This window comes from Dunckerocampus dactyliophorus, chromosome 6 (genome assembly GCF_027744805.1).
Source record: "Dunckerocampus dactyliophorus isolate RoL2022-P2 chromosome 6, RoL_Ddac_1.1, whole genome shotgun sequence".
NCBI classification, from domain to species: Eukaryota; Metazoa; Chordata; class Actinopteri; order Syngnathiformes; family Syngnathidae; genus Dunckerocampus; species Dunckerocampus dactyliophorus.
The window spans coordinates 31,152,365-31,224,087 of record NC_072824.1 but is presented as its reverse complement, the minus strand read 5'-3'; the positions used below and the strand labels follow the sequence as shown (position 1 = coordinate 31,224,087).

The 71,723-nt window shown below is 41.9% G+C and overlaps 3 protein-coding genes across 5 annotated transcripts; 2 read left to right on the top strand and 1 right to left on the bottom strand.

The window, feature by feature from the left end:
* Positions 1-22,959: 22,959 nt before the first annotated feature.
* LOC129182589 (testis-expressed protein 2-like) lies at positions 22,960-50,729 on the top strand. Of its 3 annotated transcripts, none has more exons than XM_054778930.1 (13): positions 22,960-23,121; positions 23,500-23,591; positions 34,146-35,673; positions 37,015-37,215; positions 39,114-39,435; positions 40,999-41,222; positions 41,455-41,613; positions 43,024-43,123; positions 44,239-44,356; positions 46,895-47,008; positions 47,603-47,812; positions 47,948-48,068; positions 49,232-50,726. In XM_054778930.1, exons 2-13 carry the CDS (start codon positions 23,554-23,556, stop codon positions 49,358-49,360), a joined length of 3,264 nt encoding a protein of 1,087 aa, XP_054634905.1. In that variant the 5' UTR covers positions 22,960-23,121; positions 23,500-23,553; the 3' UTR covers positions 49,361-50,726. The 3 variants fall into 3 exon arrangements, with proteins under 3 accessions (XP_054634905.1, XP_054634906.1, XP_054634904.1); XM_054778931.1 differs by having other exon boundaries at positions 22,960-23,318; XM_054778929.1 differs by lacking the exon at positions 22,960-23,121 and adding an exon at positions 27,807-28,139 and having other exon boundaries at positions 49,232-50,729.
* A 200-nt stretch (positions 50,730-50,929) lies between these two features.
* On the top strand, positions 50,930-66,730 carry LOC129182591 (coiled-coil domain-containing protein 40-like). The gene is made up of 19 exons (XM_054778934.1): positions 50,930-51,737; positions 53,207-53,286; positions 53,365-53,428; positions 53,508-53,614; positions 53,795-53,878; positions 54,691-54,910; positions 57,268-57,425; positions 57,512-57,634; positions 59,625-59,746; positions 59,949-60,192; positions 60,256-60,438; positions 61,942-62,187; positions 62,261-62,474; positions 62,554-62,723; positions 62,802-62,893; positions 63,645-63,759; positions 64,862-65,050; positions 65,119-65,277; positions 65,404-66,730. The coding sequence occupies exons 2-19, from the start codon at positions 53,233-53,235 to the stop codon at positions 65,662-65,664; spliced, it is 2,805 nt and encodes a 934-aa protein (XP_054634909.1). The 5' UTR covers positions 50,930-51,737; positions 53,207-53,232; the 3' UTR covers positions 65,665-66,730.
* A 905-nt stretch (positions 66,731-67,635) lies between these two features.
* LOC129182590 (RIB43A-like with coiled-coils protein 2) lies at positions 67,636-68,845 on the bottom strand. The gene has a single exon (XM_054778932.1). The coding sequence runs from the start codon at positions 68,843-68,845 to the stop codon at positions 67,835-67,837; it is 1,011 nt and encodes a 336-aa protein (XP_054634907.1). The 3' UTR covers positions 67,636-67,834.
* Between the last annotated feature and the right edge of the window lie 2,878 nt (positions 68,846-71,723).

Here is a 71,723-nt window from a genome sequence, read left to right as displayed (position 1 = left end):
CGCTCCTCTCTGCTCATATCCCAACTCTTTCCCCCATGTTCCAATGTCAACGTCAGAGGCTGAGGTTCCACTTAGGTTCTTCTTAAAATACTTCACAACTTTACAGTATTCTGCCTACAAATTAGTTTGTGCAAAAAAACTGGGAACTTTAGCTTAGCCCCAACGTGATGTGACCAATGCGACGCTTCCGGGTGATGTTTCAGCCGCAGCTGGCTGCATTTCTTTTTCGAATGCAATCAGAATGTTTGGAATACCGTAAGAATATTTAGAATGCAATCAGTTGGAATACCTTTCGAGTGTCATTTGATATTTTTCCACTTCAAATCCACCTCGAAAAGTTTTAGCCTGCGCAAAACATTCTATTCGGACTGCCGTGAGCCAATTCTGGAGCCCAAGATGCAGAGACAGGATCCGTATAACAAATATTTAAACAAAGGGTGTCCTCACCGAGGTAAAAGTACAAACAAGTAGAGAAAATGTCCAAACCAAAAGAGGGCAACGCCACACAAACAAATACAACCAAAAATCACTACTGAAAAACTAGCAGGCAGGAAGAATAGGCAAAATTAAAAGCACAAAACACTGCCGAAAAACCTGAGCAGGAAAAACTAACCTTAGCTGTACAAAAAGTCACCGCTTAGAAAGTCAAGCGTGCAGGTACTAACAAAGCTCGTCAAGAAAAAAGCCAGAGAGCCGAGCTGAACGGTAAGCATGAGAAGCATGAGGAACAATCAGGCCAAATGAGTGATCAGGCACAGGTGTGAACTGGGAACTCCGCCTTCTGCAGGACAGTGGTGTACGGCAACCACACGGCAGACAGGCGGCAGCAGAGGGACAACACAGAACATTACACATTGTATAATATTTGGAATGCACACAGAAGGCTGTCATTTAGGATGCACTATGAATACCCAGGAATTCCGGCTCATTCTGCCTCTAGTGTGACTCGGGTGTAAATGACAGCCTTTTCAGGGTAAACTCATTTGTGAAAAGTTCTCATGTTTATGACCTCATACATTAGTTAGCTGGTTGTTTTGCTGCATTGTCAAGTAAAATAACAAGCAGCAATGTTGAACACTGATTTAAAAGACTTCAGGAGACTCATCCTGATGCTTTTGTCAGTAATTTATGACAAATACAAACACTGTATAGCTGGATGAAAAAGGGGGACACATGATGACAAGATGACAAACAAAAAAATTAGACGGAAGTACTTAGAGATGAATTTGTCTCTCCTCTCCCTTCCTCCACCTCCCAGCTTTCAGTCATGCCTCCCTCTTATGTGTTGTTGTGAAAAGGTTCAGAAAGTCAAAGCATCCATACTTTCACGCGGGATGAGCTCTGTTTCCGTCTCAACTCCTCAAAGATGAAACGCAGATGGTATGCAAATGGAATCTTTGATTCTGTTTAATGTATCCAGGCTAGGTGCAAAGAATAAAGAGGTTTTTTTCCCCAGTCATAACTATAAAGCATTACAGCACACTTTTACAGCAAAGTGGACACCCTGCTGTGAGGATAATAGGAAGAAATTGTTTTCCCGTAAAGATGATTTGATAAGGGGGAATGTATAATGTTTCAAAGACTTCCAAACACCTTCACCGTGTTCCATCTGAGAGAACTAATTGAGTGATCGCCAATTGCTGAGTCCTTTATCTTTGAAGTTTATTCTTTTTGGCAAACGATATGTCAAGGAAGAAATGTTATCACCCTTTTGACTGTAGCAAACCTTTGTGTCAAGGACTAAAAAACGAACGTACCATACCTTAAAGGTACACGATGCATCAACTTTGCTTAAGTGTGTTATACAGTACAGTGTTCCCTCGCTCTATCGCAGTTCAACTTTTGCAAATTTGCTGTTTCGCAGATGTTTTTAGTGCTTTTTTTTTTAATTACAGCGTATAAATGCTGTTACAGGCCGAGTCTGGCCCTTTAAGAAGAATTGCATTGTGGGAAGTTGAGTGTATCTCTTCCCTCTGTTGTCTGTCTGCACCGTCCATTGTTTTCTGCATCCTGATTGGCTGTAGATCATTGTCAATCAGTCTCCTTCATGCCGTCCTGCCATGTCTCCGGTGTCATCGCTAGCTTGTTTGCTAGCTTGTAAATTAATCTCCGGTTCGTCTGCAGCAATATGTTTCAACAAGGATACAAAAACGCTACAGTACAGCGGAACGGCGCCAGGACGAAAAGGCACGGTCTTGTGTTGATCATTAAGGCTGATCATTAAAATTCAAACAAAGTTATGAAATTTTTTGAGCAAGCAAGAAATGTGAGAAAATGTTATTGGCTGCCTGAGAAAAGTGTATAAAATGTATGGTGAGGGGTTTTACAGCCTGAAAACAAATGAGTTGGCTACTTCGCAGTTTCTACTTTCACTTATTGCGGGCTATTTTGGAACCTATCCCCGCGATAAATGAGGGAACACTGTATATTGTTTGTAATTATGTTCTACATTGTTCGATTTTTGAAAGTGAACTGTAAATTCGCAAAAATTGTATTCAGGTCATGGCTCCAGCCATGACGAGCTCGCTCTCGCAGTTCATTGTTGATAGTTCCCTTGTGCATGTGCGCTCGCTTGTTGACATGTTCATTTTTTTAGGCTTTTCGTCACTTAATCCAGTCTTTCAATTTTTTTCCCAATTTTGTAAGTAGTGTATGGTGCACATTGAACACCTCCGTTGAATTGGTCACCGTATCTTTGTACAAAATGCATCAAACTGGACCCCCACACGCTTCAGTTTTTCTGTATGCGGCCTGGATCTCATACACTATCCTTCTCAGATGATGCCTGCCACAGATGATGTGGTCCTGCTGGCTTCATCGGGTCGTGATCTTTAACTCTCACTGGATGGGTTCACAGAGTGTGAAGTGGCCGGAATGAGAATCAGCATCTCCAAGTCCGAGTCCATAGTGCTCGCTCGGAAAAGTGCCATCTGCAGGTCAGGGATGAGATCCTCCCCCAAGTGGAGGAGGTTAAGTACCTGGGGTCTTGTTCGCGGGTAAGGGAAGGATGGAACGCAAGATTGACAATTGACCAGTTGATCTACGTTCCTACCCTCACTTATAGTCATGAGCTTTGGGTCGTGACTGACAGGACAAGATCGCAGGTACAAGCGGCAGAATTGTAGGGGGCGGCGTAACTCCTGCCTTCCTTCAGCATGTCCAGAAGTCCAACTTTTTAAGTGATGGCTAGCTTCCTCTGTCTTTTGGTTGCAGAACGTTTCATCGACATTATGGGTTTGTCGGGGAGAAAACTTGCCAACCATACAGCGTTCAGAGTCACATGCGGTTAGCTTCTTCTGTTTCTTCTATTGTTTACAGTATTGGCGGTTAGCAAGCAGCTCACACGGTTAGCTAGTTTGGTAGCCATGACCACAACAAGAGAGTGACTGACAATGGTCTACAGCCAATCAGGACACAGAAGACAATGGGCGGTGCAGACAGAAGAGAGAGAATAGAGAGACACCGCCGCCTGTTGGTAAAGCACAGAACTACAACACTCAACTTCCCACAATGCAGTTCTTCTTAAAGCGTTCATACGCACAACCTACAGTCTGTTTCTGCCACCTGACTGAACCAGTGCTAACACCCTCGCCTGCACTCCCCTGAGCCGGCATGTGTCTTAGCAAAGCCGTTTGAAAAACCCCAGAGTAGGGCAGATGGAGGGGTACGTATCAAATTACAGTACATGGGGTTCTTGAAGATGAGCATCTTTCTTGAAGACTTGGTGTTGACAGACAGGAAGAGAAAAGGCACGGGAGGGATCGCTGCAGATCTCTGCCTTTGATGAGACAGAACAATATCCAAATCCCCAGCCGCCCCTTATTTAAGTTACTGAGGACTCTAAAAAAGAGAAGTTCTTCCAAAGTCGCTCAGAAGCTTGTGCGCTTATAGGTGATGGGAGGGAATGGAGGTAAGTAGAAGTAGAGGGGCGGGGGGAAAGAAGATAATGTTTATGCATTAGATTTTCAAAGGCCCTTTTTTCCTGCAAGGAAATTCTGATTCAAAGGTGTATTTCTTGCAGGAAGATCTAAGGATTCTTTCTCCCCGTTATTGCTTGAGTGACAAAGTCTCTCTAGATTAGCCAGGACTTTGTATGCACATGGCAACCGAGCATGAGGGGGTCCTACATAGCAACAATGTATCCACCAGGGGATATGAGTGATGTGTAATATATAATATACAATATTTTCTATGCTCAAACTACACATTTGACATCAAAGAGAACATTGACACCGAATAGTAACCTTGGCTGTGCAATCAAATGCTACTGTTAAGTCAAGCACTCAGTGCCAACCCCCCCCACAATTGAGGCTGAACGCTGTGCCCGTACTTGTCGCCGCAAATTCAAACACACTGGAACAATATTAGCTGAGACATTTTTTTAAGTGAAAGTTTGAACTTCCCAACTTCAGAGGCAGAATACTTTGAAAGAGCTGAAGGAGCAGAGATGAGAGCGTTAGGGCGTGGATGTGCTCACTGGTGTCTCCATAGTTGCTGAGTGCAGCAGTCGTACATACGTGTGATTAAAAATTCAAATGAGCGCCTTTAGAATCAATGCGAGGCTTTGAGGCTTCGTAATGAGGCTGATACGTGAAGTTTAAAACATTCATTTCTGCACGTCGGCACAAGTGCCACCGTGGAAAAAGACACAAGAGAAAGGAAAGGCAAAGAAAGGGAAGATTTGTGGCTTTGATGCAGGCGTATCACCGTGGGGCAGTCCTGCCAACATGTGTGCATTTTTCCTACTCGCCACACATTTTGACCCTTGAATACGCCGGTACGCATTTTGTTGCGTTTCGCCGGATTCAGTTTCAGGTTTCGTCTCTGAAACCTGATATCTGATACGCAGCCATCCCTCGTTTATCGCAGTTAATTGGTTTCAGACCCAGCCGTGATAAGTGAATTTCCGCAATAGGATTCAATATTAACTCATTCAATACCAACAACACGTGTATACATTTTTATGAACCCGAACGCCCAATCCCAAAGACGTCTTTTCCGTTTTTTTGCGCTAGAGGCAAAAAGAGGTGATGACGCAACCGCAGACTTAAAGGAAGTCACTTTTCGAGCAGTCTTGAGCCATAAAAACGGCATGGAGGCGTGTAGCATGCAGAAGGTTGCGCATTGTAGAGAAATTTTAACACAGGCGCACGCACACATGCGCATGCACACGCGTGCGCATACAGTTTAGTTCCAAATATGAAAATTGTAAATTGTTCAAAACAACACTTTTTGTGTTTTTATGATGTAGTAGAGTTGTCGAGATATTTGAGCTGTCACAAAAGCAAAAAAAAATGTGTGTCAAAGTGAAAGTTATACTTGAAATTTATCTTTTTACAAAAAAGCTGTATATCGAGCTAACTAGTTAGCCTCCAATTTGTTGATCCTAAATGTAAGAATGGGGTTTGAAACTGAGTGAGTAAGAAGGACAAAATAAGCAGACACAAATGTACCACTTCCACACGGAATAACAGGCCATAGGCAACCACGAAACAGCAATCATTTATTAATTCAGGAATACATTTTTAAAAAATGATAGTGAATGATTTTTAAGAAATGATAGTGAGTGAGGGAGCGATATAGTGAGGGACGACTGTACAGTGAAGCCTTGGTTAGTGTACGCCCCCAGTTAGCGTGTTTTTTTGGTTAACGTAAAAAATGTACGCCAAAATGTTGCTGTGGTTTGCGTACATTTTGTTAATTGTTAATACACTGGAACCTTGCCAACAATCATTAATTTGTTCCAAAAGGTCTGACTCTAGCCAAAACGGACACTAACCAAATCAATTTTTCCCATAAGAAACCATCGAGGAAAAGGCTTCTTGAGGCGTCATCTGTACTTCTGTGAAGAAGGTGTCGGACGTTTCGCTCCTCATCCGAAGAGCTTCGTCAGCGAACTAATAAGTGCTGGTAGCTTAGGCCTTAAATACAGTAAGAGTGGGCAGAATTGGTGTGCCAACACCCTCCTCCTATTGGTTCGTTACACTAAGCCTGGGCGGAGTAGTGGTATAATCCTATCCTGTTATTAACACCTCCGATAAAAGGGAAGTGTCGCTCCCTGAATTGGGTATGAACGACTCTGATACTGGCTCGTTAGCATCTATTGTTCTGGCTCGGCCCTGGCTTCACCTCATTTGCAAGACTAAGAGTTGTGGGTTTTGGTCTCAGTAACCTGCTGAACACAGGGTCCAAATTAAACCTCAAACCACCGTTCCGATTCAATGATGGGTTCTGTTGTTTGACAAAAATAGCTTCCTTTACTCCTCTTTCAAACCATCTGTTTTCTTTGGCCAAAATCTTTACCTCGCTGTCCTGAAAAGAGTGATTGGTAGCTTTCAGGTGTAGATGTACTGCTGATTGAGGACCACTAGCATTGTCCCTGCGATGTTGATAAAGCCTTTTTTGGAGCATTTGCTTAGTTTCCCCAATGTAGTGCTCTTTGCATTCCTCATCTTTACAGTGGATGGAATAGACCACATTGCTCTGTTTCTGGTTTGGAGCCTTGTCTTTAGGATGCACTAATTTTTGTCTCAGGGTTTACTGGTTTGAAATAGGTAGGAATTTTGTGTTGCCATAAGATCCTCTGGAGTTTTTCGGAGACCCCCGCTACATAAGGGACTACCACTCCTCTCCTTTTTGCTTCTGTGGGCTTTTGGGTTTCTTTCCCTACTCTCTTCTTTTGACATTTGTTAAAAGCCCACCGCGGGTACCCACAGGTTGAGAGCGCTCTCTGGACATGTTGTGTCTCCTTTTTCTTTCCCTCAGCACTAGTTGGTATTTGTTCCGCTCTATGTTGGAGGGTCCTAATAACCCCTAGTTTATGTTGTAGTGGATGGTTTGATTTAAAAAGCAGGTATTGGTCAGTGTGTGTGGCCTTTCTAAAGACCTCTGTAAGTAGCTGTCTGTCCTTTCCTATAATTACCTTGCAGTCTAAGAAGGCTAGTTGGTTCTCTTTAGTGTCCTCGCGAGTAAATTTGATATTAGTGTCCACCGCATTGATGTGATCTGTGAAAGACTGAATTTCTTGTTTTTTGATTATGACAAAGGTGTCATCCACGTATCTAAACCAGTGCCTTGGTTTTGTCCCTGAGAAGGATGTGAGAGCCTGTTTCTCCATCTCTTCCATGTACCGATTCGCCACTATGGGTGAGACTGGTGAGCCCATAGCACAACCATGGATTTGTCTGTAGAATTTCCCTCTAAACTGAAAATATGTGGTGTTAAGGCAAATTTCCAGTAATTGGCAGATGTGGTCAGCACTAAGTTTTGTTCTCCGATGCAGAGTTGAGTCCTCGAGCAGTCTCTTCCTCACCACCGAGACTGCTGCTGAGGTGGGGACAGATGTGAAAAGTGAAGTCACATCATAAGACACCAAAGTTTCCTCTGGCTCCAATCTGAGGTCTTTGATGCTCGCCATCGCAGGGACAATGCTAGTGGTCCTCAATCAGCAGTACATCTACACCTGAAAGCTACCAATCACTCTTTTCAGGACAGCGAGGTAAAGATTTTGGCCAAAGAAAACAGATGGTTTGAAAGAGGAGTAAAGGAAGCTATTTTTGTCAAACAACAGAACCCATCATTGAATCGGAACGGTGGTTTGAGGTTTAATTTGGACCCTGTGTTCAGCAGGTTACTGAGACCAAAACCCACAACTCTTAGTCTTGCAAATGAGGTGAAGGCAGGGCCGAGCCAGAACAATAGATGCTAACAAGCCAGTATCAGAGTCGTTCATACCCAATTCAGGGAGCGACACTTCCCTTTTATCGGAGGTGTTAATAACAGGATAGGATTATACCACTACTCCGCCCAGGCTTAGTGTAACGAACCAATAGGAGGAGGGTGTTGGCACACCAATTCCGCCCACTCTTACTGTATTTAAGGCCTAAGCTACCAGCACTTATTAGTTCGCTGACGAAGCTCTTCGGATGAGGAGCGAAACGTCCGACACCTTCTTCACAGAAGTACAGATGACGTCTCAAGAAGCCTTTTCCTCGATGGACAACTCCTGTACGACTGAGAGCCTACACAGACGCATAAGAAACCATGTAAATCCAGTTAATCCGTTAATAGTCATATTCTAACAAGAAAAAAAAAGTCAGTTTTACGAGAATAAACTCGTAGTATTATGAGAGGCAAAAAAATAATTTTAGTTGCATAGAGTTGAAATATGAAAGAAAAAATGTGTATCTTTTTAAAAGTCGTAGAAGTATTAGAAACAACAAAGCTCAATAAAGTTGTAATTTTTGGAATAATAGGTTGGCGTGAAAACTTACAATATTATGGGAATAGCATCATAATATTACGAAAAGAACATTTCCGAAGATGATTTAAGGAGAAGGTTGAAATATTTTGAAAATTAAAACAAACAAAAACAGCAAAAATGGGGGAAAAAAAGAGCAAAGACCTAAAATACAGTTAAAAAGATGCAGTTTTTTTCTTTACAAAATATCAAAGTGGCCCTTGCATCCTTGTCCCTGACCCCTTTTTGCCTTCTTTGCCCAGTATAAAACAAAAGCAGCAGAAAGTAAAATAAAACTTTGCAATACAAGATGAGTCGCTTGTGACAGAAAATGACCTTCCTAAAAGAATATACGTCCAACGTGCCGTGTGCCTGAAACAGTGGTGACCACATTAAAGGAAACCCAGTATAAATATTCAGCCAACTCCTTTCAAGTTGATAGAAAAATTGATTGTTGCCAATAAAGAAAAAGGGGGCGCAAAGAAGTCTTTCTGGCTGTCAAATTGGATGTGCACATGACCGATTTCAAAGGCTGGGAAAATAAAAAAGAGGGTAAGGAGAAGAAAGAGTTGGGGGGAAAAAAATACATTTACATCATAAATAGACAGGTTCTCTTTCAATAGGACTCTTCAAAACTCGTTCTGGCTTTTAATGGTTGGTAAAAAGTGGTGTTAGACTCCCACTGTTTGCCCAAAAATGTGTGCGTGTGTGCGTGTAATAGCAGTAGAAGTGCAGTGGAACCTTGGTTAGCGTCCGCCAGGGTTGGCGTGTTTTCCTTTAACGTCGAAAATTTTGCCTCGGTTTGTGTGCATTCTCCGGTTAGCGTACAGTATGGCGCGCGTCTCGTCGTGTTATTAATACGCTGCGCGAGTCCATCTGTGTTCTTCATGTATATTTTTTTGTATCACAAAACGTCCCTCCTTGTTGGCGTCCTGTTGGCTAGCAAACAAAATGGCAACTGGAAGTTATGTTGCTCGTCTGTGATGCCGTCGGAGTTTGGCTCTCAAAGATGTTATCACAAAACACGTTTTTATAGTGTTATTATTATAGTTTTACATGCGTATAAAGGATGAATGAAAGGGATGAATGAACATTTAAGGTTACTTTGACCTTCACTGAAGACGTGACCGTTCCCGAAGACACAATGTGGCAGCGAGACACCACATGAACACCATTTTCCTGTTTTGCCATGAGCTGTTTCTTCAATTCAATAGCGTTTCTCACCTTCTTCATCAGAATTCTGCCACTTGCAACTGTCTTTGGCTCCATTTTGGGTTAACCTGAAATTTTGATTTAGCGCTTTCGTTCAGCACTTATGTGCATTTTGAATGGATAAAAACGGGTTTTGTGTCAAAATTTGTGGCTTTCTGGAACGGATGAATTGGATTTCCATGATTTCTTATGGGAAAAATTGATTCGGTTAGCGTCCGTTTCGGTGAGAGCCAGACTTTCTGTAACAATTTAACGACGCTAACCGAGGTTCCACTCCAGTGGAAGCCAGCAACAAATGTCACTGCCCTTCATCAAAATTCTTAGCTGACAGAGAGCTGATGTTTGTTCGACACAAGCCGCCAGCCAAAAGTCACAACAGTGCTCTGTTTCCACCAAAATATGGTGGCTCTCTCCATACAAGTGCATCCACTTTATGAAATGAAATACATATTACATTTGATGTAGTTTGCTTCACTTGCAGACCACCGACAGCATAAGTTTCAAAAGCTACTTTGTGCTGCAGCCTTCATGTACTGACCCACACAAACAAGGATGCTGTGTTGTTGTGCCCGTCGTGTCAGTGGAGCCTTAATAAAGCCAAAACCCCGCCGTGCACGCTCTCTCTGTTCCGCAACTCCTGCCGATCATCTGTCTCAAAAGTGCCGTAATTTACTGTCGGAGAACTCCTCAAACTGGCCGCCACACAGTGCGCCGAGGGGGAACAGAAGACAAGGTGACGGTGATCACTGTCAAAGAACAAGAAACATTCTTACTTTCGCCTGCTGGAAAACGACAACAAACGCTTAAAAATAATGGGGGAGGAGGAAGAAACCGGCTGAAGCATGAACGGCAGTGTGCCGAGCTGTGGATAGGAAGTGAAAAAGAAGGAAGGAGTATAGCTTGTGCACCTGGTGACATGCAACTCGTATTTGATGACTTGTCGAGTGAAATTCCACCAGTGGATTAGCGTGACTGAGGATGCAGCTGTGGATGGGAGGGCGAGAGGAGCGACAAACGAGAGACAACATCGTCTGAGACACAGTTCTACTCGTCAGGTGCTGCGAATGCAATTACCCTTCCAATGCATTATTCTTCTGTGTTACGTATCAGCACAGTTTTTTATGTGTTTATTTTTGGTTGGTCGTCTGCTGAAGGCTCATTCTCACCCTTTTTTCTTCCGTTAGTTTTTAGGTCTTGTTTGTCCTGGTGTGACCGCCTGTCCTGTTTTTGGTTTTGGTTGTGTTCAGGGCTTTAGTTGTGTCTTTTTTCCTTGTTTAAGGTTAGCGGTGAGATGACAGGTCGACAGCCCTGTGTAGGGGTGGACTGTCCACCTCGCCGTCCTTTTGTCTGTTTGGACCAAAGCATCAGGGCTTTTTCTTTCCTAGTCTTTGAGCATGAACTGATGAAGCCTGCTCGGATACCTTCATCTATAGTCATGAGCTTTGGCTCGTGCCCGAAAGGACAAGATCACGGGTACAAGCGGCCAAAATGAGTTTTTTTCTGGGAGAAACTTGGGGTAGAACCGCTACTCCTCCACATTGAGAGGACCCAGATAAGTTGGCTCCGGCATCTGGTTAGGATTCCTCCCGCACGTCCAACCGAGGCCGCAGGGAAGACCCAGGACACGTTGGAGAGACTATGTCTCTCAACTGGCCTGGGAACAGAGGGAAGTCTGGGCTTCCCTGCTCAGGCTGCTGCCCCCGCGACTCGTCCTCGGATAAGCGGTAGAAGATGGATGGATGGATGAATAGAAAGCAAGCAAATGAGAAAAAGAAGACCCCCAGGAAATCCATCCATCCATTTTCTTCTGTGTTAGTTAACAAAGAACTGCAGAGTTACCCGCTGATGACATCATAGACGGGCGACAGAGCTTAGACTTCTGGTTCCTGTTTCCATTTTGTTAGCAAGCTAATAGGCTGCTAACAAGTATGTTTTGTCAATAATACCTTAAGAACACAGTTGTACTCATGCAGTGTTTTAATAACAAAGCCAAAATAACCGAACAATGTATGCAAACTGAGGCAAAATTTTGGTGTAAATTTTAGATGTAATTCGCCAAACATGCTAACGCTAAACAAGCACATTCAGTCCTAAACTTTGCTTTACCTGAGGCGCAGTATGAAAACTGTTAGAGTCCTCGAAATTTGCCAAAATACCGAAGAATCTGATTGCGTCATTTGGAATATATGTAACCAACGAAAAAAGTTTGCGCAAAACTGCGCCACACCGATAGACAGTCGTCCCTCGCAGTATCGTGGTCAGATGATTGCTCCTTTGCTATATGGCGTTTTTTCAGAAATGAATTAATTAACAAATGATGGCTGTTTGGTGGGAGACTATGGTCTATTATTAGTCAAAACATAAGGAAATAGAAGTGATATGTATTATTCTGGTCACTAGGTGGCAGTAATGACACAAAACATTGAGACATTAGACATTAGCTTACGTTACATTACCTTAACACTGCATGAAGTCAGCCATGCCATGTCCCACATGATAGAGTGAAAAAAAGTTATCCTCCCATTCCGTGTGGAAGTGGTAAGTTTTTGGCTTCTTAAGTTTAGAAGAAATAAATTCGAGGCGAACTTGTTAGCTCGCGAGGTAGTGGCCGTCTCGAGTCCCTGCAGCATAGAAGTTGCAATGTGTAAACAATGAATAATAGGAGCGTAAAGGTGACTATAGGGGTGTTATTTAATGTCTACAGGGCTTTAATAATGTTCTAAACTTTCTTCATAAAGTCCTGAACAGGCTTTGTATGCTCTAACTATGAAAATATTCCATTTATTAACATTGAAAACTATATCGCGGAAATTAATTTATTGCAGTCAGGTCTGGAACCAATTAACCGCTATCAACGAGGGACGACTGGAGAATCCATGACAGTTTATGGGCACTGCCGGGTGGGTGGGTTCTCTGCAAATTGTCACTTCCTCCTCCTTCTCCAGTCTTCTTCCAGAGAATGGTGTAAAAGTGTGGAAAAAGGTAAATATTTCAACATTCCAGCACACACATAACACAGGAAATATGCCTTGTCATGTTTCTCAGTGAAAATTATGTTCTGGTGTCATGAGCACTTTAACCTGACAAAAAATTTTTTCGGCAGACACAGTGAGAGCCAGTATCATAGAAATTGTCCCTGGCGGGGTTTCACACGAGCAGGTGACATTACCACTGCACCATGCTGCCAAGGGGCACTCCAACACCATCAGTAACCGTGATCCGTGATACCAATAGTGCATCAGTGATAACGTAAGTCCCCGTATCTTCCCATACATAGTCACTAATACGCCTGACTTACATTCCTGCTAGTAACTAATTGCCTGAATATTACCGGTGTGTTGTGATATCATTCACAGTAGCTGCACATGCCGTCACCACGCTTGTGCTAATCCTGAGGACAGGTGCCATGGCTAGCGTGTGTAATTATGTCTGATGGTGTGTGTGTGTGTGTGTGTGTGAGTTATGTGCATCAACATTCATGTGCAGTGTGTAGCCATGCAGGGATGTGGTAAACCCCCATAAGCCCTCTCCACCTCGCCTTGGTTCCATGGGAACCCGCATGCTGCTAATCCTCCTTTTTGGCCAGAGAGAGCTTTTCCAAACAAATCATCCAGCTCTAAGACTCACTGCTCCTCAAGTGGGCTCCTTTCTCTCTGCCAAGTCAAAAAAATATAAAACACTCTCTCCTTTCTTCTTGCTTTTCTTATATGCGCCACATAAAACAGCTACCTAGCATGAGGTAAATCCCCCTGGTCTTTGTCTCTTCTTGTACGATCCAGAGAAGGGGAGATGGATTGGGTGTGGATAAGCGACACCAGAACTGAGACGATGTGTTGTGGAGGAAAGTGAAGGGATGAGAGTGTTAGATATTATTTTTATTACTACACGTTTAGATTCATCCTAATAGCTCTAATAGCCGTCACAATGCACACACACACACAGCAGCGAGTTGCACAACACTTACATATGACTCATGGAAAAATGCACAAGAGGTGTACAAGCTTAACTTTCACTTCTAGACAAACTTAACTGGCTTTCTAGAGGGGCGCAGCAACGGCTATGTAGTCTATGTGTCGGGTGATTGCCGAGGGCCCCCAAACGTTTCATACAAACTGCTGATTGATTTTATTCTTTGGTTTAAAGTACACGCTACTGCGCATGTGCAGATTGATTCAGGAAGACGGTAGCGGTTTGGAGAAAAATGAAGCGCAGTTACCCCAGCGGAGCAGAAAAGTGGACCGGGGGCGAGAGGAAACCAGCTTTTTATCAAAATTACCGCAGGTGCCGACCTTCTTTACAGTCGCAACAAACGTAGACACACACCGGCATCCAGTCGCTGTTGATGCCGCTACTGTCAGTGTGAGCCCCGGAGAATGCAGTAGTTCTCCAGACGAAGCTGAGACCGCCACTTTTCATCACAAAGATGTGAGTATGAAAGTGGTAAACTTTATTAAATGTTGCTAAATGTTCTTATCAATTACAGTAAAAGTGTTGAAATGATTCACTTGTTAAGTAATGATATTTTTTATTTATATTTTTTATATTTTATATTTTTTATGTTTATTTTTTTATTTATTTTTTTTTTTTACCTACTTCTTGGAATGTTTTGCTTTTTATTGTTTTTACTTCCTGTTTAAATATTTTACTGTTGTACGTTTCTTTGTTTTTATTTATTGGATTTTTAGTTTTTACTGTAGTGATTTTTACTTTTTATTTACACTTACATTTACATTCCCTTATTTACTTATTATTTGTGGTTTTGCTAGTCTGTGCAGCTTTTTGGAAACAGTGTTTATAAAATGTGCTATATAAATAAAGTGGATTGGATTGGATAATAACCCCCCAGGTGTATTTGAAGGACTTTATATAACTATATAAATAGAAATGTCTCATATTCACCGTGTCACTTTACAATAAGGTACACAAAAATACAGTAGTTGCTGAGGAACTAATGAAGAACTAATGACTGAGGCACATATATTTACAGTAGAATTCATGAGGAACTAATGAGTAAAGTAGTTACTGAGAAACTAAGCCACGTACATTTAGAGTAGTTGCTGAGGAACTAATGAAGAACTAATGACTGAGGCACATATATTTACAGTGGAATTCATGAGGAACTAATGAGTAAAGTAGTTACTGAGAAACTAAGCCACATACATTTAGAGTAGTTGCTGAGGAACTAATGAAGAACTAATGACTAAGGCACATATATTTACAGTAGAATTCATGAGGAACTAATGAGTAAAGTAGTTACTGAGAAACTAAGCCACATACATTTACAGTAGTTACTGAGGAACTAATGAGTAGTGGTTAGGGTTAGGTAGGTTTGTTCCTCACTAACTACTGTCATTTTGTATACCTTGTTGTAAAGTGTTACCCCAGCAGCTGCTACACACCTCCTGTATTCAGCAGTGTGCTGCGGGAGCAGCCTCAGGGCGAAGGACGCCACACGCCTGGACAAACCGGTGAGGAAGGCAGGTTGTGTCTTTGACATCTGTGGCAGAGAAAAGGACACCGAGGAAGCTCCTTTCCATCATGGACAACCAGCATCATCCCATTCACAGCATCATCTCCCGACAGAAGAGCAGCTTCAGTGGCAGATTACTATCACTGCCCTGCTCCACTGATAGAATGAGCAGATCATTCCTCCCCCACGCCATGCGGCTTACCGACACAACAGCAGGAGAGCGATGAAATACACAGTACTCTGGCTTAATAAGTACTGGATTTATTTACTTATGTATTATCATTATTATTATTATCTGTTACTTATTTATTTGTTCTTATTCTATTTTCTTATTTTTCTGCGCTCCCTTTTTTGATTAGATGTTGTATTTTTAAGTGATTACGTGTATAAGGACACTTTTGCAGAGCTGCTGGAAACGTGAATTTCTCTTGGAGATAAAGTATTTATTTCTAAAATGTTTAATAACTTTAAAAATATAACAGATTTTTTCTTTAATATTTCAATTCTACGCTGCTAAAATGCCATTATTTACCCTCATAATATTACGAGTTCATTCTCGTAAAATTGCAGCTTTTTTTCTTAGAATAAAACTTTTTTCTCATATTTTGACATCATTCTCGTAAAATGACGGCTGTTTTTTTTACTTTCATTTCCACTGCTGTTTTTTTCTACTAATTTTCTTCTTGTAGTATGACTTTATTGTCGTAACATTATTTTAAAAATAACATCTTTATTGTTTCGTTTTGTTTTTCACAATATTATGACGTTAAAAATGACAATGCTACTAAAATGACATTATTTTTGGTCATATTGTTATGATGTTATTCTTGTAAAATTGAGAGTTTTTCTCGTTGGATTGCAACTTTTTGCTCTTAATATTTGGATTTTATTCTTGTAAAATTACTGCAGAGTTTTCCGTTTTTGCTGGGTTTTTTTATTTTATTTTCTCGTTAAATTATGTTTTTAGGCTGTGCCGTGGGCCCCAAAGGGCCCCCGAGCCGCACTTCGGACGTCCTTGGTACATACAAACAACAAATACATAAAATCAACATTATTTTCTTGTCCTGACAATTCAGAATTCCCCATAAGCAGATGGTGGATTGATTCTTGATTGCGTGCAGGAAAAAGACACCTGTATGCCCAACTTTAGCTTTTTGTTCGTCTTGACGCGTTTCAGCATTGGAGCTGGGCATGTTGCGGCAATGAAACGGAGAAATGGAGAAACGGAAACGTTCAAAAACATGCAGCCCGTTGCGTCTTGAGAGAAGTGTACTAGAAAGGTGCACTTCATCAAAAGACCACACAGGGGCGCCAGTGTCTCGCGAAAAGTAAATCATTCCATGAACAGTTCTTTCCCCTTTCATTTTGTGATCGCGTTATGGTTTACTGGCATCATCCTTTTTTTTGGTGAACTTTTGTCTCATTTTGTATGCAGGGTATGCAACAAGTAAAACAGAAATAAATTGTAGTAAAGGAGAACTTAAAAGTAGAGGAAGAGGCATACATACAGTGTATCTAAATAGTTCACCCTCTGAGGTGCCCGGGGACTGTTTTTTTTTTGGGAGAGACTGTTAAATTTGTGCCTATTTTTGCCCATAACTTTGGTTGTGTTACTCTATAAGAATTGATTTTTCCAAAGAACGCTTTTCTTTCATGAAAAATCATAAAATTCCACTTTCAGGTTTGCTCATTCGCTCCCCCGAGAGCATAAAAAATGCCATCTCCCAAAAACTGCTATAAAAACATAAGTTTTTTTTGCTTTTTTTTTGCTCAGATCTTTCAACTTCAGTCTTGATCAAAAATAACAAATGTATAATTATTTTTAGGATTTTAACCCTTCCGATGCCCATTTGATGCAATGATGTCACCGTTTTTGTTTTGAAAAATGCAGAGAAAATTATTTTGTGTAATGATGGTGCATTAAAAAATGAATGGGACTTTTTTTGTTTTGTTTTGTCCTGTGTAGAGCAGGGGTGTCCAAACCTGTCCCAGCGAGGACCACATAGTAAAAAACGAAAGGCTGCAAGGCGCACTTTGCTAGTTTGTAGATATGCTAAGACGTTATAGTCAAGAAAAAACTGCATCTCAGCTTTATGACATAGTCGTCCCTCGCTATATCGCGGTTCAAATATAGGCCTCATTAAATCCCCTTTTTTTCAGAAAATAATAAATGCTTTGTGGTTGATTATGGCCTATTATTAGTCAAAAGACAAGTGATATGTAGCATTGCAATCACTATGCATCAGTAATGTTATGACACATGACGTTAGATTCATTACCTTTCACACTGCACGGAGGCGGGCTGCTGAGCCTGCAGAGCCGAGCCGACATGCCATGGCTGAGCTCGAGTGGAAACAAAGGTTCTCCTCTCATTCCATGTGGAAGTGGTACTTTTTTGACTTCTTTGTCCTTCTTTCCCACTCCGTTCGAAACACTTTCTTAAATTCAGAATAAGTCAATTGAAGAGACTAACTCGTTACCCCAGTAGCTTGCTATGCTAGTGTCCCTGCAGTGATCACGTAGCCTGTGCAATGTGGTGTAAGCAAAAAATAAAAGGAGTGTAAAAGTGACTGTAGGGGTGTTGTTTCATGTCTACAGGGCTGTAAAACCCGTATTTAGAAAGTCATGAAGAGGTTTTCTGAGCTCGAACGCCAATAAATTACATTAATTAATATTGACTCCAACTTTGCGGAAATGTGCTTACCGCACATTTAGGTGAAGTATTAACAACTTTCTTCTTTAATAATCTTTGTACATTTTCTATTTGTACTATTATGACTTAACTCCTGTAATATTTTTACTTTAATATTATAATTCTTTTCTCCAACCAAATTTTTCCAAAATTACAACTTTATTTTGTTTAGTTTGTTTCTCATATTATGATTTTCCACAAAAAATAACGTGTTTTTCTGTAATATTTCAACTCTGCTACTATAATGGCATTATTTTCCTTCATAATATTACGACTTTATTCTTTTTTCTTTCAATATTTTGACTTTTAAAACGACAGCAGATTTTTCCATTTTTGCTGTTGTAGTGTTCTTATTAAATAATGAGTTTAGAAGAATAAAATAAAACGATAGAAAAACATCCACTCATCGCAAATGAAAAGTAAGCCTCAACCCAAATTTTACCCACTTGAGCTATTTTCATTGTCAACAAAGTCTTCATTGTCCTTGTTCGGAGACAGAAGATTAGACAGTAGACCGACACAGTATTAAAAAAAACAACAAATGGAACATTTACGGCCTACACACACTCAGCCTTGCTTTCAACATAACACACACACACATTCTATAGTTGAGGGCAGTAAAATATGAAAATATCCACATCATTCAAAATCGAATAGTTGTTTTCTCCTGACGCTTTCCGAAGCACTGAAGCTTGTATTTCAAAAAGGGGGGTTAATTACTCGAAGCCTTTTTAACACTGTGCTCTTTGGCGGCATCTGGTGGCCAAAAGTATGAAGAGCAGCTTTAATCTACAGCTCGAAAGGAACTGCTGTAGTACTGCGCTGCAGAGTTGAGTTAGCAGCTTCCGTTTGATATTATGTGACAATTCTGTCCTTAATTGTGCAACAGATAGATAATTAAAAAACATTTCAAGTAATGCAGAACACAACCGCATAATAGCGTACTTGTGCTGTGAGGTCCCTGCCTCCATGTGCTGATGTACAGAGGTATAAAAAAGTGTTCCTGACTTCTTATTTTTTTGCGTGTTTGTCACACTTAAATGTTTCAGACCATCAAACAAATTTAATTATTCATCAATGACAATAAACAACTGAACACAAAATGCAGTTTTTAAATGAAAGTTTTTATTAGTAAGGGAGAAAAAATATCCAAACCTACATGACCCTGTGTGAAAAAGTGATTGAAAACATGGAACAGTGGTGAACCTTCCCAGGAGCTGCCGGCCAACCGAAATGACCCCAAGAGCACAGCAACAACTCATCCAAGAGGTCACAAAAGACCCCACAACAACATCCAAAGAACTGCAGGCCTCACATGCCTCAGTTGAGGTCAGTGTTCATGACTCCACCATAAGAAAGACGCTGGGCAAAAACAGCCTGCATGGCAGAGTTCCAAGACCAAAACCACTGCTGAACAAAAAGAACATTAAAGCTCGTCTCAATTTTGCCAGAAAACATCTTGATGATCCCCAAGACCTTTGGGAAAATACTCTGTGGTCTGACGAAACAAAAAGTTGAACTTTTTGGAAGGTGTGTGTCCCATTACATCTGGCGTAAAAGTAATGCCGCATTTTAGAAAAAAAACATCATAGCAACAGTAAAATATGGTGGTGGTAGTGTGACGGTCTGGGGCTGTTTTGCTGCTTCAGGACCTGGAAGACTTGATGTGATAAATGCAACCATGAATTCTGCTGTCTACCAAAAAAATCCTGAAGGAGAATGTCCGGCCATCTGTTGGTGACCTCAAGCTGAAAGCAACTTGGGTTCTGCAGCAGGACAATGATCCAAAACACACCAGCAAGTCCACCTCTGAATGGATGAAGAAAAACAAAATGAAGACTTTGGAGTGGCCTAGTCCAAGTCCTGACCTGAATCCTATTGAGATGCTGTGGCATGACCTTAAAAAGGCGCTTCATGCTGGAAAAGCCTCCAATGTGGCTGAATGACAACAATTCTGCTAAATTCCTCCCCAGCGCTGTAAGAGACTCATTGCAAGTTATAGCAAAGGCTTGATTGCAGTTGTTGATGCTCAGGTGACCCAGGTTGTGTTGTCATTGACTAATATTTAAATTTATTTGATGATCTGAAACATTTACGTGTGACAAACACTTTTTCACACCACTGTAATCAACCAGTGGACAGGTATGCGTACATATGATATCATACTCTAACTAGACGTGCTTATGAACTGGGAAGTGTGGCCACACGGCAGAACGTTCTCTCGGGTTTGAATATTAAACTCCAGTGTTTTATTGAGTAGGAGTATTAGTGGGATTGATTGTGTGGTTGGAAGCGATGCTACAAGCAACAAGACGGGTTTATTTTTTCACGACCAGTCCAGGGTGTACCCCGCCTCTCGCCCAAAGTCAGCTACAATCGGCTCCAACATACCCCCGCGACCCTCGTGACGATAAGCGGCATAGAAGATGGCTGGATGCCGCACCAATCCGCCTGTCGATCTCACGTTCCATCCTTCCCTCACTCGTGAATAAGACCCTGAGGTACTTGGGGGAGGATCTCATCCCCGACCCGGAGACCGAGCTGAGTTCGCTGCAGTTATCGTCTGATACTCTTATGGATCCTTTAACTGTGTTTCCGTGACCATTTAACTTGTATCCCAGATATTTCAAGATCCAAAGCAGAGGGGTTCAGCCCTTTTGTTTTTTTGCTGAGGTCAAGGGTCATGTGTTAATCAGTTGTACTAAAGTACAGTTTGGAGACCTCACTGGAATCCATTGTCTCTCCAACATCTCCACACCTTCAGGATCTTCTGCATGATGGAGAACCAAAGCGCCAGGCCTGGCCAAGGGGCTGATTGATTACATTTGGATGGTATCGATACCAAGGGTTTGTGTCAGTATCTGATCAGTACTAATACTGATATTTTCCTGTTCTTTTTTTCCAAAATATATTAATGAATAAATCATGCTGTTTTGTGGTTGAATACGGCCTATTGTTCGTAAAAAAAAAAAAACAAAAAAAACAAACGTATTCAAGCAAAGCATTTTCAAACATAAAAGTGGCTCAATGTACTAAAATGGAAATATAGGGCATTCAGAAGACGCATTCAAAGATGTGATGTTATGCAGTCTGCTACACCGGTCACTAGGTGTCAGTAATGTCACATTGATGAGACAATAGCCACCGCAGGAAGTTCTTTACAGAACAGGAAGTAAAAAAAACAACAAGGAATGTCTAAGTGTATATTATGTAGGGATGTCTGATATTGGCTTTTTTGCCGATATGCCGATATTGTCCAACTCTCAATTTCTGATACCGATATGTGTAACGCACTTATCTCCTGTCTTGGAATGAACACGTGTCTGTTGTGAAGCTAGTGGATACAGCATTAGCAATTAGCTTCTCAACGTGGCTGTAAACAACATTGTGAAACATCTGAGAAGTACTTGCGATTAGGCTGTTGACATTTATTTAAAAAAGACACCCGCTATCGTATGAAAAATCAACACTTTCAAGGACGTCCCCACAGACTCTCCTAATCCAGCCCGTGCACGGAGTGTCAGATTTTACCGTCGCTCACTTCTGGGAATTGCTACATTCCTACTAGTGAGGATAAGTGGCATAGAAATGGATTGACGGAATGGAAGGAGCGAGCTAGTTTGCTACTAGCCACCCACGGTTGTTTACATGCTTGGGAGGTGTTTTGATGAGGCCATTAGCCAACAGGCTTATATACAGCATTGCGTTTATTATTGGCCGATAATATCAGCCCACCCATATTAGGGGACATCCCTCATATTATGTCTTATTTATGTCTTTAATGTCTTATTTTCTGTTATTATGTCGACCACATTGGGTAATACAAATGTGAAGGTGAGTATAGGGGTGTTATTTCATGTTTAGAGGGCTCTAATAACGTTAAAAAACGTATTTAGAAGGTCATAAGCAGGTTTTCTATGCTCTAATTATAAGAACATTTCATTCATAGATAAGGAATTCTACTTGGCGGAAATTCACTTATCACGGCCTGGTCTGGAACCAATTAACCCTGATAAAAGAGAGTTTAGCGTACATGTTTGTTTTTTGGTGTTTTGTTTTGTTACATTTAATTTAATTTTTTTTTCCAAACAAAAACTCACTTCACAGGGAGTTCCTTGGGTAGTCCTTGGACACAGGGAGGAAATATCGGAGGCAGAAAGTCAAAGAATTTGAATGGGAGTCAATAGTAGTTTTGTTCAATTATCCTGTTTAAACAGTTATACTGTATGTCACACGGTGCACTAGCGGTTCACAAGTCAGGAGATGGAGTGTTTGATTTCTCTGTGTGGTTTTTACATGTTCTCCCCGTGCGTGGCTTCTCTCTGGGTACTCCGATTTCCTCCCACATCCCATAAACGTGCATGTTCGACTCCAATATTAGACTCCAAATTGGCCATATAGGTCCGAGCTCACCCGTGACCTTAATGAGGACAAGTGGAAAAGAAAACGGATGGATGAAATTGTATGCATTAAAAGGGAGTCACTGTATTATTTTGTTGATATTATTACCTTGTCTTACACAGTTGTGCCTAAAATCTTTGTGCTGTCATTTATTCCAATTATAATCATAAAGAACAGGCAAAATTGTTCAATGATTTGAAAATATTACAATAAAAAATGGTATACCAGCAACACTGGCCCTGTATTTACTTGATATCAGATCAATACCACAATGTGCATGCTGAGTTTCCTTACAATTATTATTTTTAGTGTGATATCTTGTTGAAATATTCGATATTTCAGCTTTTTCTCCTTTCAGTTTGGCCCTAATTCGCCTTCATCATGAGTCGTGTTTAATTTAATGTATAGAATATTCCCCGGGGGGGGGGGGCAAAAAAATCGAGCTGCGCACTGTGGACACCCCTGACGGAGCACAATATGTGTGCATCCAACATGTATACACCGGCATGTGTTTTCAGATATGTGATCAGAAAGTAACTTATGGAACTGTTGGAATGTAGAACGAGCAACGCCCTCTCTCAAATGACCAAACGTCAATATTAATAATACGATTTGAACACATCATATGCTCGGCCAGATTTATTTTTTTATGTAGTATTCATTTCAAAACATGATGATATAATAACTATGTAATTATACTGTTTTCTGTTTCGTTCGTCGATTGACCCAAAATGTGCAACTGCGTAAATGAAATCAACTTCTTCAAGTAGGCATTGTTTTCCTTGTCACATGTGCGTCGTCCGTCCGAGACCCTCTTAGAAGAGTTTCGCAACATCGCTCGATATGGCTTGAGCTCATGGTGAAGTCTTGATGCGACGACTCGATGTTTGACTAGTTAGGCCTCGACAACATTCAGTCGTTTTTTTTTCTTCGTAGAATTGAGTCAGTTGTCAACAGGCTCAGCGAGACGAGGGACAGTTGGACAACTATTGATAATACACGCATTTGTACGCGTTGGTGTGTTGGAGGGAGTAAGCGGAGTCTTTTGGATACTCGGTTTTGCTCGACGCGTACCGGAGGGAAAACAAATAAAGTTTCCTCCCCACGGTAAGCTGTCTGTTTCAAACCTGTTATTTTAACAGTATGTGCCAGATCAACCTTCGACCAATACGGACTTGACAGCGCAGTGGATTGGAACTCCGGCATTGCTCGCCACTTTCTCTTTCATGTCGACACTGTGCGAGGAGCTAAAGAACAAGAGTCAAAGACTGTTACTGTCACAACAACACGCCTGATCAACTCAAGTGGGTATTGTGACGGTTAACTAATATTTATCGAGTACGGTCATATCCTGGTTAGAATATTAGCGCTTACATCACCATCCTGGTGATTATGCACACACCTTTGATGTCCGAAACAACACTTTCCTCTCTGAATAACGTGAAAAATAGAAACCGCAATTGCATATCTGTTGACCTTTTTCAGAATCCCCTCGAACATCATGGGCATGTGAAACTTGACTCTGCAGTGGGAATATGTATGTTCTCCGCTGGATTGAATGGCCCTGAGAATACACGGTAAGCGCTTTTCCAGTAAATGTGAACTCGTTATCGATCCGTTCTTGAGCTACAAACGACCTACGTGAGGACAAAGTCCAGATAGAGCAGAGATGTCCAGATTTTTTTTCCCCCGGCGAGGGCCACATACGAAAAAAATGAAAGTGTGCTGGGGCCACTTTGATTTTGTAAGATATGCTAAGAAGTTATATACAGTAGTGGGAAAAAGTGTTTGTCCCCTTCCTGATTTCTTATTTTTTTGCATGTTTGTCACACTTAAATGTTTCAGATCATAAAACAAATCTAAATATTAGTCAATGACAACACAACTGAACACAAAATGCAGTTTTTAAATGAAATGTTTTATTATTAAGGGAGAAAAAATCCAAACCTCCATGGATGGCCCTGTGTGGAAAAGTGATTACCCCCTAAACCTAATAACTGGTTGGGCCAGCCTTAGCAGCAACAACTGCAATCAAGCGTTTGCCATAATGGGTCTCTTACAGCGCTGTGGAGGAATTTTGGCCCACTTATCTTTGCAGGATTGTTGTCATTCAGCCACATTGGAGGGTTTTCCAGCATGAGTATCTTGCTTTACCTAAAACATAAAAATCATAGGTCTGCTTTCATGGATGACTCAGGAAATGGAAAATTATTCACATTTGAGAGGCTGAAATCAGAGTATATTTACATAAAAAAAAGATGATCAATACCGAAATAGTTGTGGATTAATTGGATACTCGATGAATCATCGATTCATTGATTAATACTTACAGCTCCAGTGTTATTTGTTTGAAAATGAAGACTTATAAATGAAAACACCTGCAAGAGAGGGTGGGGTTGGAGGCTGATGTCCCAAGGAGCAGGTGAGGTGAGGAGCAATCTCACAGTTTGACGTGTCGAGTGCAGCGCAGCCAATTGAGTGAGTGAATCGGGTCTTATTTGTGGGTGAAAGTGAGCTACAAATGTTAGGCCCTATGCAGAATATCCACTTGAAAGTTGAGTGCTTGTGGCTATTAGCAATGGTGGAATTAGCCAAGCATGTAGTGATGCAGCGCCTCGTGCGCTGTCTGTTCTTTGAAAGGTAAACAGCTCCCCTCCTAGAAATGCAGCCAAACAGGTAGTGGCAGTTTAGTTTTACTTGCTTTGTTTTCCTGCTTGTCAAACTCAGGCTCAGTCATGTAACAAATTAGAATATTTTTTTGAAAAGCTTCATATTACAATAGAATATGAATAGAAAGTGAAATTCAATGTTGACGATTATAGTTTACAGCTAATAAAACCCCCAGTTCCCCCCCAAAAACAGCTATTTTCAGAGAGAAGAAGTGCACATTTTTTTTGGACCAAATACTTGCAAATTTGCGGTGACTATGCGGGGTTCCTCGGTATCTCATAAAATTGTAAAAATTGTCATAAAGTTTATATTATATAAACTACTGGTTTACGGTAGCACGCTAGGTGAGCAAATGAGCTACAAAAACAGCCTTTTAATTGGTCTGTGCTGCTATTCCCTTGTTTATCACGGTTAATTGGTTCCGCACCTGACCGTGATAAGTGATTTTTTGCGAAGTAGGATTTCTAACTGAGAAATGTAATATTTTTGACGAATTTGACTTTATAAATTATGACCTTCTAAATACTGTTTTTAACATTATTGGAGCCCTCCATATGTGAAATAGCACACCTATAGTCACCTTTACACTCCCGTTACCTGATATAGTAGACATAATAAGAGGAAAATAAGACATTTAAGATAAATAAGACATTTGCTCGTGTGTGTTGCCGTAAATGTGTTCCAGTGCTTGGGGAGCTGAGTGGGGGGTGGTCGGGAAGTGGCGTCAGGGGGTTGAGAATTGAGTGTTAGCTCGGCCTGGGTTACAGCCACAACAGTAGCCCGTGTTAGGGATTATTGTGCCTGTTGTGAGCTCATTCAAACCTGCAATAAAAGCCTGTTGTTCCCGCGATGAAGTCTGACATTACTGACACCAAGTGACCAGTGTAGAATACTACATATCATCACAACATCTTTAAATTCATCTTCTGAATGCCATATATTTGTATTTAAGTTAATTTTGCCATTTGTATGCTTGAAAATGCTTCATTTGGGCGTTTTTGACTAATAATAGGCTGTATTGAACCACAAAACAGCATTTTTTTATGTCGTGATAGAGTGAGGCCGTGATAATGGAAGCGCAAAGTGGTGACGGATTACTGTACCTCTATATTTTTGATTCATAGGCTAAAAGTATACAGTATAGGCTAAAAATATATTGTTACAGACAGGAGGTTTAAGATGTTCCTATACCTCAGGACCCACTACGGTCTGTCCGTCTGTCTGTCCGTCTGTCTGTCTGCCTGTCTGTCTGTCATGTATGTAATGAAAACCTGGGAGTCTGGAGCCCATAGAGTCTGAGTTTCTTGCTTCTAGTTTGTCCAAAAAAATACCACTTTGAACTGGCATGATGTTCCCACAGCGTATGCATCACTTTTGCTGATTCAGTTTGCGCCCTGAGGTATAGTGCAGTTGTCTCTTACAGATTAATGCCACTCCTTTTAGAATTTTGAGCACTCATTCACCATGAGCAGCAGATTAGTTTGGAAAACAATGACATAACTCAAGACCATTTCCTCTCCTATGAGCTGCTGTTCATGTAGTAACAATGTAGCCCTTTGTCACCCTGGCTTAAACTAAGGGTGCACTCCCACTTGACCAATCGTACCATGCCCACTTCACACCTATGAAGCACGGAAGGTTTGGCTAGAGTGAGCACACTGATTACTTTGCTACGAATGTTTGATGTTTTGCAGATGCTATACGTATACGCTTGAATGTGTATTTCCCCACAGCAGGCTATTTCAAGATATGTTTACTATTTACTTTGGTTCCTGGCTTTGGTTGCCTATCTCATGAAGCCTGCCGTGCTCAGAACTTTTGATCAGAAAAAATTTGATTGTGCTGGAAGTGGAGGCAGCCTCGAAAAGACGAGTAGAATGTCAATGCAGAAGAGGAAAATTCACAGCGGCAAAAGCGCTTCCTAGTTAACTATGCTTTGACACAAGTGGGCTTCGATTTAGACAGACTTGATTGATCCACAAGGGAAATTGTTCGGTTACAGGAGCTCACATGCAGAAAAAAAGACAAACACTCTTAGATAAAATGCAATGCAATATGAATAGCATAGAATAAAAGAAAAAGAATATAAGACAAACACGATTTGCATATTTACAAATAGTGTGTAGAGATATGGTAACTACAAGTACATTTACACTTTATACAAGACAGTACAGACAGTACAGCACAATAATGTTGTGAATGTCCTTTTACAGGCAGGTGGGGTATTGTAGAGCTGGATGGTGTGTGCAGTAAATGAAGTCCTGTAGCGTTTACTGTGGGAACGGAACTGGAGGAGTCTGTTGGAGAATGAGCTCTGTTGTCCGATGGAGTGGGCGGGTGGGCTTGTCCATGATGGACAGCAGTTTGTCCAGGGTCCTCCTGTCTCTCACTGTTACAAACGCCTCCAACTGAGTGCCGATAACTTGTTCGGCTTTCCGGATCAGTTTGTCCATGCGGTTTAGGTCCTTTTTGCTGTTGCTGCTCCCTCAACAAACCACAGCAAAGTACAGGGCACTGGCAGTCACAGACTGGTAGAAGATCTCCAGCACCTTGCTGCGCACATTGAAGGACCTAAGCTTCCTCAGGAAGTAGAGTCTGCTTGGATACCAGTGGCAAACTGGGCCTTCGGTGTGGACATAACCGGCCAGAATTTTATTTACTCGTCGTTACTCACTGGACCGTCGCGCAGCTTATTAACAACAGGAACCCTCACACCCTACATAACTGCCATGTCGCTAAGATACAGTTATTGATAAAACGAGACATCCACTTAACCCTTTATCTTCAAATACGCTGTCACCGATACGCCTGGCTTTGATTTCTGCTTCAAGGATTTCCTTCTGCTGGTGCGGTGATCTGGACTCTGCATCGGTCCGTTGTAGTGAAGAGGGAGCTGAGCCGAAAGGCAAAGCTCTTAATTTACCGGCCGAGCTACGTTACTACCCTCACCTCTGGTCATGAGCTTTGGGTAGTGACCGAAAGGACAACATTTCTTTTCTTGGGAGAATGAACAGAATAAGAATTTCATTGCATAGTATAACTGCTGTTTTACTATGCACATGACAATAAAACTCTTGAATCTTGAATCTTGACAAGTGGCCCGAAAGGAGTTTTCTCTGTAGGGTTGCTGGGCTCTTCCTTCGAGAGGTAAGGTGAGAAGCACTGTCATCCGGGAGAAACTCTGAGTACAACCGCTGCTCGTCCGCATTGAGAGGAGCCAGATGAGATGGCTCGGGCATCTGGTCAGGATGCCTCCTGGACCCTGGAGAGGTACTCAGGGCACGTCTGACCAGTAGGAGGCCTTGGGGAAGACCCAGGACACGTTGAAGAGACTACGTCTCTCAACTGGCCTGAGAACACCTCGGGATGCGCCAGGAGGAACTGGACAAAGTGACCGGGAAGAGGGAAGTCTGGGCTTCCCTGCTTAGGCTGCTGCCTCCTCGACCCGACCTCGGGTAAGCAGTAAATTACGGTGATCTTATGTTTCCTATTTGTATGTCATTTAGCCTATAGCAGGGCTACAGCCAGGAATTCTGTGCCCCATTAAAAATATCACGTTGCCTTCCCTTTATCAATTATTAATTGATTGATAAAGTCAGGGGACCTTGGAATTGTCCTGAATTTCCCCCCCTTATACAGCACTCCTGGCCAATAGCACTCATCGTAAATAAATGCATCCATCCATTTTCCATACCGCTTCTTCCTCATTAGGGTCGCGGGGGCATGCTGGAGCCTATCCCAGCTGACTTCGGGCGACAGGCGGACTGGTGGCCAGCCAATGGCAGGGCACATATAGACAAACAACCATTCACACTCACATTCATACCTATGGGCAATTTAGAGTCGCCAATTAACCTCACCTGCATGTTTTTGGAATGTGGGAGGAAGCCGGAGTACCCGGAGAAAACCCACGCGCACACGGGGAGAACATGCAAACTCCACACAGAAATGCCCAGGGGAGAATCGAACCCCGGTCTTCCAGATCTCCAAGCTGTTACTGTGTTGGCCAACGTGCTAACCACTAGACCACCGTGCGGCCCGTAAATAAATGCAAAAAATGATAATTAATCCAAGTGATCGGGATAGGCCAAATAATTGAATGATTGGTATCGGAATCGGTAGCATATAAAACCCTGATCGGAGCATCCCTACTTCGTATTCCTAAAAAAAATACTCTTGTCACATGCTTTCCTCCAGATGGTATGTTTTTCATTGCCATTGCCTCCAGTGATTGACCAATTATCCGGATAGGTTTGGTGAAAAGTACTCCTAGATACTAGGTCTAATTGTTGTTGGGTTTTTTTAGCATTTGTGCAGCTTACAATGTTACCCATCTTTTCCCTTTCTGCAGTCTGTGTGACCTTTTGCTTCAAAGCCAGTGTTTGTTTCCTTATTTGGTTCAGTCATGGGACACAAACCTTGAAAATTATCAATCAGCTATGAAACCAAGCCACGTTGTTTTAATGGAGGTGACATTATGGCAGAACACAGACTTCTTTACTTCAAATATCTTAAGCATCATGAGATTAGTTAGTCAACAATATTGCTAATAAGTGAGGCTCCAAGGGAGCAAGGACTTAAAAAAAAAAGCGCATTAAATTAGATACACAGAAAAACGTTTTTGATATTGTGCAAACTAGAAACTAATAGTCCAGATGGTCCCTCCTCTCCTCTCACAGTCACATAGCAACAGTTGTGCTAATAGTTGTGATAAGCCTGAGTCAGCTTCGCTCAATGAGCTGCTCAGGGTTATTGATACATTCTGGCCAATGATGAATTGGGCAGCAGCTCAGGTGGATTGAAGTGAAATGATGTGCTGCTTTTATAGTTTTAAAGAAAATGAAACCCTTGCATAGGGTTGGGCATCGCTTGAATTTGAGAGATTATGGTTTTGATTCCGGTTCCTAACAATTCTCGATTCTGATTCTTTTCAACGGCAGGGTCATGAAAGCTTGCATGGTTTAAATGAGGGCGCTAACCAAAGTTTTTGGTTGAAATGTCTGAATGTCTCCATGTTTTTTAAAAAATGATATGAACTTTTTATGAATTATTTAACTATGAATTTCTCACAGGGCTATTATTAACCAGTGGATATAAATATCAAACCATTGAAGTTGAACCTAAATGTTTCGAAGTCTCTTTATGTAGGAGTACATGATCACAAGTCATTTTTATAACACTCCTGCTGGAAAAACCAGCATTGACCGGCTACCAGCATGACTATCATAGAGCAGGATATGTTGTGTTTTCGTGCTGGCATACCAGCATCGGATGCTGGTCCACCAGCTAAACCAGCATAGACCAGCATAATTTCCGTCCTGGTCTATGCTGGGTTTTTTTCAGCAGGGACATACCGCGCACTGGATCACCAAACTTAAGAATCGAAATTTTAAAAAAATGAACGACTCCGGGAGAATCGGAATGTACGTCCCAAATCTAAGTAAGTCCTGGATGCACGATGCCCAACCCCACCTGTGTAGCATTTTGGCCATTTGTTATTCATGTAAGAGGGTGGGCAGCCCACAAATGCCTTTACATATAAAGTGGAACCTCTAGACTTGACTGCCCTTATCGTCATATAATTTGCAAGTGTATGTAGAATTTGACATAGATTTTGGGGAAAATTATAGCTTAATCTCTCATTTGTCATGTTTAATTGGTTCCAGACCCGATCCTGGTAAGTATATTTTCACAAAGTAGGATTATTTATTTATAAATGGAATATTTTTGTAGTTAGAGCATTAAAAACTTGTTTTGCGACCTTCTTATTTTTTCAAACATTAGTAGAGCCCTCTAGACAGGAAATAGCTTGTTTAAATGTGTCTTTTGAATACCTTATATTTGTATTTTAGTAGTAGTACCATAAGTAGTAGTACTTTATTATTAATCCCAAAGCAGGGAAATTCATCTGTTACAGCAGCAAGCAAGATACACAAGTATGTACACAAGTAAAGAATGCATAGTCATTGACAATGCATGCAATGCATAGACATAGTGAATACAAAATGGTCCAGGTGTTGTAGAGCCTGATAGCGGTCGGTATGAAGGACCTGCGGAACCTCTCCTTCTTACACCGTGGGTGTAACAGTCTGCTGCTGAAGGAGCTGCCCAGGGAAACAACAGTGTCATGTAGCGGGTGAGAGGTGTTGTTCATGATGGATGTCAGCTTAGCCAACATCCTTCTCTCCCCCACTTCCTCCACGGAGTCCAAAGGACTGTCCAGGACAGAGCTAGCTCTCCTGATCAGCCTATTTATCCTGCTCCTGTCCCTGTCCGTGCTGCCCCCTCTCCAGCAGCCCACAGCGTAGAAGATGGCTGAGGCCACCACAGAGTCATAGAAGGTCCGTAAGAGAGTCCTGCACACACCAAAGGACCTCAGTCTCCTCAGCAGGTGGAGGCGACTCTGGCCCTTCTTGTAGAGGGCGTGGGTGTTGACGGACCAGTCCAGTTTGTTGGTAAGGTGAACACCCAGGAATTTATAGCTGTCTACCAACTCTATGTCCGCTCCCTGGATGTTCACCGGTGTGAATTTTAGTTCATTTAGCAATTTTTATGCTTGAGAATGCTTAATTTAGGCAAAAAATACATAGAATTTGCTTAAATATGCAAAACTGAAGCTGTTCGCGTATGTAGCATAAATGAGCGCATCGCCGGATTTCCTAGGTGTTCCTATAAGGAACTGTGACATATGACATATTTGGGATGTTGCATTTCCTTCTTGACTTAACAAACACATCCTTGGTTTCTTACTTGCTGACAATGTTCTTTATATTTTGTGTTGAGGTCATACTGCCTGAGACTTTGAGTCATGTCATTCAGATAACTACGACAACAATAACAACACCTCTGAGTTTCTGGATGTGCGCGTCCGACTGCTCAGTGTCTTTGTGCTTTTTGCACTGCTTGCTGATCTCCGGCAGGGTGCTGGGCGGCAGGGATCGCTACAGCCTGCTGATAACGCTCTGTGGTGCCCTGGGCTTGGTGGCTGTTTCCCTCAGGGAACAATCTGTTTGCCGCCTTGCAATGTCACGGGAACCGTACTGATGGTTGTCCAGGTGTCATCCTGGTCTCATGGTGTTGAGATGTGTGTGTGGCCAGAAGTCTGAATGTCTGAATCAGATTTATCGGTCCGTGCATGGCTCACATGTCGTTGTGGGTTTTACCGCTTGGCACCTGGTTGGCGTGAAGCGGGTTATGCTGGGGGTGCTGCGACGTTGCCCGGTGGACATGTACATTTGGGAGTTGGGGAGGGAGGCTCCCTCTGGTGGAAAGAGACAGCTGGATGAATCATTGCAGGGCCCCGGCAGCCATGGCCAATGAAATGCTTTGCTGGAAAGAAATGCATGATGGGAAGCCATTAAAATATTTTTTTTTAATTCTAAACTCATATTGGTATTTGTATATTTCTTACCTACCTTTTGAGTGTTAAGTTGCTGTGTGATGGGTTTAGCCTTCTCTCTAAGATGACACTGTGAGTCAGACTGTTGTATTGAGTATTGACCTCCTGCGATTTCCGATGAGTGAGTTTTCTCATAGCTCATAGCTCTCACACATTCATGCGCACCACAGTATGCCATTTTAGGACGTGGACTTGTGCAGCTTACAGTCCGGTGCGGCTTATATATGTACAAATCTGTTTTTCTTTGTAAATGTAGTGGGTCCGGCTTAAACACCGGTGCGTCTCATACACCGGAAATTACAGTACATATTTTTTTAATCAGAAAACATCCTTCCTTGTTAGCATCCTATTAGGTATTGAAGAAAATGGCAACTGGAATCGGAAGTTAAGTCGCCCGTCTATGTTGTCAACAGCGGTTGACTCAAAAATATTTTTTATAGTTTTACAATTATAAATTTACATGCATAAAACAACTCTTAGTGCATATAAATGACAAATGAAAGAGATAAATAAACATTTAAGGTTACTTTTACCTTCATTGAAGACCACAAACACCACCTTCCTGTTTTACCCTGAGTTATTACTTGAATTCAGTCATGTTTCTCACCTTCTTTATCAAAATGCTGCATTTTGTAACTTTCTTTGGCTCCATTTTGGGTGAGAAACAATGGAATTGAAGAAACAACTCGTATCAAAACAGGAAGGTGGTGGTGGTTGATCGCACAGCCACATCTTGTCTTTGGGGACAGTCACATGAAGAATCGCCTCTTCAATGAAAGTAAAAGTAACCTTGAATGTTCATTTATACCTTTCATTTGTCATTTCCATGTATGCATAGGCACTTCCAATTGTTTTCTGCACATCAAACTATAATTGTAACTATAAAAATGTGTTTTGTGTTAACATTTTTGGCTTTCTGGAACGAATTAATTGGATTTACACGATTTCTTATGGCAAAAATTGATTTGGGCGTCCGTTTCGGTTGCTAACCGTACGAGGAAAGTTATGGCGTTCATGGAATTGGACGGCCAGCCATTTTCGGGTGCTGTGTCCTTTTTTTTTGTTTTGTTTAGAGGCTCATCGGGTATGCAGTGTAACTTGTGCAAGTTGTATGTGTTTTTAAAATGTGAAAAGTAAGACTGGACTGGGCTTTAATAGTTTGGACAGCAGTTTTTAAGCTTTTTATTTCTATTTGAGAGAAGTACCTCATGTGCAGTTAAAACATTATTTCACTGGTATTGTTGAATGGTTGTTTTAACTAAATAAGTCTGGAACATTGAGCATCCAAAAAATAATGTTGAAAGTTGACAAGACAGTGAGTGTCTTAATTAGTCTGCTGATGACAATGTCGATGCACTGAAGAGCACACACGAAACGCGTCACAAAATTTTATCTTGTTGTCAAATAGCCTGCAGCAAGAAAGTATGACCTTTTTTTTTGTAAGAACAGAAATGATTGGATTGTTTTCAAACTTCTCACAGCTCTAATTTAAAGGGCACGTCAAATTGTCAAGGAGGACATTGTGTAGCTCAATATTATGCTGTTGGGACTTGGCGTCTCGTTATGGCAAAGATGCCTGATATGTGATATTCCTACTGCTCTGCTTGGTCTTTGGGAGAAAACATTTCAAATAAGGTTATTTTTAAAGGAGTAACGTGCGGTGAGGTTCATTGCAGGTGAGGCACTGACTCCTTTGGAGTTTTTTTTTTTTAAGTCTTTATAGGCGGAATTGGTGCTTCTCATTACGTGCATTCTTAGCAGCATCTTCTTAGCTTTTTTTATATATCTTTAGTACACACAAAACAGAGACGTGTGTTCATGTCTCACATAAGGATTGTGGATGATGGGCAGAAAGTGCAACCCCCTGCTAAAAAAAATAATTATAATAATAATAATTTACGTAAACAACTTGATCATGCAGGAACAGCCCAGCAAGAGAGGAGAAGATCATGTATGCCACATGTGGCATGATAAAACATTTGTGTTTGCAGATCCTGAAATTGTCATATTTTGACATCTCCAGATGAACTCACTTTATCTTGTCTCTTGCTCTTTATGACAGACATAAACAAAGTGGGAGTACTGCGATGACTAGCCAGACCCCTAGCCATGCAGAGAGCACGCACTCCACAGACGAACAGCCACCTGCGTTGGCGCCCAAGCTCCATGTCCAGCGATCACAGTCAAATCAGACAATTACCATTCACTTCTCAGCTCTTGGGAAGGAGGAAGAGGAGGAGGAGGAAGAGTTGTACACAACATCGGCCTCTGGCGCACACACCACTCGGGATGAGTTACATATTGTGACAGCTCTTGAGGCAAGTGAGGTGATGTTTGAAGCAGCGCAATCGGATGCTCCGGCCGACGTTGATCTCATACCGGAATCCATCAGACGTTCTCCACTTTCTACTTCTGACGCTAACAGTTCGGTGAAAACGTCATTACCACACATTGCCGAACAAAAAGGTTCGAGTTCCAATTCACCCCCCACTAAATCTTTGAGCTTTCCCTCTGTTGACAAGCCCTTTCTCAATATGGTGAAATCCTTCTCTTCAGACATTGAGTGTAAAGAAGGCGTCCCTACTTTTACTGCTCCCACAGTAAGACATAAGCATCTAATGAAATCTCTGGTTAAATCCTTATCTTCAGACACATCTCAGGACTCATCCTCACCCTCCCGCCTTCCGGAACCCCGCCTTAATCTGCAACTCTTCAAACAATTCACTCAGTCTCGGTTGCAGACTGCTAGTACGTCGTCGGCTGGTGATTCCAAAACTGCCCCTGCAACTCCGTTAACCTCACCTGACAGCCGCAGCTTCTTTAAAGTCTCAGAGGTTGAGGCACGAATTGAAGACACTAAGCGCCGTTTGTCCGAGGCCATCTATGAACCACTTCAACTCCTGAGTAAGATCATGGATGAGAAGAGCAGCAGCAGCAGCCTTTATCGACCAAAGGCTCTGTCTGCCAGTGCCTGCGAGCTCTACAACCTGACATCTGTCAATGGCCACTTGGAGAGTAACAATAACTACTGCATCAAAGAGGAAGATGGCAATGACTTGGAGGGTGACAGCCCAAATAGTGGAACCTCCGGTCCAGCCGAACCTCATGCGCCACTTCCTTTTGACACAAAGAGTCCCAATAAATCATCATCTTTCCCCATATCTTTGGACAAGTGCTCCATGTCTGCTCTGGCTAAACAGGAGGATGAGGACTTTTTCATTTTGTACAGCGAGGACTTTGAAACGTGTACTGACACTGAACTTGGAACAGGTAATCCAACTGAAGTGCCTCTAAATTGTAGTTCTGAGCTGTGCAGCGAGGATGAATCTGAAAGTACCGTGCCAGCACCTAGTGTTCCCCTCTACACCCTTTCCATCCTTACGATTCTGGTCTATGGGTATTTTGTATTGCCTTTGCCCGACTACATTGGAGGAATGTTGCTTGGAGTGGCTTTAGGATTCTTTGCAGCTATTGGAGTTGTGTGGCTGACGGGACCAAAGCCTTCAGACAGGTTCTGCAGACCTTCCAAACACCATGGAAAACTGTGGAATCTTGCAAAGTTGGACATTAAAGAACCAGCAATCTTCAGGGTCAGTGAGCATTTATCGGAAATTAACGCCTAGGTCACAACCAGACGTACGGGCTCTTACGGCCGGTCTACGTGCAAAAAAATGCACGGTGGGCACACGTCACGTGCTGATTTTTGAGCCGCAGCCTGGCTGCAGAGGTTCTTTGTTATCTCCAATGTCATGTCAAACAAACTACGGGCACTTGCGCCTTTTCAGGTTTCAAGACAAACTTTTGTACGTCTTTGTGCGTCGTCGGTACGGTCGGTACATTTGGGCAAAATGGCAATTTTTTTCATCCGTCGCACTAGCTGACTCCTATGTGGGTCATGCACCACATACGTAATCAGTGCGGGCAACGCATGCACAGATATTTTGTACGTATTTTGTGACCTAGGCTTAATTTACTTCCAAGTCCTTTTAATGTAGCAACATTAACCTGACATTATACAAATTTATATTTGGTTGAGAGAAATAAGTATTTCATCCCCCACCAATTAGCAAACATTCTGGCCTTCACAGACCTGTTGCACAGAAGCACACAAATTAATCCTGTCCCTTTTTACGAAAGTACTCCTGATCCGAATTTGTAACGTGGATAAAAGTCACAGAAATAGTCTCTTCCATTTCATAATTCCACCACCATGGGCAAGACCAAAGTGTAGACAAAGAGACTCAGGCTCAAGACTGGAATGTGCTCAGAGACCATCAGACTATCAACAAGAAGCGATAATAATTGTTGTCAGAATAATTCGGAAATGGAAGAAATATAAGTTACTCCGGAGCTCTATGCAAGATTTCTCCTTGTTTAAGTATAATTCTGTGAAAGGTGAGGGCTTATCTTAGATTTACACTGGAGGAGGTAGCTAATGATCTCAATGGAGATCCCACAGTGTCTGAGGTTTACCAGTGAACACCGGAATGATTCGGCAAAGGCTCGGGACAATGTGATGTGATCTAGCCGGTCTCTGGATCTTAATCCCATTGAACATCTGTGGTTTGGAAAGTATATGTAAAGAGGACTGGAGAAAAATACCTCCCTGATGACCCACCACAAGAAACTCTGTGCTTTCCAAATTGGCTTTGTCAACCAAGTACTAAGTCACATTTTGCTTGGGGATTAAGTACTTATTTCCCTCAAACAACTAAAACTGTATAATCTCATGTTATGGACTGGTCATATCTTTGTAAGGGGGTAAACTTACAAAATGAGCAGTGGCTCAAATACTTATTACCCCCACTGTATGCCTATAGAAAGCCATGGCTGAAGTTTTTTTTTTTTTTTTATATAGTTTTTTATGAAGTTATACCTGCATCTCACATCAACACATAAAAATACTAATGTGAAATGTTCTTCCTCTTTAGGGCTGGATGAATGAGATGATAAACTACGACCCAGAAACCTACCATGCAACACTGACACACTCTGTGTTTGTCCGCTTGGAGGGCTCTGTCATCCGTCTGTCTAAACCCAACCACAACATTGCACGGCGTGCCACACACAGCGAGCCAAAACCGGATGTCGCTTACGTCAGTCAGAAGATTTTTGACTTAACGAAGAGCAAAGTATGTTACTATATTACTGCTTTCCTCCATAAAACAAAGTTATCACAGTGTAACATCTGTATCCTTTTAGAACTGAGATAATGTAACGTATATGCCATACCTCAAATGGTCAACCGGGGCGTCATCCACTTGGACAGATTAATCATAACATATTGTATAAACCCGTCTTTTCCCCTGGGGGGTAGTCGATCCATTGACTGGTCATGTTGAGTCATGCAGTAGATGCTAAGTGACTCACCTGGCTACCAAATACATAAACAAGTAGGTCAACAAGGAGACTCATGGTTCGATTCTTCATCTCTGTGCGGAGGGTGCAGGTTCTCCCTGGGTGGAAATGGGTACTCCGGCTTCCTCCCACGTCTCAAAAATGTTAGGCATGTTAGACTAATAGGAGACTTTGTCCATAGGTGTGACTGTGAGTGTGAATAGTTATCTATATGTGCCCTGCAATTGACTGGCAACCAGTCAAGGTGTACCCTGACCTTCGCCCAAAGTCCGCTGGGATAGGCTCCATCTTACCAGTGACCCTGATGAGGACAAGGAATATAGAATGTGAATCAATGAATGTCAAAAAGTGTCGCCATTCCACACTAGTTTAGGTCGGTAACTCATTGTGTTTGCTCACAGCGCATGTGTGTCTTAGGTAGGATTTACAAAGCTACATACAGTTCTTTTTTCGGGTTTTCGCGCGAACAGGGATCTTTCCTGATAAGTTCCAATTAGTGAAAAAAAAAAAGTGTTTTTTTTTTGTTACGCTTCGTTTCTGCGTGCTCAATTCCAAAATCCACCGATAACTAAACTGCATTATTGAATGGAATCCAGGAAGGAAAGCACACAGAAATAGGAACTATCAAAATCTAACATGGATGTAACAATTCTCCACTGACCAATCAACAGATATGAGCATGTCTAGCTCGTTCAAATAAATACTGTAAGTAGTAGGCAGCAAATACCCCCAGCCACTATGTGAGGAAAACACAGTGAGAGTTCTTGCAAACTCAAGTATGCTGTTGGAGAAAAGAATTTACATGATCCATGGCTACTGTCCTTTAAAAGTCTTGGGATAGTCTGAATTAGGCATGGGCCGGTATGAAACTCTGACGGAATGATAACTTAAAAATACCACGGTTTGATGGTTTCACGGTCTTGTAGTTACAGCTCTAAAATGTGCCATTTTGAAATACAGTATCTTTACTGAAAAGAGAAAAAGGTCAGGTCAAAACAAGTCATTTCTATTAAACCAAAAAATATATCACGATGAAAGTGGAACATATGTATTTAAAATAAAGAACAAAAGTTCTCGATGCAGTCTACTGTGGCTAATCCTGCAACTCAAATCATAACACAGTATTTTCTTAGTTTAAAAAAAAAAAGCAAAAAGTAATTACATTCAATCAAGTGGCTCACAAAGGTCACAACATAAATAATAATAAACAAACTCATTACTTATTATTTCATAGTGGCAGGTCACACTTTTGCACAAACTTCCGTTTCCGGGGTCGTCTGATTGTTGTTAGCAACTGAGACGTTGTTGTTGTTGTTGTTGTTCAGTGGAGAATGAACGGTTTGTACCACTTATCCTCCACTCCTCGTTCTGAATCACATCTCCACATTTGGTGACCCTCGACGTGAGTAATATGTCCACCCATAACGCCGCCTACTTTCGGCAACACATCGAAGCGCAGTTCCGACGCGAGGAATAACGAATAACGTGACAATGTATTTCCACGTAGTGGCCGCGCTGGACAATCCACCTTCTGTCATGTCATTAGTGGTTTTGAAACCGTGGCTTTTTCACATCGTGGTATACCTTGAAACCGGTAACCGGCCCATGCCGAGTCTGACAATGTCAACCAAACCTAATGAGATTCCCACCTTTCATTCACACCGTCTTCTAGGTATATCTAGTGCCTCACAGCCTGGCCAGGAAAAGAATATGGAACAAAAAATATCCCATCTGCATCAAGCTCGGGAAACAGGATGATTTCATATCCAAGGCTGAAGGTGAGGCCAGTGAGGGCTTCACAGCAAAGAACAAAGGCGAAGGAACAGGAGGAGCCCCAGAGCCAGCCCGGTCAACCTCTTCAAGCAGAGAAATGACTCTTTATCTGTTTGGAAGAACTGGGAGGGAGAAGGAGGAGTGGTTCCAAAGGTTTCTTTCAGCTTCTAAGCTCAAGGTGGATTTGAAGAAAGTTGCAAGTCCCCCAGAGTCTAAAAGTGGTGAGCAAAAATGATTGTACTTTTGTTTTCAAAACACATCTCAGTTATACACACACAACAGTTTAATTTAGTGGCTAAAACATGTTTCTGGAAAAACTATGGATTTATTCTACAGTGGTGTGGAAAAGGCGTATGTGCATGTTTGTCACACTTAGATGTTTCAGATCATCAAGTAAATGTAAATATTAGTCAATGACAACACAAATGAAAACAAATTTGAGTTTTTAAATGAAACCTTTTCTTATTAAGTGAGGAAAAAAAATCCAAAGCTACATGGCCCTGTGTGAAAAAGTGATGGCCCCCTAAACTTAATAACTGGTTGGGCCCCCCTTAGCAGCAACAACTGCAATCAAGCGTTTGCATTAACTTGCAATGAGTCTCTTACAGCGCTGGGGAGGAATTTTGGCCCACTCATCTTTGCAGAATTGTTGTCATTCAGCCACATTGGAGGCTTTTCCAGCATGAAGCACCTTTTTAAGGCCATGCCACAGCATCTCAATAGGATTCAGGTCAGCACTTTGACTAGGCCACTCCAAAGTCTTCATTTTGTTTTTTTTCAGCCATTCAGAGTTGGTCTTGCTGTTTTTTTTTTTTTTTTTGTATCATTGTCCTGCTGCAGAACCCGAGTTGGTTTCAGCTTGAGGTCACCAACAGATGGCCGGACATTGTCCTTCAGCAGAATATATGCTTCCATTTATCACAGCAAGTCTTCCAGGTCCTGAAGCAGCAAACCCGTCCCATACCATCACACTACCACCACCATATTTTACTGTTGGTATGATGTTCTTTTTCTGAAATGCAGCGTTACTTTTAGGCCAGATGTAATGGGACACACACCTTCCAAAAGTTCAACTTTTGTCTTGTCAGACCGCACATTATTTTGCCAAAGGTCTTGGGGATCATCAAGATGTTTTCTGGCAAAATTGACATCAGCCCAAATGTTCTTTTTGTTCAGCAGTAGTTTTGGTCTTGGAACTCTGCCATGCAGGCCGTTATTGCCTAGTGTCTTATGGTGGAGTCATGAACACTGACCTTAACTGAGGCAAGTGATGCCTGAAGTTCTTGGGATGTTGTAGGGTCTTTTGTGACCTCTCGGATGAGTCATCACTGTGCTCTTGGGGTCATTTTGGTTGGCCGGACACTCCTGAGAAGGTTCAACATTGTTCCATGTTTTCATTTGTGGATAATGGCTCTCACTGTGGTTGGCTGGAGTCCCACATGATCGATCTCATTTGTACCTGAATTTCTCTAGATCTCTGCATCTCGGCAATCATGGTTTGTTTTTTTTCTCCCTTAATAAAAAGTTTCATTTAAAAACTGCTTTTTGTTTTCAGTTGTGTTGTCATTGACTAATATTTACATTTCTTTGATGGTCTGCAACATTTAAGTGGGCCAAACAAAAAAATCAGGAAGGGGGCAAACACTTTTTCACACCACGGTATTACTGTATATTTTTTGCCATCCATATCTTGTACTTCCATTCAAGGTCAGTTTTGAGGGACTGAAAAAGGTCTTTGAAGTCAAGCATTTCAACCCTGTTGTCATGTGTGTTATTGTCCAAAGCTCAGAGCTGTCACAGTCGCAGCAGTAGCCGTAGCAGTCTGGATGATGCCGCGGCTTCACAGCCCAAGACAAAGGACTCCGCAACAGCAGACAGCGACAAAGCCAAGCTATTGGACTATAGCGTCTATATGGCTTCATTATTGCCAAAACAAGTAGCAGTCACCTCTCCTGTTACCAACTCCGAGCTTCACAGTCCCCAGAGCAGCCCCAGAGCTGACAAAAAGGTACCAGATATTCCACGACTTTAACATTCCATTAAAATGATAGTTGAAAATGTTTTCAGTGGCAAATCAACCGTCTTTTCTTCAGTATCGCTATAATTTGTTAAAAGTCCTGTCATTCAAACAACAGAATACAGGTACAGGATACTGGGGCATTAATCATTTGGTTATTGGAGTTAAATATTGTAGAATCTTTTTCAGGCTTTCTTAATGTGTCTGTCAACTTTTCTTTTAGCTTCAGAGTTCCAGCTCATTACAGGAGCAGCCCGAGGAGGAGGATCCAGTTGCCTGGGTGAATGCAGCTGTTGGTCGGGTCTTCTGGGATTTTCTGCGGGAGCCTCATTGGGCTAAAGTGGTGTCCAAGAAGATTCAAATGAAACTTAGTAAAATACGAGTGAGTTATTCAATCCCCATTATGACATTAAAAAAAAAAAAAAGTGTGCTATATGTAAGGCTTGGTCAGCAATTGAATTTGAACGATTCTGATTCTGATTCCGATTCTTTGTATCAATTACGGATCCTGATGATTCTCGATTCCAATGCTTTTAAAAGTCTGACTCTTAAAAGTTTATTAATTGATTGATTGATTTAAATGAGGGCGCTAACCAGAGTTCTTTTTGGATGAAAATGTTTGAACTTCTCAATGAATTGTTTAATATGAACTTTTTATCAAATTTACTGTGAATTTCTTACTTCTAAGTCGCTTCTTCTTGGCTGGTGCTCACCGGCTTCTTCTTTGTTGGTGTTCGCGGCTTCCAGTCAGCAAAGTGGGTATCGAAACCGAAACTAGGAATCAAAATAAAAACATTTGAACAATTGAACAATCCCTGGGAGAATCACAATCGTTAGTCCCGGTTCCCATTGATGAGAAGACTCGATGCCCAACCTTAGCTATATGCTAGGCTGCTTTATGCTTCTGTGTCGACGCGGCGACACGCACAAACCGGCTCGGTCCTCTTCCTCCTCCTTCAAGTACTGCACCACAGCATGATATGCACCTCTTTAAAAAAATCATTTTAGTCATTGTGATCAACATATGCAATAAAGAAGGCGCCAGTAACTCTTTTCGGTCTTCAATAGCCATTGTTCATTAGAGACAAAGGAAGCTAACAAGCTAAATAGTCGGCAAGAGTCGGGCGGAGAATTGCTTAGCACGTGCTCAACCCTGATGCACAACGGCATGAACGAAGTGAGCCCTTTTGTCAGTCATACAGTCTCTTTGTCTCGGTGGGTGGAGGCGGGGCCACTAGCATACGCACCGAGTGCAGAAGAGTGTAGCTTTGTGAGGAGCAATGCAAGGTAAGGTAGGTGCAATTAAAATAGTAGATCACAATATATTGTCATCCATTATTGATACTGTACTTGTCTTAAAAGTAATGTTAAAATCTCGTCTCGCTCTCATAGATGCAATCTTGTTTATACCGAGCTCTTATCAAATGCACTTCTGCCACCTTGTGGCTGTTTTTATGGCTTAAAACTGCTCTAAAAGGGACATTCATTAGTGTACAGTTGTGTCATCACCTCTTTGTGGCTCTTGCGCCAAAAACGTAAAAGATGTTTAAATACGTCTTTGGGATCGGGCGTTCGTGTTTTTAAAAACTTATAAATCCGTCTTTGGTACTGAACGAGTTAACAACACGACAACATATACGCCATATTGTCCGCTCATCGGAAAATGTACGCAAACCAAAATTTAGGTCTAAATTTTCTACCTTAGCTGAAAAACGCACTGACCGAGACGTCCGCTAACGGATGTTCCGCTGTAAAATTGAAGGAAAAAGTAATTCCTTGCTGTCTTTTCCAGTTGCCTTACTTCATGAATGAGTTAACCCTGACAGAACTGGACATGGGCGTGGCCACACCCAAGATCCTTGGAGCATCCAGACCTTCCATTGACTACAAAGGCAAGAAGGGAGAGAAATAATTCAAATGTTCTGTTCTACTTATACTCAGATGGATATTTTTAGAAAAAACATGTCAGCACTAAGCTGTCTTTTGCTTTGTACTTGAGCTTTTCTCATTTTGCTGTTTTACCTGGTATGTCTCTTCACGTACGCTTTACAGCACTGTTCATAGTTTGCTCTCACATTCCCTTTTCGATTGTCTTCCTTGCCCTCTTTTCGCTCTTCCGACATCATATGCTCACAGTTTTTTTTTATCACCGTCGCACTTATAAAACACGATAACCCCACTGTAGAATTGAGCTCATCTGAGGAAAAAAAGCGACAACTATAGGCTGGAAATGCTTGCGGTTGATTATGGATGCATATTCCCAGAAACCATTGTCCCCATGTCGTGTTTGTGTATCGTGTGTATACTCTGCATATACCAGGGCTGCCCAAACTTTTTCCACCGAGGGCGACATATTGAAAAATGAAAGCATGCAATGGCCGTTTTGATATTTTGCAAAAGAAAAAATTGCATCTCAGCTTTGTGATACAGGCGAAAAAGCATATTTTTAACTCATTCAATACCAAAGACGTATTTATACCTTTTTATAAACCTGAACGCCCAATCCCTAAGACGTATTTAAACATCTTAACGTTTTTTGGTGCGAGAGGCAAAAGGAGGTGATGACGCAACCGCACCCTAATGGATGGACTTTTCGAATAGTTGTAAGCCATAAAAACGGCCACAAGGTGGAAGCAGTGCATTTGATAAGAGCTCGGCATGGATCATTTGCGTGTAAGAACACACTCGACAGCCAGGAAGAAGTGGAAGAGCATGGACAAGTGTAGCGTGCTGAAGGGTATGCAGTGTAGTGACATTTTAACGCATGCATGCACACACATGCACACACGGACTAAATGAGTTAATATTTCAGTTCCACGCTACTAAAATGACATTATGTTTCTCTCATAATTCTCTTAAAATTCTGACTTTTCTTCTTCGATGACACATTTTTTTTCTCCTCATAGTTTCTCCTCATATTTATTTTTAATTGTACACACGTCTGTTTGACTCGTAACTGTTACAGCCACATCTAATTATCATCTAATCGCCAGTGTTTGCTCCACAGGTCTGTGGTTTGACTTGGACATTTCTTACAGCGGGTCCTTCCTTATGACCCTTGAAACCAAGATGAACCTGATTCGTCTGGGCAAGGAAGGAGAAAGCCTCCGTGTAGGGGAAGATGGGTAAAGATGCTAACCTAATCCTCATCGAGGATGCCACTGTTGTTTCAATGTTTGATATTTATGCCCCCCACCCCTGCATAGCCCACCTTACCTTTTTCTCTTAATGTTCTATTCCTTCTCTTTTTCGCTCCTCCCCTTTCTGCACTCTTGGATTCTACCTAATCGCTGTTATTTCTGGTACGGTAAGTGCTGATTGACCACATTCAGTACTTTTCCTCTCTGCCAGTCTGCAATGGGTTGTGTCATTTCATTAAAAAATACCATTCAAGTTCGGGGTGTCCAAATACAGTAATATCCACCAAAGGCCACATTGTGAAAAATGAAAGGCACTTTATTAGCCTGTTATTAGTATCAACTTCTCTCTTTGCTCTGCTGTTTTCGGCGTTTTTGTTTTTTTATTTTCCAAATATTTTAACTTTATTCTTAAATAATCTTCATACATTTTCTTCTTGTAATATTATGACTTTATTCTCATAATATTTTGACTGTATTTCCATAATATTTTGACTTTCCCCCCAACTTAATTTTCCAAAAATGACAACTTTTTTCTGTTTGTTTCTTTTTCTTTAATATATTTTTTCTAATTATTTTTCCTCATATTACGAGTTTATTGTCATAATATTGCGACGTTTTTCCTTAGTTAGAATACAACTTTTTTTCTCTAAATATTTTGACTTTATTTGGGTAAAAAAAAATACATTTCTGCTGTTGTTTTTAATTTTCCAACTATTTCAACTTTAGTCTTGTAAATTCTCTTCTTGTAATTATGACTTTATTCCTACAATATTTTGACTTTATTCCCAAAATATTATAACTTGTTTTGTAATTACAAGTTGTAATTACAACTTTATTTTGTTCTGTTTGGGGAAAAAAAATAACATTATTTTTCTTTATATTACAAGTTTATTCTCGTAATATTGCAACTTTTTTCCTCAATTAGAATACAACTTTTTTCTCTCAATATTTTGACTTTATTCTTGTAAAATTATTATTCTCATAATATTGATTTTAAAAAAATAAAAAAATTCTCAACCAATTTTTTCAATTATTTTTCTTCATATTATGAGTTTATTCTCGTAAAATTGTGTCGTTTTTCCTTACCTTTTTTCTCGTAATATTTTGACTTTTAGATATAGATTTTAAAATTACAGCTGTTTTTTTTTTCACATTTCTGCTGCTTTATTTTTAATTTTCCAACTATTTCAACTTTCTTCTTGTAAATTGTCTTCTTGTGATAATGACTTTATTCCCATAATATTGTGACTTCATGACCAAAATATTATAACTTCTTTCCCAACCACATTTGCTAAAAATTACAACTTTATTTTGTTCTGTTTGGGAAAAAAAAATAACATTATTTTTCTTTATATTACAAGTTTATTCTCGTAATATTGCAACGTTTTTCCTCAGTTCCAGAATCCCAACTTTTTTCTCTGAATATTTTGTCTTTATTCTTGTAAAATTACAGATGTTTTTGTTTTTTTTAATTTTCCAACTGTCAACTAATTTCTTGTAAATTGTCTTCTTATAATTATGACTTTATTGCCATAACATTTGCACTTTATTTCTACAATATAACTTTTTTCTCAATCAAATTTTCCCGAAATTACGACTTTATTTTGTTTTTTGTTTTGTGTAATATTATGACTTTTTATTTTTTTATTTTTTATCATTTCTTTAAGAATTGTTAAAATTATTTTTCTTCATATCATGAGTTTATTCTCGGAATATTGTGACGTTTTTCCTTAATTGGAATACAATTTTTTTTCTCTTAATATTTTGACTTCATTCTTGTAAAATTACAGCTGTTGTTTGTACGTTTCTGATATTTTTTTGTTTTCTTTTCCAACTATTTTAACTTTCTTCTTGTAAATTATCTTCTCGTGAGTACAAACGAATATTTCAGGTCTATGCTACCAACATTACAGTATTTTTCCTCATAATATCTCAAGTTTATTCTTGAATATTGCAACGTTTTTCCTCGTTGAAATACAACTTTTTTCCTGAATGTTTTGACTTTATTATTGAAAAATTACAGCTGTATTTTTTTTATTCTTGCTGGTTTTTTTCCAACTATTTAAATCAAATTTTTAATAACATTTTCTTCTTGTAATTGTGACTTTATTCCTATAATATTTTGAATTAATTCAAATTTTTGTAACGTTACAACTGTTTCTTATCATACAGCGAATTTTAGTGGCCTCGTTTTCTTTAATATTTCAACTTTATGATACTAAAATGGCATTTTTTTCCATAATATTATGACCTTATTCACATAAATTTACAAGTTTTTCCACTTTAGATTACAACTTTTTTCTCTGAATAGTTTGACTAATTCTTCCACTTTTGCTGTGTTTTTTTTTTTGTTGTTAAATTATATTTTTAGAATGTGCCGCACGCCAGTCAAAAAAAACAAAAAACAGCCATGGGCGGGCCACACTTTGGACACCCCCTGCATTAAGACAGAGTATGCCAGTAAATATTTTTACTGGTGCATGAGATGTCACCATTTTTTTCTGTCTCTTGGTGGGCTTATAGATTCAGACCTCGGACTTACTGCCTGGCTGACAGTGATGAGGAGTCTTCCAGTGCGGGCTCATCAGATGAGGAAGACGCCTCTGAGCAGTCAAATGAAGCCACTGGAGCAGAAAGGTAGGAAAGGGTTTCTAAATGTGTTTACGCCAGATGTAATGGGACACACACCTTCCAAAATTGTCTCGTCAGACCACAGAGTATTTTCCCAAAGGCCTTGGGGATCATCGAGATGTTTTCTGGCAAAACTGAGACGAGCCTTAATGTTTTTTGTTCAGCAGTGGTTTTGGTCTTGGAACTCTGCCATGCAGGCCGTTTTTGCCCAGTGTCTGTCTTATGGTGGAGTCATGAACACTGACCTTAACTGAGGCAAGTGAGGCCTGCAGTTCTTTGGATGTTGTTGTGGGGTCTTTTGTGACCTCTTTGATAAGTCGTCACTGCGCTCTTGGGGTCATATCGGTTGGCCGGCCACTCCTGGGAAGGTTCACCACTGTTCCATGTTTTCGCCATTTGTGGATAATGGCTCTCACTGTGGTTCGCTAGAGTCCACACTGATAGATCTCAACTAATCTCAGTTAAGTTATGTTTGAACAGGGGGGCAATCACTTACAAAGTGTCATTTGGAGCCGAAGAGGGACAGCACCTTTTGAACTGCTCTGAAATGCATTTGATTGATTTGAAATTGATTTCACCCCAATGTTTTAATGAATACAGTTTGGTCGGAGGACACAAGCCCAGCAAGATCATGCGCTTCGTAGACAAGATCGCCAAGTCCAAATACTTCCAGAAAGCCACCGAGACGGAGTTCATCAAAAAGAAAATGGAGGAGGTCTCCAATACCCCCCTCCTCCTAACGGTGGAATTGCAGGAACTCCGAGGAACGCTTGCTGTCAATATACCACCCCCACCCACCGACAGGATTTGGTATGTTCAAAGATGGTTTCCTCTTCATTACCTCCAATTATTGTCCACGTAGTCTGGTCTTTTTTTCTCTGTGTGAAATGACCCCCATGTCTTTAACTCGTATGACAGTCATTGTGTAGGCATTGTGTTTTTCAGGTATGGTTTTAGGAAGCCCCCTCACTTAGAACTGAAGGCACGACCTAAACTGGGAGAAAGAGAAGTCACTCTGGCTCACGTCACTGACTGGATAGAGAAAAAACTGGACCAGGAGTTTCAGGTGCTGATCGGCACTGCCTTAAGTTGGAACATGACATAACATTCGGGCAGACACGTACAAGATCGAGTGGAACCTTGATAGAGTCAAATGCCCTTGAGGTTGTACAATTAAGAATCCAACCAACATTTTGGCTACAAAAACATTCCTCTAAGAAAATTATTATTTATTAAGATAATAAAATGGTTACTCTGTTTTTAGGCGTGGAGTCAATTTTAGTGCGATACTGTAATAATAAAGATGACAATGGGGTTGAGGAAGCGAGGATCGAACCACCAACCTTCTGGTTTCTGGATGACCTGCTGTACCTCTTGACCTACCTTGGTGGTCAACATAAAGCTACGTTCGCAAGGCAGACGGTGTTGTTTTTGTCATCGATGACTGCGACGGAATAATTTCGAGTCGTGTGTGTGTGAGTTTTCGTTGACGAGACGAGAACGGAGGAATATGTTTGTGGATTGTCTTTCACAGTGGTCCTCAACCTGTTTTTGACCCACGGACTGGCTTGTGTTCCTGGGTGGAACACAAAATGAATACAGACCCACCATCCGCCAGTACAAGCCTGGATTTTGTTAATTACATCGCATGGTGGCCTAGTGGTTAGCATGTTTGTCACACAGTCAGGTTTGAATCTCCGTTTGAGCATCTCTGTGTGGAGTTTGCATGTTCTCCCTGCACATACGTAGGTTTTCTCCAGGTACTCCGCTTTCCTCCCACATTCCAAACAAAAGTATGTTAGGTGTATTGGAGGCTCCAAATTGTCCATAGGTATGAATGTGAGTGTGAATGGTTGTTTGTCTACATGTGGCGTGTGATTGGCTCCCGACCAGTCCAGGGTCTACCCCGCCTCTCGCCCAAAGTCAGCTGGGATAGGCCCCAGCATAACCCCGCTGCCATAGTGAGGACAAGCGGAAGAAAATACCCTGCAGTGTGAACGTAGCCTTAGTTGTTCTGTTTTTTATTCTTGTTGACCGTTGATAACATTGAAAAAAAGTTGAAAAGTTTGGCCCTACTGTATTTCCATCATTTCCAATAGGAAGAAATCTTAGCAAATACGAACAAATGGGGAGGTCTTATCAGCCTTCGAATTGCATTTGACCCATAAAGGTTCCACAATCAAGTCTGACCATTCAATGATGCCATGACTGTTTCTCTGCTTCTCTCAGAAAATTTTTGTCATGCCAAACATGGACGACGTGTGGCTGACCCTCATGCATTCGGCCATGGACCAACGCACTGCTGCCGGACCGTTAGCTTGGCCTGGAGGGCACTCGGAGAGAGACGGCGCCAGCTAGCCACAGAGAATGTCTGTTTACAGTGTTCCCCAAGTGGAAGCTTGGAGCAAAAGTGTATAAATTAACAAGAGAAACACGCGTACACCCGCACACTGCAAAGATTCCAATCAACCAATACCAAAAGGTAACGAACAAGGTAGTTACACAAGGAGACACGGACGAGAAAGTATGATTTGCTGCTCCGTTCTATAGCATTTGTTTGTGTTTTTAAAGGATTTTTATAACAATACGACACTCATTGATGATGAACGATGCGAATACAGCGGCTCGGCGTGAGCTCACGGGCGATTTATGAAGTGCACATTGTGCTACGGTTAGAGAAGCATTCACCAGATACCTTAAGGCCTGCAAATAACACGACTGCTGCTGAGCTCAGCCGGCATTGAGAGGTACTGCCGTGTGAGCAGGTAAAAGCTCAGATTGTGGATAATCAGTGTTCATTATTTGTGGCGTGACCACTAACTGAAGCCCACGTATGCCAACAATGCCCTCTATTCATGTTTGTATGAAAGTGATGCTCAAGTTGGGAATATGATCATTTACAATGTACATTCCATACGTATGTGAACACAATAAGTGCAATGATAAAAATGCTGCAATGACTAATGAATGATTTGATAGAGCTGTTATCGGCAGATCTATTGAATGTATGCGTGCATGGTTGTGATGTGATCATATGAAGAGTTTCTACCCGTTCACGTTTTGATAAGAGGTATGCAAATGGCTGCACAAAGTGAGACTTTTCATGTTCTTGTGATAAATATTATGTAATCTTGCCAACATGATACGCAATGTAATTGTCTTTACTTGATTTGTGTGTAAGAAATACTGAGGCGATGGGACGTCAGACCCGACCACATTTGGGTGACGCGAAGCTATGTACTTCAAAGCAAAGCCTCGCTTGCAAAGAATGTAGTGCAGGACGCCTTTTTAACTGTCATACTTGGCAAAGTCCTTTTGTTGGGCTAACAGTGCCACGGCTCTCTGTCTCTGCACAAAGGTACCGCCTGTTGTCATGTAATGTGGTATTTACAAATGCTACAATGCAATGTATCATTGTTTACAGCAATTAATACTGTTTTTGTAAGGATTCTAATGTGCTACAACACTAGAGCTTTCATTTGATTGCGTTTCTCCGTATGCCTTAGCGGTTTGTTTTTGTTTTGTTTTTTATACACGAGGTGGCTGATTTCTGTTATTTTTGTCCACTTTGGAATAGATAGGGTGAGGATTTTGAGGGCATATGAAGGTCATCGCGTCATGATTCGTATGAATTATCTTATTATGGTCGCTATTACTTTACTTACATTTAAAATGTGCAATTTTAAAGCCAAATTCAGTGATGTATCTGCCTTATTTATGGTCAAAATAAAGCTCGAGAAATCTGCTTTTTAGAGCAATATTTTTATTTACAGAGCTTGCTTCCCCCATTGTGAACTTAGATACTGTACTGTATAAGATTTGAACAGTTTTTACTGTCTCACCTATTATAGCCAGTCCCACCAGGATTTTTATTTAACGATCAAAATGACTGAGCTGCAGTTTTGTTATAATTAGCGAGGAATGTTCTTGATTTTCTCCCCCATGTTTACACGCTTAAAACAAGAAGAGCGCCACTGACATAAGTAGACATACGAATGTTTTTTGTCAATCCGTATCTACAATAACTCCGCTTACTTGCCTTAGAAACAGATCAATACCACCCGAAAGTCATTGTAAAAAAAAAAGAGTGGTTTGAATCAAATCAAACTGAGTCAGTACTGAATCCCCCACAGCGATGGAAACTCGACTCCTTTCACTGACGACTCAAGTGCTGTACTTATAAATCACTCGTCAGAGACCGCATGCGCAAAAATTTGCACATGCCAACAAGTTGTAAAACCCGCGGGCTGAGTGAGCGAATCGTTTGTTTTGTTGAGTCTGCGACGCAGGAGAGTTGATTTGAGGCAAGGAGCAGATCTGTTGCTTTTTCCGCGTGGCTAATGCACGTACAAAAATGCAGTTCGAATAACAGTTGCACAGTAGGTGGTTCACTATTGTAGTTTAGCTAGCTGTAGCCGGGTGAGTAAATGAAGGCGTTAACAGACGAATACCCGTGGCCCCGAATCGGTAAACAAAACTACTCGTTCGTGACTCGCACATTTCTTAATATACAGAAGACAAGAGATTGCCAATAGGATTGCTGCTCGCCGTCGTCACTGCTACCACACGCAAGTAATTTAAAAACACACACACACACACGTATGCCCGTAACATTTTCAGGTCTGGTTTGCTTGTTCGGCTGAAGCGGAAGTGTATCGGTTGCCTAGCAACCTTCGTGTTTCACGCTGCTGAGGTGCCAGCCGTGAAAGCCCAATAAAGCGTCAAGCTTCAGGAGGTAAGTCGTCAATGACATATTACGTCAGTTACATATTACATCAGTTTCTTAAATTTTAGCGTTCGATGCTAGCAACCCGTTTGCTCAAGGGGTTTCTTTCCTGAACATCTAACGTGTAGGCTTGCCAGCTGCCTTAAAAAGAAATGATTGACTCCATGTCGGCAGGGGTGACCCGATTGAACATGGTGATTTTTTCATACAATTTGACTCCAACCTTAATCAAATGTATCTTTTGGAGTGATACGAACAGTGGCAGGGGGAACTGTTCAACTTTGTTCTGTGCAACATTAACTGGCTAAAATGTTTTTCATAAATAGACATCTTTCCTGCTTAACTTGACAGAATAAAGATACATCTTTTTCTTTAACAGACCTCTGTCATGTTTGGTGTAAATGCATATGCAGTTGATGTGCATCTACCATTAAGCAAACGCAGGCAATTGTCAGGGGCCCTGAGATTTCTAGGGGCTCCCAAACGTCTCATAAAAACGGATTATGATGCCGCTAGCATAGAGTGCACACCTCGTGAGGAGCAATGCAAGGTAACATAGTACGGCAACATCAACAACATCAAGTATCAAAAATTTGGTGCTGCCCACTACCTTCCAAATCACAAAAGAGGGCAAATTCTTGAGGAGGATGGCACTGCTTCTCAAACTTAAGCCTCCTCATCAGAGTTCCTGATAGTGAAGAAGGTGAAGATCCTCCAGGATTGGCCAGCCCAGTCACCAGACACCAGCATGTTTGGAGTTAGATGAAGGTGGAGGCTTGGAAGATGAAACCAAAGAATCTTGATGAAGTCTGGGAGTCATGCAAGACTGCTTTCTTTGCCATTCCAGATGATTTTATCAACAAGTTACAGTGTGACCTTTCTGTCTCAATTAAATGATAAAACTACTAAGAGTTGAAGCTAATTTTCGTTGACCCTTTGGTGAGCTACTCAAAATCAGATGGTGAGATGGGGAGGGAACCTCCGTGATAGTCTGCAAGCCACTCATTTCCAAGAAGAATAGGCTGGAATTTGGTAAAAAAAAAAAAAAAATACGGAGCTTCAAAAATTCATTAGTCCATTCTTCTTTTTGTGTTGTTTTCACCTCTAAATGCAGTCTACACAGGCAAAACCCATCCTCCCCAATCTGAAACAACATAGACACTGCGTGCTATTCATTGATTGAATAAGCAGTTCAATCATAGGTGTATCTTTCACTTTTGCCTTCCGTATCTTCTTACCAAACTGCTACCAATGAGATGAGTTGGATTGTGTGTTGTCATACTCATGTGTCACTGGTGACTGAGCAAGTCGTAAAAGCTTTTTTTTTTCCTCACTGCTGGACGATTCAGTTTTTCAAGGAACGGCTAGCTCCACTAGCAAAAAAAAGAAAACACAGTCGTTTTACTTATGTTTTATACAGAATAAACCTTTGTGTATCTCACGTTACTAACACAAACCCGTCGGTCCTAATGCTGAAGACGGGTTAGCAGGTGGCGGCGTAAGAATGGAGCAGCAGGATGGAAATGAGCAAGCAGCAAATGCGTCCTCTCCTCCACGGGTAAATGTGTTTTTTTTACATCATCAAACCAATACTCAGCAGTCGTTTCATAATCATCTGTGACCATCGTTCTCACAGGATGTGACTGGATCAGAACCTGTAGGACATGGTGATGAAGATTCCGCATCAATCAGACATTCCGGTGTGTTAAACGCGGCGGGGATTCAATACAAAGACAACACTGCCAGCGATTGTCTTCAACTGTCTTCTTTGGGTTTCAGAGCAGCAGAATGCAGCTCACCCTTTGGACCTGTCAGAGGACATGGAGGAAGACAAGCTGATGATGGAGGAGCATGAGGAGGAACTCATTATTCTTGATGCTGAACATGTGTGTGGCATCTCCCTCCGTATTTATCGAATCATGGCGTCGCTACATTGGATTCATACGTACTTACCCTCAAGCAAAGAACAACAAAATATATCTTCCAATTCATATGTTTGGTGCACATTCTTCCACAAGTTTCTTGCACACCAGCAGGGTTCTGATTCCATTGTTATCTGTTGACAGCCTCTTGTCGCGAAGAAGCAAGCTGCACTCAAGGATCAACTCACCAAAGAACTGGAGCGGCTCAACCTGGATCTCAAGAGAGAGGTTAGATACTTTCCCCATATGCTGAGACTCAGGCAGACATGTTGTGTTCACCTTCATTCCTTCCGTCTCATGCAGTGGTTCCTAAGCTTTGCAGAGTCCCGTACTCCTTCAGACACCTGACTGGAAGTCATGTGCCCCCAACTCCTGCACACTTAAAAAACATAAACCACACAATGAAACATATTTGATATATTTTTAAATATATTCTATTTTTGCGCTGCGATGGGCTGGGGGCCAGTCCAGGGTGTACCCCGCCTCTCGCCCAAAAGTCAGCTGGGATAGGCTCCAGCATAGTGACGATAAGCGGCACAGAAAATGGATGGAATTCAATATGAGGCTTATTACTTAGCCAAATGGACATATGAGCACATATAGCATGAGATTATACAAAAATATGTATCAATTAGAGATGCTCCGATCAGGGTTTTATGCTGCATCGGCGTTGAAAGGCATTTATTTGCATATGCCGATCGGCCGATACCGATGGGTGGAGCATCCCTAGTATAAATCTTCAATATGAAACCCTTTTAATACACAACGTCATCATCAAACGTACTTATTTGTTCATCTAACGCACATGGAACAATGAACAACGTCATGCTGTCACCTTTCTTCTGCACTGTACTGCACTGCTGTGGTTGTTCATGAGGAGTTTGAGCGTAGTCCGTAAATCTCAGTGTTCCCCGCTAATGTAGTCAAGCCGTTTTTAATTTTTATTCACGTACCCCCTACGGCAATCTGCGCACGTACCCCGCTTTGGGAACCTACAGGTTCTAATGTCCCTGCGTGCGCCCTTTCTGCTACCCCTGCAGCTGGCAGCTGAGACGGCAGAATCGAGCCAAACAGAGGACATATATGTGGAGTTGTTCCGGGAACAGGATATGCTAAAAAGACTCCAGACAACGCTGGAGGGTCAACAGCAGACCAAGATCTTGGCTGCAAGCAAACATCGGCAGGTGCAAGATCAACTGGAGGCAATGAAGGCTTGTCATTGCAGCACTACGAGCCAGTGTAAGAAGACCAGGGCCACTGGTGAGACTCTCTTCTTGCTCTGGGATTTCAACGGGTTTTTCTATCATGGTGGCCATTCATAGAGTATGATTTTATGTTGCTGGTATTTCATGTTTACCAACAAAAAAAAAAAAAAGAGATGGCGACACGTAGATGGGACTTCAACCACGTAAAGGTGGCAGATAACTTGCCCCGTTTTTATCATCATGTCAGCATACTGACACTGTGTTGCTCATCTATAAAAGACTACACCATGGGTGTCCAAAGTGCAGCCTGGGTGTCATTTCTGCCCCACCACACATTCTGAAACTACAATTTAAATATAATTTAAAAATGATATAATTTAATTATAAATGTAAATATAAATATGATAAATATACACTTGTGCTCAACAGTCAACACCGGCAGGAAGTGCCTCAACTGTCTTCTTCATAGACTTTGTCTGAACAACATTACTGATGACGTGGCAACATCTGCTGGTCACATTTGGTATAACAGCTTCGCTGCAACTCAGGACAGACGTGGTGCAGGAACATTTGTACCCCATCAATGTCCAACTGTGATGGCAACTTTGTGCGGGTATTGGAACATTTGGAACATCTTGGAACATTTCCAAGAATCTATTCCTCCCACATCCCCCCCAGGAATGTCTCGTTTTCCAATAGCCAATTTCTCATCAGAGCCCAGGTACACCGACAGCGATACAATAAATCAATCATGTCCAAACTTTTTTTCCGCCCTGGGCAGCACAGAAAAAGTCAAACAACCCTGTTTTTGCTGTTTTAAAAAATATACTGTATATTTCTACTATGTGTCACAGCCCAATCAAAAAAGACCTGCAGGCTGTCTTTGGACACCGCTGGACTAAATGAAGAATGAATAAACACGTTCTACTAAAACACTATAAAAATTGTGAAGCATCCATCAATGACGGCTTATTAAAGTACTAATTACTGAATCATTAATGAGTAATTACTGATGCAACTTTGTTGTACGCTGCCAGTGTCACTGTTTGTACAATATGGTGCAAAATATTAGCTCAGCTAATTAGCTCCAAGCCAAGCCCTTCTGTTCAGGCTAACAATGTCACGGTGCCTACCAGCCTGTGTCCGGACTCGGCACACCTTCTCCCGGCTTGAGTCATCTCCGTGTGGAAGGGGATTAATGTCGTCCACTGATTCAACCTCAAAGAAGCATCTCCACACATATAGGGCTCTTGTTACACTTATTTTACCACTGTAGAGTGTGTGTTTATTTGGGATACGACGGGGGACAATTTATAAGGTTTGATTGTTTTGAGGAGGCATTTTTTTCCGTTCCTCGTCACGGAAATTCGAAAAGAACCGGACTCGCAGGACCAAGTGGGGGGTACATCACTGTTGATGTACTACACTGCTGATGGGGATGTCATACAACTTCATGTCAAAAAATCCAAATGTAGTCATGATGCAATTCCAATCGCTTAAACACACTCATACAGCCCGAGTCGCTTACCCACAGTTCCACTCACGCTAGCTAGCTGACGTGTAAGAGATGACTATCCAAGTTATTTTGCCGACTTACCTGCCGTTTAAGGTGGCCGGTTCGTATTTGTGTGGAAATACCACCGTCCTCAGGAGAACTTTTTTTTCACTCAATCATGTCGGACATGCCATGGCTGACTTCATGCGGTGTTAAGGTAATGTAATGTAAGGTAATGTCTCAGTGTTTAGTGTCATTACTGCTGCTACAATACAGAATAGAATACAGAAACCAGAATACAACATCACTTTTGACTAATAATAGACCTTAGTCTACCACCAAACAGCCGTCATTTATTAATTAATTTCTAAAAAAATGCAATATTGCTATACTGTACTTTTGTACATTTAGATTTAACTGTAGTTTATGCACACCTGCAGGTAAGAAGGACTAAAACAGTTGGATTTGACAAACTGTACCCCTTGATTTGTCCCAATCAAATATCATGACATTACTACCCCATCACTACTCTCAGGAGAACGAGATTCTGAAGCAGACGGAGCCACTTGCTGTGGCCCAGCAAGGTGCACTGTATTCGGGCACATGCTCCGAGCAGCCGGCGTGCCGGCAGGGAGGTCTCTGGAAAACCTAATGCACTTAACGCCACGACACGACAAGCCGCAGCCATCATAACGATGCTGGCATTTAAGGTGGCCGGTTTGTTTTTTCTGTGATCGATGCTTTTTCTCCTCATATCTCCAAATGTCTCCTCACTGGAGCATTTTTAAAAATGATCGGTTCTCGGAGCTGTTTGTAATGTTTTATTGATATGACGTCAACATTCCCTAACATCGGTCCGATAATTATCGTGCACTCGTCATTTCAACAACCCAGGTCTACAATTTGTTTATCCCTAGTGTCCAACCTGCAGACAGAGCTGGACAGACTGATGCCGCTCCTCATCTACACACAAGAAGCCAGTGAAGATCTGCATTCCAATGTAAAAGCCATGGAGAATGTCACAAGCAAGGCAAGGGCTAAGAGGTCTCAAGTTGAAGAGCAGAAACTTCAACAGGTAAAATAAAATGTAATTCAAACAATATACAGTACACCGCATCTGCTGCACCGATCATGGCTGTTGATGAACTGTTGTACCACTAGGATATGTATGTGGAGCGCCTTACCAAGGACTTGGATCGACTAAGACAACAGAAGGACATGTGTGATGTTCAGAGAAAAGCCCAGGAAGAGACAACACATGCAACCAAAGAGGCTCTCTCTGAGGTATCTACAGCACAACATACCTGCAATGGTAGCCCCCGCCAACCAGTCTAACAGCAACATCCACAGTTTGCAACGAAAATGTTTCGCTATACATGTCGATTTATATTTTTATTGACTGCTGACTGTCCCTCTTCGGCTCCAAACAACCTTTTTTCAAGCAAAAAATATAAGACTACCACCACCACGGGGCTATACATTCAATGCCTCTGTTTACACAGGTTTTGCTGAGTTTTGGCACTCTGGGAGCGAGCAATGAATAGACGGCCCTGCAGCCTCCCCTCCTTTCTGATTGGTCGCTTTAAACACCTATTGTCTCCAGGTCAGAGCCAATGGGAAGGAGAGTGGCAAGAGCAGCGAGGCAGCGAGCGCAGAGAGTGGCAGTGAGCGTTTATTCATAGACCGCAAGCCCGCAATGGTCTTTATGCGGACTGATTATGATATTTACAGCCATGGGCAAAAATATAGGCATGCCAAAGATGCCTATATTTTTGGCCATACAGTGGAACCTTCATTAAGTCGTCCAAATCATATCTTCCCGTAAGAAATAACGTAAAGCCATATAATCTGTTCCAGATGGCCAAAAATGTTAACAGAAAACACGTTTTTATAGTTTTCCAATTATAGTTTGACATGCAGAAAACAGTTGGAAATGCATATAAATACATATAAATGATGAATGGTTCCTTTTATCTTCACTGAAGATGTAATTCTTGACGTGACTGAAAACAGGAAGGTGGTGGTTGTTGATCTCGCTGCCACATCGTGTCTTTGGGAACAATCACGCCTTCGATGAAGGTAAAAGTAGCCTTAAATGTTCACTTCTCCCCTTCAGTCATCATTCATATGCATTTCCAATTGCTTTATGCATGTTAAACTGTAATTGTAAAACTATAAAAACAAGCAAGGCCGTTTTGTGATGGAAAAATACATTGAGAACACAGTTGGACTCATGCAGCGTATTAACAACACGACAAGACGCGCGCCGTATCGTATGCTAACTGGAGAATGCACGCAAATCGAGGCTAAATTGTGGTGTAAATTTTCGACGTGAACTGAAAAACACACTAACCGTGGCGACGCTGACTGAGGTTCCATTAATTACAGATTTGGTTGCATTCTATACAGGCGTGGCCAAAAACATTGGAGGCTATACATTGGCACTGTATTGACGCAACACTTGAAATGTCTGAGCAGGAACACAAGTCTCTTTCTTTTCTGTCGGTTCTAAAGATATAAAAACAGATAAAATAGACAGCTAATTAATGCATGTAATGGGACCACCCCTATTCTGCCTACTAAGCCTGCTATTAAAACACCTCCAAAAACCTCCAACAAGGTTCTAAGGTTTTCTATACATGCTGTGAGCATGTAGTAGCAGGTATATTCATGACAACATGTAAACTTACAGTATTTTGCCATATTTTGTTCATTTTTAAGCATGCCTGCAACTTCCTTCCTGGGTGCAGTGATTACACATAGCAACATAGGAAGAAACGCTACACCTAGCGTTAACTATTCCAAAAACAAAAACACAGCAGCGGTGGCGGCAGCTCCAATAGCCTTACCTTTCGGTCGTGGCCTGAGGCATTGTGAGCGAGTGTTTGGGGAAGCTAGTCGCTAGCCGGCTAGTAGTGGTGTGGTGTGGCGAGGCGTCACTGCGCCAGTAACGTAGTTCTTCAGCGTAACAATGCTAATAAGAATAATAATAACAATGTAGCTTGGTTAATATGGAGTTTTTATATTTTTAGAGCGCACAGAAAAGAGAAAGACGTGTGTTCATGTCTAAAATATAGATTGTGGATGATGTGCAAAATTCCCAAAAAGTGCACTTTTCCTTCAAGACTGATCAAGATTTTCCACAATATTTGCTTTTGCTGCAACATAACAAACTTTGCTGGAAATCATGGATCCTAGAAGACTCAGAGGTCTGTGGTTAGAAATGTAACCGTGGTAACCATGTTGCATTATTTGTGTGCATGCATGTGTTCAGGCTGAAATTCAAATCGAGTCGCTGGCGATGTCCCAGAAACAGCTGCTGCAGCAGTGGAAGAAGAGCTTGGTGGATTTGAGGAGACGAGATGAAGACTTCCGAGCGATGCAGGAGGCTGTTCGGTGAGAATAAGTGAAATGTATGGAAAGGGTGAATGTATGGATGGATTTATTTCCAAAATGGTGATAAAAAGACGTCCTTCGGGTATTTAGCAAGATGTTTTCTCTTCATTCCACATGTCAGGTATAGGAAAAAAGTCCACAAGACTGAAAAGATGAAGTCATGCATCAGTTTCTTTTTTTCTGATATTCCCTTTTCTCACAGCATGGCCGAGCGTCAAGTGATCGTGCTGGACAGAGAGATTGATGGCAACAAGAAATCCATCTCCGAGCTGCAGGAGAAGAGCGAGACCCTGACCATGCTGCTCAACTGCGCCCAGATGGACTGTGATGTCTCCCAAAAGATGATCAGTCAGAATCAATCCCGACATGAAGCTCTGCAGGCCCAATCCAGCACCTACATCCGTGCTCTCGGCGAGACAGAGCGCACCCTTGCAGAGCTCACTAAGGTCGACTATAGAGGGAATAGAGGGCTGTGATTTTACTGATTAATGTGTTCTTGCTTCGTTTAGGAGGACAACAGTCTTCACGTTGAGGTGACTGACCAGAGGCGAAAGCTGGAGAAGAACAAAGATAAGCACCTGCAGTTAGAGGACCAGATTATGACCCAAATGCTTCAGAAGCTCATGGACAGCAAGGCTGCTCAGTACTATCAGCATCTTACCAACAAGAAAGCCTCTCTCAAGACAGAGAAGGTAAACTGAGCTTTCCAGAGGCACCAATGGCAAGCGGGGGCCAGAATTATTACCGTAGATATCAAATAGGGCTGCTCCGAGAAATCGCAAACTCAATTCACACTAATCTGTAAATGGCAGCAATTTTTTTCGATTTTAGTTCACGAGCTGCATCACAAACAAATCCTGCCATTTTACTGAAGGAGTCATACTGCACAGTTGCTGCATGACGGCCCGTACTTCATCCTCGCTCTCCCCGTCACCCAGCGAGCTTCGGCAGTCCCGGGCAACTTGCTGCTGCCCTGTTTCTACCGGTGGTTTCGGCCATCAACGAGCCTCACTTGTTTCTATGACCTGCATGAATGCACCATGAGTCAGAACCAGATGACTGCAATGTCACAAGACATTGCATGTGAATGCAACTTTGTTTGGTTTGCTAACAAGTAGTTAGCAAAGAAGTGCACAGTCAACCACTGATGACATCATAGACGAGCGATGGAGCGGACTTCCGGTTTCCATTTTATTAGCTAGGCTGCTTGTGCTTTATGATGAAAATACATGACAAACACAGTTGTACTCACGCAGTGCATTAATTACATGACAAGACATGTGCCATATTGTAGGCTAACCGGAAAATGTACTCAAACGGAGGCAAAATTTTGGCAAGGCAATCAGCAGCCACCTTTCTCTGCATTTTTTGTTTCTTGACCCTTTTTGCCTTTATGATGGACCACCTTAGTAACAACTTTCCCCGAAATTTTAACAATATCCACACGTGAGAACAGCATTTTCGCTCTGACTTTACATGACTTCGAGCTACATCCATCCATCCTCACTTATCTTCTGCTTATCCGGGTCCGGGGCGCGGGGGTCTCAGTAGGGAAGTCCAGACTTCCCGGTCCTCAGCCACCTCTTCCAGTTCCACTGTGAGGACACCAAGGTGTTCCCCGGCCAGCTGTGAGACGTAATCCCTCAAGTGTGTCCTAGGTCTGCCCCGGGGCCTTCTCCCGGCCTGGCATGCCCGGAACACCTCACTAGGGAGGCATCCAGACTAGATGCCCGAGCCGCCTCAACTGGCTCCTCTCGATGTGCAGGAGCAGCGATGTCATTCTTTCGGTCACGACCCAAAGCGAATGACCATAGGTGAGGGTGGGAACATAGATCGACAGGTAAATTGAGAGCTTTGCCTTCCGGCTCATCTCTCTCTTCACCATGACGGTCCGGTACAGCGACCGCGTTACTGCAGACGCTGCGCCGATCCGCCTGTCGACCTCACCCTCCAACTTTGCCTCACTCGTGAACAAGACCCCGAGATACTTGAACTCCTCCACCTGGGGCAGGACCTCATTTTCAACCCAATTTCTAGCTACATATATGGTTATTTGCCCCCCCCTCCACCTGCTTGAGCCAGTGATTAGGGCAACTGGATGTGACGTCAGGTGCAACCCAGCAATAAATGAATCAATCCACGTACTTTATATGAAAAGTGCAAAGATGACATTATCATTTCCTTTCTTTGAGTAGGTGTACCAGCTGTGGCATTTGGAGAGTGATGTAATGGCGGCGACATTGGAGAGCAACGTGATCAATGACAAACTGGAAAACTTGGCCCGGACACTCAAGGAGCTCGATGAGGAGATTACTAAGTGCAACAAGGTGGTCACATCCAACCAGGCTAAGAGTTCCTCTATTGATATACTCATTGCACAGAAACAGACCACCATCGTGAACTACAACAAAAAAATGTATCTCATTGCGGTTCGCACTGGGGTAAGGAAATCTGTTTGGCTGCAAAGTCGTTCATCAGTATAAACCTGTAATACACATATGTCTGTGTTTCCAGCATGAAGACCTCAGTCCTCTGCAAATTAAGGTAGAGGGAATAAAGTCTGAGGTTGAGAAATTATCGGAGAAAATCAAGAATGATCAGCAGCTGTGGCTGAAGCACCAAGGAACGCTTGTAGGGCTAACCCTAGAGATACAGGCACACACCGAGGAATACAACAAACTGCAGGCAAAGTTCACAGTGATCCGTCAGAAGAAGGTTTACCTGCAGTGTAGGTCACATATGCCATGAAACTCACTCTGATCTGCACTGCTTACAAATCCTAATTCCTGGTGAACACTTACTTCAAGGTCAGCTGGATGTCTTGCACCGTGAGGAGAGTGACGTGGAGAAGAGCAAGAAGATGCTTCAAAGAGACCTGCTGAAGCTCAACACTCTTCTTAGCAAGAACGCTGAGCTGCGCCACGCTTTGGAGCAGGAGAACTCTGCCATGCAGACCGACTTCCTTCACAAGCTCAAGGCATGGCTTCAACGCTAATTATTTCACTTTCAACCCGTTTTTGCCGAACGTTCATCTTCCGTAATATCTCACGTTTAGGATGCAGAGCGGGAGTCCATAGAGATGGAGGTGAAACTGGAGAAGACTCAGGAGGAAAAAGAGAATCTCATCAGCGGTCTGGCGGAGGCTGAGTCAGTTTCTTGCATTCTCTAGACGTGTGTATTATTTATGTGCATTTACAGTCCATGTGTGTTTTAGGGATGCTCCGATCCATCAGCCACTGATCAAGATCAGCGGATTTACGTGAAAAAGCACATGATCGGCACGTGCCGATAAATGCCTTTCAACGCCGATCACCTGTGGCTCCGACTATTGCAGCCTGCAGCGAACCGTGCGTGCAGTGTAGTGTCTTGCGTCCTTCTCCCGCTTTCCTTCACACTGCGCAGGTGTGCCGAAACAAAAGCAATCATGTCTGCCGTGTGGAACTTACCTGCCAACACATGCCACGAAAACTGTGACTCAGGGGTAGGCTTTCATTTAATACAGCATTTGAGCAAACACTTGACGGAGTATGGCGAGTTGTCGAGGCTCACGGTGTGATCATCAGTCAAGCGGCCGCTAACGTGGCAACACTCGCCTGTATGTGCGTGACAGTCAGAAGGCTAAGCTAGTAACCCAAAGCATTGAATTAATCAGACGAGATGACCAGTTAGGGGACTTTGGAATTGTCCTGACTTTCCCGCCTTATACGGCACCCTGGCCAAAAATAAATTGAAAAATTTGTATTTAATCCAAGTGATTGGTATCGGATGATTTCACTCATGGATGATCGATATTGGAATCGGAAGTATCAAACCCTGATCGGGGCATCCCTAGTTTTGGTCACACTTGTATTCCACTGCAATGCCTATACAGTATTTATGCTGGTGTTGTCCATCACAGGCGTCAGATCATGCTGTGGGAAAAGAAGACCCGTCTTATGAAAGAAACACGTTTAGTTGTGGAGGAGAGTCAGGGAGACATCCAGATAATGAGGAACGACATTCACTGCATGGAGGTAGACACACGGCTTCTCCAGCAGAGATGTGTCATTGACTGTATTTTGGCATTACCGTGGAACTTTGGTTAGCGTCATTAATCCGTTACAGAAGGTGCGACTCCAACTACTATCCGCTAATTGAGTCCATTTTTCCCATAATAAATTATGTTAGTCGTCCCTTGGTATATTGTGGCTTTTCAGAAATTAATCAACAATCACTGTTTTGTGGTAGACTATGTTCTATTATTAGTCAAAACATATTGAAATACAGGTGATATGCTGCAGGGACTCGAGACGACCAACTCACAAGCTAGTGAGCTAACCAGTTAGCCTCAAATTTATTTCTTCTAAACTTAAGAAGCTAAAAACTTACCGCTTCCACACGAGATGGGAGGAGAACGTTTTTTCACTGTCATCATTTAGTAATCTACTTTAGTAATCTCCAAGAGAATTTCACTTTTCCAGCAGTTCTGCAAAAATTTCATCCAAATGAGGAAGGTGAGCTCATCAACGCGGACGAGCCAGTATGCTAAGTTTGTTCGAAAGTGGTGGCAACAAAATGAACTTGCCCACCTCGAACATATCCACCCAACCCAGGGGGGGGGGAACAACCTACATATTGAGATGCAGCGCCTTCGTTCCGACAGGCAACACTCACTGAGACATTTGGTTGGAAAAGTAAATCCAAACGGATCAGCGCAAGAAATGCTGCAACCGTTTGACAGACAGTACTAACTCCTTGTGAGAAAATCCATGTCACAAACAGCAATTCCGCAACAAGGAAAGATGACATATTAAAGGAAATAGTGCATTATTCTGATATATTATTAAATATTATGGTTTACTTGGTTTCAGAACGTGTTGACAATAATATCATTCCGTGTCGATTTGTGGGACAATAAACATTCCAAAACACACCTACATTGTGTTTTCTACATTGTTTTATGAGTCATTTTTTTTCGTGGTACTTTTCTTAAACTTAATGGTAAAATTGTGTCCCGTCTCGTGACACCCCTACGATTAGTTTTGCTTACAAGGGTAGTCACAGGCAAGGAGACAAACAGTGAGTGTACATCATGTTTTGTGTTAACAGTGTGATTTGATGTGCTTATCTATACAGCGGCAACTCAGCCAGCTGATGAAGCAGCGAGAGCAGCTCCTCAGAGAGAGTGTAGCAGTGGTGGAAAAGAGGGGAAACATCACTGAGCGCAATGAGGCCCTGGCCCGCAGCGCTAAAAAGCAAATGACCAAGGGCAAGCTAAGTCTCATAAATGAAGGCTTGCAGCGCAAAGTCAAGGAAACACATAAGGTGGCGAAAGTAGAGTTTTTGCAAATTGATTTATTGTCAAATTGTCTTACGTCGGGTTTTATTTTTAGCTGGTGAAAGCGTGTGACCAGGAAATAAAGGGGCTGCAGGAGAGCCAGGTGACTCTGGGCAACACACTCGCACAGCACCGACAGCAACTGACTGACCTGTCTGGCACCTGTGCTGCCCTCGAGACTGATCTCACAAATATCCAGGACACCAAAGACATGGTATGGAAGAAAACATGCTGGCGTTGTGCCTGGTTTTAAGTTTGAGCTTTCACGTTTTCCGCATTTCTAACAGGCAACGCATCCCATTCGCACATTCACGAACCAATCTTTACACGTCCTGTCTAGGCTCAAGCCCATCTGATTGAATTTCAGAAAAAGGCCAGAAAGCTCCAAGAGGTGACTGATGGCAAGTACCAACCCTCATGCTCCAGTCAGTCAGTGGAAGCAGCTATGCAGAGCCACATGGAGCGCGCGCACGCCATTAGCACCGTTATTCACAGTGTGTGTGAGGCCTTCCCTGATAAGAAAGCAGCTCTTCGAGCTCTGTCGCTTTCACTGGCAGCCGGGACACAGACCCTCCTGAAGCAGGAAGCAATCTGCCAGTGAGAAGGACATGAAAGATACCACAGAATCTTTGCAAGAACCAGAATGGCAATTGTTTTGTATTGTGTGCATTTTGGTAAGAGACAAGAGACAAGAACTGATACTTTTGACACCAATATCAACACGCAAAAAACACATCGTAGGTATCGTGTGCATCGACTATACAACTTTGCCATCAGCGAGCCATGTCAATTCATGGGCAGTATGAGCACTGAGGCAACTCGGCGGCAGTGTTGCCAGGTCTGCTTATTATGAGCAACTTTAAATTGAAATTCAGTTTCTGTATGATTCAGATTCTTTTCTTAAATGGTTTAATTTGCACATTTCCTAATCAAATACGGTACAGGGCTGACGCCTAAGATGAAGCTGCCGCCAGCATCTCTTCTTGGCTTCGTGCGCAAGCCGTTCTTACCGTCCGAGTGCGCCGAGTTGGATCATGGCGCATGCTTGTTAGTCAGCGATCGTCAATAATGTAATGTAGCAGAAACCTTTATTATACACCAAGACTTTCTACAGACGGGGTGTTCAAACTTTTTCCAGGGAGACGTCACATAGTGAAAACTGAAAGGATGCATAATTTGTAAAAACTGCTTGTCAGCTTTGTGATATTGGTGAAAAAGCCTGTTGTTAGTATCAACTTGTCTTTTTTCACTTTGGACACCCGTTCTATAGTGTAATGGTTTTCATGTGTGACATTATTGCTAATTGGGACAGTACATAAATGTCATACGTGGGGGCGGCTACAGTACTCTCCTTGTCCGGACCGGATGGGGGTGTGCTTGAATGCTTGTCACTGCCGTCCAATCATTTTTTGGGGGGCGGGGGTTTACCAGCAGCAGCACCGGCTGGAGAGCAGCAAGTCAAATGCATTAAAGATATGTTATGCTCTGCTGAGTGAATTAAACTGCCATTAGTGTCAACTGCTGTCTTTTTCCCCCTATTTTTGCAAAATGACAACTTTGTTTTGTTTGTTTCTTATAATATTTTGACTTTTTTTCTAAACTAAAATTTGATTTTTCCAATATTACAAATTTATTCTCCAAAAATTGCAACTTTTTTCTTGTTAGAATACAACTTTTTGTCTCTCTTTTGACTGTATTCCTGTAAAATTAAAAACATTTTTCATTTATGCTGTTTTTTTTTCTTAAATATTTCAACTTTCATCTGGTAAATTTCCTTCTTGTAATTATGGCTTTATTCCCATAATATTTTGGCTTTATTCTTTTCTATTCTTGTAAAATTACAACTTTTTTCCGCAACCCAATTTTCCAATTTTACGTCTTTTTTTAAAAAATATTTCAACTTTATGCTACTAAAATGACCTTTTCTCCCTCATATTATGTTATTTTCATAAAATGACAACTTTTTCTTCTTAGATTGCAACTTTTTTCTCCTAATATTTCAATTTTTTCTCACAAAATTTCTGACTGCTGCTGTTTTCTCGTTATTTTGGAATGCGGCGCGAGTCGCTAAATGGCCACCGGGCCACACTTTGAATGCCCTGTTCTACAGTGTAATGTTTTTCATGTAAGTGTGATACCATTATTGCTAGTCGGACAATATAATACATAAAATGTCATACGTGGAGGCGCTGCACAGTCCTCTCCTCATCCTGAAGGGGTGGGGGCTTGTCACTGCCATCCATCCATAGAGAGGAAAAGCCTTTTTTTACCAGCAGCTGGAGAGCCGCAAGTGAAATGCAGTAAAGATATTTTTATGCCCTGCTTAGTCAATTTGACTGCCAAAATGGAGGATTATATAACCGAGCTCACCAGGAAGTAGTCAAACTTTTACAACAAAGTATGAAGAGGTTTTCCTGGAAAAGGGTGGGGTGCATGTACTTTATATAAAGCACAAAAAGGTAAGGGCACAAATGTTTTTCAGCTAATAAAAAAAAAAAATACATAAATCGGACCAAGAAGAACATTTTTTTTAACAAACATGAATTATTCTCTTCTTTTTGTTTTCCTCTTCATTATCATTTAATTATTAAAGGAGTCAGGCCTCACCAGCCATCAAGCTCACCACACGTCACTGCTGGCTACGCCATGACAGACGGGCTCACTCTGTCACTTCGAATGTTCAACTATGGATGAACGGAACATTTGTGGATGGTTTGTATGGTACTGCATTTTTGAGCGATTTGGAATCTTAACACGTCCTGAGTGGTCTTCTATCGACTGCAGGTATTGAATTTGGAGAAGAAGCTGTCATCGATTCCTCCTCTTTTAATGTCAGGTCTGTTGCGTCTGTCGTATTCAGCCGCTTTGTTGTTGCAGTGGTCCAGTTGTTGTCGGAGCTGCTTCCTCTGCTGCTCCTGCTGCCTCTGCACGATCAGAGCCGTACGTTCCGTTTTGGAGCAGAAACGGTCGTAGTGTTGCGCCTCTTGGATCCCTTCTAATTTGCTCATCATTTTATCTTGTATTTGAAGGTTCCAGAACTTTTTCATCTGCTGCCAGCTCTCAGCAGGTGGTCTCCGGTCGCGGCTGGGAAAAAGACCAGGTGCGCCCACCTTACTTGGCAGCAGATCTCGGAGGGGGTTGTCCTTGAGTTCCCTCTCCTGGCGATGCCTCTCTTCGGCCATGGTCTGATTGAACTTAGTCGTTTCAACTGCCGTTTTTTTCCTGCTCTCCTTCTCAGCGTTCTCAAGCTCCATAGCGACGCTGTCCATGTGTACCCTGAGCTTGTCGTAATCCAACTTTTCCATCTTCTGTCTTTCTTTTTCCCAGGCTTGCTCTTCCTGTTGCTGGAGCAGCCACTCCCTGAGCTGTTCTCTCTGCCTGCACACCCTGCTATCACTTTCTGGGTCCTCACCTGCCATACCAGGAGGCATCATGTGCTCAACAGCTCCTTGAGAGACATCCCGATCCAACTCCCGCTGCCGCATGGCCTTCTCATACTGATCCTGATAGCTGGCCCTCTGTTTCGCTTGTTTCTCCCTTTCTTGTTTGATTTGGAGGAGGTGCGCTTGTTTGGAATTATGCAGCATTTGGGCATCAAAGGTATCTTGTTCTAGTTTTTCCGCATCTTTCTCTCGCTTTCTCTCCTCCAGCTGTTTGTCAAGGCCTTCCTTGTCAATCCCGATGGTTCTTACCTTGTCGTTAAAAATTCGGGCTTTTCTTTCTTTCTCGTTGTTGCGGCGCCTCTCGATGCTCGCCTGCTGACTGCGAGCCCCATTCCACATTTTGCCCGACAAGTGTGGACGCTGTTAAAATTACAAAAATGTTGAAAATATACACGTCATTAAAAAAAAAAAACTGTACAGTAGAGTGGAACCTATTTTAAGGAAAACTGAACTTTTGTGGAATTTTGCTCCTCGTCCATAATCCTTGTGTGAGACATGAACACTCGTCTTTCTCTTTTCTGTGCGTTCTAAAGACATAAAAACAGCTAAAAAAGAAGCAGCTAATTAGTGTACGTAATGGGACACACCCATGTCGCCTACGAAGCATGCTATTAAAACACCTCCAAGAAGGTTCTATGGTTTTATATCTATGCTGTGAGCTTGTAGTAGCAGGTACATTCATGATATCGTGTAATACTTACAGTATTTTGCCCTATTTTGGTCATTGTAAGCATGACGGGAACTTCCTTCCTGGGTGCGTTGATGACACAATGCAACATAGAAAGGAATGAACTTTTCCAAACTCAAAAGCAAAAACAGCAGCAGTGGCCTGAGGCTTTGTGAGCGAGTGTGTGGTGAAGCTAGTAGCTAGCCGGTGTGGTGTGATGAGGTGTCGCTACGCCAGTCACGTAGTTCTTCAGTGTAACAATGTTAATAATAATAACAATGTCTCTGTAGCTTGGTTAGTAGGTGCGTCCCAATCCTGGCATTCTCAGCTGCCTCTTTTTAGCTGTTTTTATATCTTCAGAACGCACAGAAAAGCGAAAGATATGTGCGTAAGAATTGTGAATGATGGGTAAAATTCCCCAAAAAGTTCAGTTTTTCTTTAAGTAATGTGCAGTAATCCTTGTTTATCGCAGTTAATTGGTTCTGACCGTGATAAGTGAATTTCTGCAAAGTAGGATTTGTTATTAATGAATAGTAGAGCATAGAAAACCTGACATTCTAAATACGGCTTTTACCATTAGAGCCTCTAGACGTGAACTAACACCCCTATAGTCACAGAGCGGCAGAGCCGAGCCGACATGCCATGGCTGAGATTGAGTGGGAAAAAAATAGGTTCTCCTCTCATGCTGTGTGGAAGTGGTAAGTTTTTGGCTTCTTTGTCCTTCTTCCCCACTCCGTTTGAAACACTTTAAGTTTAGAATAAGTAAATTGGAGAGGCTAACAAGTTAGCTCGCTAGCTTGATGTGCCAGAGGCGGTCGTCTGCTATGTGTGAAAGTGACTATAGGGGTGTTATTTCATGTCTACAGGTCTACAGGTAATAATGGCAAAACGCATATGGTTTTCTATGCGCTAACTACAGAAATATTCCCTTTTATTAAAATTGATTCCTACTTTGAGGAAATTCACTTATCACAATGGGGTCTGGACCCAATTAACCACGATAAACGAGAGATTACTGTCTAGCCCGCCTGCCTGTCACACCCCCACGCACTGCGTTACACTATGAGTTACATCCACACCGATCTAGCTGACAACTAAGTGCCTTTTGAACACTAAACAGGCGATACACCACTTACCACTTTATACAAATCCAAAGTGATAAACAGCAGCTATCCCTGGTTCTCCGTCACACTTCAACCACTCTCATCATTTTTGCCTCAGCTCAGCATCCCTTGCCCCATGTTAGAACCTGCGTGTCCTGGAGTTTTCCGTATCCCCCTGTGACTTTTGTGTTCAGTGATACCGTCCATGTGCCAATTTGCTCACATCCCCAACATCCACCTTGTTGAAGGAAATTCACTACAAAGCCCTGCACAGTTTTGCCCGTTTGAACTCACACATCATTTATTATTACGAGTGTTGCTATCATAAAGATGGAAAAGTATTATGTCATGAAGAGCAGCATCATGAAGGATGACATCGTAAAATGTCATCATGGCACCGAGACTGTTTTTTTTTGTAAGTATGGTCGTGGTTGGAGAGAAGATAAATGACGTTATCAAGCTGTTTGAAACTCAGCTTTTACTGATTTTAGTCCCTCGCCACTTTGCGGTTTGAATTTCGTGCCTTAACTCGAGCACGGTTTTTCAAAAATATAATAATGAATAAATCATGCTGTTTCGTGGTTGGATATGTATTATTATAAGCAAAAAATATGCATATTTAAGGTATAATCTTATGTATTGTTAGGCATTTTTGAACACAGAAGTGGCAAAATGAACAAAAATACAAACATGAGGCATTCAGAAGACTCATTCAAAGACGTTTTATTCTACAGTAGCCACTAGCTGTCAGTTACGTTACTGCCATGTTCAGTGAGACAATCACCAGCCGGAGCAACAGGCTTTTCTTGCAGGTTTCAATGAAGTTTTGCACATTACGGGTGATGAATGTTCAGGAAGAAGCTGAAATACACAAACTTTTGCAGGTGAGCTTCACTTGACCTCTAAACCTTTCCATGCACATGTCCAACTGTTGAACGTGTCCGTGCTTTTTTGCAGTTTGCAAAAAGTTGTAATGCAGAGGAGGTTCCAGGAGATGGCAGTAGTCTGCCATCGAGAACGCCAGCCAGCCAGAACTCCAAGTACAGGCCTCAGCCTGACCTCCACCCTTCAGGGTAAGACGTATGACTGAGCCACATGACCCAACGATGCATTGAGAAACACAGCTAGGAAAAACCCATCACACCCTGCAAATGATTAACCCGGTAATGTAGTTCACATGCCAAATGAACGTGAAGCAAACTTCTACGCTGTGAACTACACAACTACCAACGCTAGGGAGTCAGGGAGATAGCGGTCATTGAATCACTTTGTGTGTAGAAGAAGAAGGTATGAAGAAGGTAAACGCTATTAGCATATTAGAGAAGTCTAACGGGTAATACGAGGGTGTCCAAAGTGTGGCTTGGGGGCCATTTACGACCCTCGGCTGTTTTTTTTTGTTTTTTTTTATTGGCCTGCAGCACACTCTAAAAATATAATTTAACAACAA

Excerpts from the sequence above, each read along its gene's own strand:
- LOC129182590 (XM_054778932.1), bottom strand. The coding sequence starts at position 68,845 with ATGTGGAATGGGGCTCGCAGTCAGCAGGCGAGCATCGAGAGGCGCCGC.
- LOC129182589 (XM_054778929.1), top strand. The coding sequence starts at position 28,051 with ATGCGCCAGGAGGAACTGGACAAAGTGACCGGGAAGAGGGAAGTCTGG. Across the intron at positions 35,674-37,014 it reads AAGAACCAGCAATCTTCAGG|GGCTGGATGAATGAGATGAT; the intron begins GTCAGTGAGCAT and ends CTTCCTCTTTAG. Across the intron at positions 48,069-49,231 it reads AACTGGACCAGGAGTTTCAG|AAAATTTTTGTCATGCCAAA; the intron begins GTGCTGATCGGC and ends TGCTTCTCTCAG.
- LOC129182591 (XM_054778934.1), top strand. The coding sequence starts at position 53,233 with ATGGAGCAGCAGGATGGAAATGAGCAAGCAGCAAATGCGTCCTCTCCT. Across the intron at positions 59,747-59,948 it reads GCGATGCAGGAGGCTGTTCG|CATGGCCGAGCGTCAAGTGA; the intron begins GTGAGAATAAGT and ends CTTTTCTCACAG. Across the intron at positions 63,760-64,861 it reads ACGACATTCACTGCATGGAG|CGGCAACTCAGCCAGCTGAT; the intron begins GTAGACACACGG and ends TTATCTATACAG.